Source organism: Tachypleus tridentatus, chromosome 4, assembly GCF_004210375.1.
Source record: "Tachypleus tridentatus isolate NWPU-2018 chromosome 4, ASM421037v1, whole genome shotgun sequence".
Classification (NCBI taxonomy): domain Eukaryota; kingdom Metazoa; phylum Arthropoda; class Merostomata; order Xiphosura; family Limulidae; genus Tachypleus; species Tachypleus tridentatus.
The window spans coordinates 2,986,286-3,054,320 of NC_134828.1; the positions used below are offsets into that span (position 1 = coordinate 2,986,286).

At 31.3% G+C, this 68,035-nt stretch overlaps 1 protein-coding gene across 6 annotated transcripts; it reads left to right on the forward strand.

The window, feature by feature from the left end:
• The first annotated feature begins 6,536 nt into the window (after positions 1 to 6,536).
• Positions 6,537 to 55,204, forward strand: LOC143248452 (dual specificity protein phosphatase CDC14A-like). 6 transcript variants are annotated; one of them, XR_013026990.1, is made up of 15 exons: positions 6,537 to 7,545; positions 12,569 to 12,665; positions 14,862 to 14,937; positions 16,657 to 16,749; positions 26,631 to 26,710; positions 27,894 to 27,960; positions 29,914 to 29,976; positions 32,194 to 32,281; positions 33,953 to 34,183; positions 37,836 to 37,974; positions 38,431 to 38,731; positions 39,269 to 39,390; positions 43,727 to 43,945; positions 47,074 to 47,326; positions 47,947 to 49,553. XR_013026990.1 is itself a non-coding variant. In XM_076496825.1 (14 exons), exons 1-14 carry the CDS (start codon positions 7,491 to 7,493, stop codon positions 47,996 to 47,998), a joined length of 1,683 nt encoding a protein of 560 aa, XP_076352940.1. In that variant the 5' UTR covers positions 6,538 to 7,490; the 3' UTR covers positions 47,999 to 55,204. The 6 variants fall into 6 exon arrangements, 3 of the variants coding, with proteins under 3 accessions (XP_076352940.1, XP_076352942.1, XP_076352941.1); XR_013026991.1 differs by lacking the exon at positions 12,569 to 12,665; XM_076496825.1 differs by lacking the exon at positions 47,074 to 47,326 and having other exon boundaries at positions 6,538 to 7,545; positions 47,947 to 55,204.
• Positions 55,205 to 68,035: the final 12,831 nt, after the last annotated feature.

Below are 68,035 nucleotides of genomic sequence, written 5' to 3' on the forward strand. Positions count from 1 at the left end.
GGTTCAACTATTGGTTACAGTGTAGTCATGAACTTACTACAGAAATTGTTAGCCAATTTTTTGAAAGACCATTCAGTATTGATCAAGTTAGCCCAGGAACAGCAGGCTGCATGAGAAAATCTTAAGGAGGCTGTATTGGTGGTATCCCATTGTAACAGAATCAAACACTATCTGTCCAAGTGCTGAAGTTATTTCAGTGTTCATCTGTATTTATGAACTTCTGACTATTCAATTTCCAACTGGAATGTTCATTGGCATGATGTATAAACTAAAAATAACTGAAACTAGCTAAACAGCTAAGGTTATTTCAGTCACATGATATCCAAGAACAAACACATAGCTGCCATAAAATGATTAAGTTCTAAAACTAATAATTAAAAATTGAACAGACAGTCACTACTCATCACATGATATTAGTAGCTGCATTTTTTAATATGCTCACATGCTTAAGAAACCATACAGCCTTTTAAGTTAGTAAAAAATAACACAATACTTCATAAACATAAGTGCCATGCATGCCATGCTTCCTTTAAGGTTTAAGAACAAACACACTCAGTGCCTTTCCATTTCCATAAACACACTCATTTCTGGATGAACTAGAAAGAATGCTCTTTAGTTTAACATAGTAAATGTGGTTTTAACATACTGATAAGTCAAGCTGGATGATCAGAGAAGTCCTGAGATTGTTTTGATCACTTAATATGGTTTGTAAGACTGTTGTGTCATGCCACATGGCCATATGATGCACTTACCACCTTTAAACAATTGATGGAACTTGAGACAGCTGAATGGTGAAGGATGACTCTTCTGTGACATGACATTTTGTTGTTTAGTGGTCAGTCTGCTTCTGACAAGATAGGAACACTTTACAGACAACAAAGAAAGTCTCGAAACTGAAAGCATAAAACTGTCCTTGTGTGTGTTTCCCAGATTTCATTAAGCATCTGCTTGGCCAGTACCTTCACACGTGTTGCCCATACCAAACAATAACCAATAAGGCAATCTGCTTGGCCAGTACCTTCACACGTGTTGCCCATACCAAACAATAACCAATAAGGCAATCTGTCTGGCCAGTACCTTCACACGTGATGCCCATACCAAACAACAACCAATAAGGCATCCCCTTTAACCAAACTACATCTCCTTTGTTACAATTTGATTATCATATGGGTCAAGTCTGGAAGAGAAGCAAGCTATCACACATAAATATTTCAGTTTAGTTCATTTCAAGTATCATACATTAGTCTTACATGAAAACGTGCAGTAAAACTGTTTTTTCTCAGACATAGTAAGAATTTCTGTGTCACTTTTATCCTTCCATGAAAATAAATCACCAATAGCACAATCTCACTATTCGTTGATAAAAGAGTTGCCCAAGAGTTGCAGTGGGTGGTGATGACTAGCTACCTTCCCTCTTACAATGCTAAATGAAGGCCAGCTAGTGCAAATAGCCCTCACGTAGCTTTGTGTGAAATTCAAATAATGAACAAACAGAAGCATTTTAAAACTAAAGCATTAGACTTTTCTTGGCTTCAAAAACACAGTTGGGTAAGGTTTATTGGCTTGTTTGTAGTACAATAATTACAACAATTATTGTGTTAAGTACTATATAAAAGGGAAGGAAAACATTCACAATATGACTGTGTATAAAACCTGATCCAGTAAACTTGTTATGTATTTGAATGTTAGTTACAATTTAGGTGTAAAAGTGTAGAAGAACTTCCTGTTTAACCACACTTACACAGTAACAAATAAATACATAATTTCCAGTGATATAAATGTGACCAATTTATCTAATATTTCCCACTTAGCGTTACAGTCTGAGTAGCCTTACAGACAATGGGTGTTACTACAGTTTATGAAGACAAGTTAATTCATCAAGGCATTCGGTTTTTAGAACCAATGAAGTAATATAAGTGTTAAAAAAGGTTTTAGAAGTATATAATGCCAGTAAAGAAATGAAGTTTTATTAATAACACTGACGGACACAAAATGATTATTTCAGTCAGCCATAGTCAATATTTAACCAGTATTATAAACAACATGAAACAATGGTTATCCACATCAACTTCTTTTCATGAACCAAATGGGTCATGGCTGGAACTTTAAATTCCATGTCAAACATAATTTCTAAGCTCCATACTTTAGAAATAAATGAGTGGCTAACAAAGGTAAATCCAGGCTTTGGAGAAAGGAAATAGAGTTCCTTTGTAAACGTTTCATACTGCTACTTCCAAACACAACCACGGCATACAAATACTTCCTAGAAAACTGTGAGCACCATATGCTATCAGATCTTAATATTCTAATCCGGTATTTAAAAGGCATCCCATACAATTCTTCCAACTGTGGACAAGACTTTAGCATCATGAACCTTATCACTATAGAAACTAGATTTAGACTGTTAATCAGCCATGTGACAAATCTCGTGTTCATTAGCTTCACAGCTTCTGATTCAAAACTGGAAACCAGATGACTATGTATCCAATGATTTAGATGTCAGTTGATACATAAACACGAGTATCCCACTCCAAGGAACTCGCTAGTGACCAAGCTTGGAAGTTTTGTTAATAAGTTCTCTGGGAATTCAAATGTTCAAGGTGAGAGAAAACTAACTTTTATAGTAACATTTTCAAATGTAGATTTCACTACAGTTACAATTTACATTTCTGAACAATGTATTGGTAAATATTAATCATAGTGATATTTTCAATATGTGTTCCTTCACTTCTTTATCTAGCACTACACCACTGACTATCTTAAAATTATACTGTACTGTCAGTTCACTTCATATCTCAAGGCATGGTGAATAGGGTGCTCAACTCACAATCTGAGGGTCATGGGTTCAAATCCCTATCACAACAAACATGCTCACTCTTTCAGTTGTGAGTACATTATAATGTAATGGTTAGACCCACAATTTGTTGGTAAAAGAGTAGGCAAATATTTGACAATAGATGGTGTTGCCTAGTTGTCTTCCTTTTTGTCTGTCACTGTTAAATTAGAGACAGCTAATGCAGATAGCCCTTGTGTAGCTTTGCTCGAAATTCAAAAAACAAACAAAACGAATCCAGGATGAAACTAGTTAACTAGTTGTTTATAATTACAAAATAACATCAGGATTTATCATTTTTGGACTGATAACTGCCAAAGCTTATGCTGCTTGTTTCTTGGAAAGGATACAGTGTATTGTGATGCACATGTTATAAAACAATGTTACATGGTACCGACACACTAGACCTCAGCTGTAGTAAGTCACAGAATACTACTTGTGTATATAGACATACTGTAATTCATTCACCTCATACGCTCCTTCAGTTCACTGTCTCTCAGGTTCAGTCTGGTTAACGTAGCATAACTTTCCCATGAAACAACAGTTTTACATATAAAAGTGACCAAGTCTTTCCCCAGTATATTCATTCTAAGGATAACAGTGTTAAAACTGAAGACATCTATTTTGTGAACTAGAGATTTGCCTCTTCATTTACATCTAGTGTATCACCATTCATCAGAATTAAGTTGATAACTGGAATGATAATCTAACTTGGATGCCCTGATGTGCCCCAAATCTTCCAATTTCATTGTCCCTTTTGTATCAACAAGTACCTCGAGTGCTCACAATTGTATCCTCACAGGTATTTGAAACATTGATTTGTTTCAATGTAAGGTGTCTACTGTGCTTCCAAAAGATGGCAGCTAGTCTGAGAAACTAATAGAACTCAGAGTAGTAACAGCAATAGTTACCACTTTCTGTTGATTTTACTGGATTTACTAAGCAGTAGATAGGAAATTACAGTACTGCCCATCATGCTGTTTGGCATACTATGAGAGGTGTTGCTTTTGCTGAGCTACTGATTGAAATTGATAACCTTGCCTACCATGCTTTCTGACAAAGTTCAAACAGTCAGCTGGATAGTAACCTAATATATCACACCCTAAGCATATGCTCTGTTACTCTCTTTCAGGATGACTTATTGATGGAGGCGTTGTCATCATAGACTTTGTCAAGAAAACCATGAGAGTGAATTCGAATATGGTTTACTCACAGCATCTGAACATGTGTGTGTCTGGTCAATCCTCACAGCACCTAACTGTGTGTGTGGCTGGTCAATTCTCGCAGCACCTGAACGTGTGTGTGGCTGGTCAGTCCTCACAGCACCTGAACATCTGCATGGCTGGTCAATTCTCACAGCACCTGAACATGTGTGTGGCTGGTCAATCTTCTGCGTATCTTGAGCTCTGTAAACTAAAGGTACCTTGGTAGGAAAGTTCATCTGAGATATTGCTATCACAGCTGTCACTATAGGCTTTCTCCTTTCCTGCAATGTTGAAAGTAATCATTTCATAACTTGTTATGGAGTAAACAGCCCCTGTAATATCTCTCACACACCCAGGTAACACCTCATTGTTTATCCTGAGAGACCTTCAAATATATATCCACTAATGTTTTCTAAATATACAGAAGCCATTATTGGGTGTGACTTACCATGCAGATGTCACAAATTGTCCAAGTAAGCAGTCAGACTCTCAGTGACATTTTTCTTACAAAGCTCGACCTTAGCTTAATGGATTGCATCCAGTTTTCAAGTGGTACCTCACTCAAGTACTTAGTAAAGTCTCAGTTCAGGTCATTCAAGCTCAGGATCAGGTATTGGTTGAACTATCTGCTACAAAGACCAGTCTGTCTTTCTCAAATCACAGATACTTAATAATATAATTTCATCTGAAGCCTCTTCCTTGTAGGTTCTTTGCCAATAACTGGTGAGATGCAAATACCATCACAAGTATGGTGAGTTAGGCAAACTCAGGGACCCCAACCCTTGATGAAGTAGTTGTTCTAGAGAGTGATGGAATGATAAGTTGCTCTCAACAGCTCATCTGCAAACTCTTTTATTTCAAAATTATTGTCATTCAGGCAGTATATTTCCTAGTAAGAAGAGGTTCACAATTGCTTCATGGTCCACAGTGTTCACCAGTTAATGTCACTGTCTTACCTGCTAGGAAAATGACTCTGATTGTCAGACATCATCTACAAATGGCACTTCCAATTTTTTTCAGCCAGTCTTGGATGGCCTCTGAGCCTTGTACAGGCCCTTCACATGATCTCAGAGAACAACCCTATATTTTGAAACATTTGTTTTAACTTCTTGACTGAATCATATACACTTTTATCACATATTCAGCTCCCCAGTGACTCAGCAGTATGTCTGCAGACTTACAATGCTAAAACCAGGTTTCGATACCTGTGGTGGGCAGAGCACAGATAGCCCATTGTGTAGCTTTGTGCTTAATTCAAAACAACAATCACATATTCATTTATACTCCACAATAAGTTTCTGGTAGACTGTGAAACATTGTAATTAATATAACTATACTTTATTAATTAATGCAAAAACGTTATTCATAAACTTATGGTGACCTTTAAAACTGTTACTCAGGGTCTATATAATTTTATTAGTGTGACAAAACATAGTTTTTAAATAGATTTTGTTCAAGTAAATTTATGTTTCTTCTAATGTATAGATATATATATATATTGTGTACTTTTTTTTTTTTTTTGGACTAGTACCATTTGACAAACGACCTTTTAAAAGATTTCTATAGTCTTGGATATCATGTTCGTTTGAATCAACTACTGTTTGCTTTTTTACAGCTAGGAATTATATCTTGTCTTTATAACATAGGAAACATATACGTCCAACACAGGGGAAAACATAGAAGCATCAGGGGGTAATATAGAGTGGACAACTATAAATAATGACATTCTGTGTCATTTCCTGTGGTATTCTAAATATGTCTTTGCATTTGATAGACGAACAACATAATAAAGGGTAATATGCAGGTCAAACCTGAAGCTACCTACAATATGTCGCTCCCCGGGTTGGTCTAAGAATGCCTCTGAAGTACGGTAGATATCAATAAAACGAAAACGGAGAATAAATATGGCCATACGAAGAATGACATGGGGTGTAACAGGCCCAAATAATGAGCTATATTTAACTCTCCAGGGGGCCTTAAGGATACGTACTAAATTTGGTTGAGATTAACCAAAAATTATAAGCGTAAAAAGTTAGCAGGGAGACATACAACTAAACTCTGGGGATGCCATGAGAAGCAAAAGTGAATGATGTTCCTCTTATGATATTTCACAGGGGGTACCATAAGGTTGCACGCTAAGTTGGATTGCGATCCGTCAATAGACATAATCGTTACAAGCAGACGTATTCAGGTCTGTGTCTAAATTTGTAAATTGTGGTTGTTTGTTTCTACATTTTGAAATAAATTATATAAACTGCATTCTATTTGCAATTTTTTACTTAAACATTAATCTTTTCTCATGAAATTTGGATAAGTAATTTAATTTATTAAATATTTAATATTACATTTTTTATTCTTGATGCATAAAAGAAAACCATGTTTTGTCTAAAATTTATTATCAGGTATTTCAAGAGAGCAGATGTCGCTTACTGGTAAGGCTTGAAAATAGTAAGTTGGTATTGGTGGTAACGTGCACGTGATATATAGCAATTAACCACAGACTCGTTTGAATTGACACGAATAGTTTCGAAAGGAAAATGGCTGAGTGGGAAGTTGATTGCAGCTGATGATGTATTTTGTATTTTTCTGTTGCTTTTTGTAATAATTTTGTAAACGATACAGAGCAAAATAACGACTTAATTCAAATTACTTAGTGATAATAATTTGGGTTATGAGAACTATGATATAATGCCATAATTGATATGTCAAAGTAATGTTTAGTTGAACATCTGTCGTTATAATTTGTCGGGTGTTTTATTTTTACTTTTAATTAATATTAAAACAAATACAAGCGTGGGTATCCCCAGTCGTCGTAAAAAATGAACTAGGAAAACTTTTTCATCTGGTCGTTTTCTATTTATGATATTCTTGGAAAGATAGATATGTGTTCATCTTTTCTGTAATTTGAGAATAGGTTGAATTTGAACATAGTTTACAAATAATCAACAGTGTAAGTAAGGATGTTATTTACAAAAGTCGAACCTTGACTATTAAATTAGACTTAAATTAATAAGGCTCAGTTTGTGTAAGCCGTGACTATGTTTTTTTTTTTTGTTTTTTTTTAGTTTTAATAAACGATTATTAATGTCCCGTAGACTTTAGTTTGTAAGTGTAATGGATTGCTGGTCTTTTCTAATGTAAAATTAGGACGGCATTTCTGTACTGTCACTTAACAATAGTATTATTGAGACGTTCATTGAGAATATGAAAAACAATTGATTTTCGTCACAATATCAAAAGCTGAAATGTTAAAGTTATCCGTTTTCTTCATCTTTCATTATGCCGTGACTGACCATCAAGTTAGTTTTTGCAACTATTTTGTTGTGCGTGATAGTTGGATCTGAGTTTTTAGTTCAACTGTTATCAATTTCAAGACGTAATACTGCATAAGAATTGGGCTTTCTTTTTTGCTTTCCATCAAGTTGCTTCTCAGATCCAAGTGTCCTGATATTATGGATGAAATGTCTCATAGCGTTCTTGCTGTACATACAGCAGAGTATATCAAAGGTAGGTTTAGTAGGCTTAAGTTTTTGTTTATTTTTTGTAATTCCTATGTCTAAAATTAAGTTGGAAATCTGTGGTGCATTAGTTTATATCTTTAAGTTTCCAGATTGTAATGTATTGCATTTCCATAAGCTGCAAATAATTTGAGTGAAACTTGAAAATAAATTAAGAAGAGTATTTGTTAAGTCAAAATTGTGATTTTTTGGGGGAAAATGATGCCAGTGATAACTGCTGAACATAGACGAGGTAATACAGCATTGGCTTGGTTCTCAAAAGGTTTCAAGAGGAAAGAATATTTGAGAACCACAACACTCTATTCTGCAGAGAACATATATAAAACACAGATCAAAATGTTATTTATGTAGGGAAAAAAATCCAAATTACCTACTTTATAGCTCTGAAAGAATTATTTGCTAGCCAACACAAGACCATACATTTTATGTGGAAGTACTGTACTTATAACAATTTAAGATATTTGGAAGAAGGAAACTTCTTTGTCAAATTGGATATTTCAATGTAGAAAACATTGTTATTTTTAATCTAAAGTGTGTGTGGTCTTTGGTTAGCTAACTCTATTCAGAGTAAAGAATAGGTAGAAGAGAGCTATCATGATTAAAAGCTGTTCCTTTTACCATGACCCTTTGTTGCTTATCACTGATTACAATGGGAGGTTAGAGATAAAAATGTTTTGTTAGAAATACAAAAGGGGAGTGAAGATATGTTTGTCAAACTTAACTGTTGTAATTAATTGATGTAATTAAGTAGTTTGTAGAAAGGAAAATATCATGAAAAATAAGAACATATAAATGTTTGTACTCTGGTATTTGAATAATATTCAGTTTCACCAATATTTATACCTGGTTTTCCCCTCATGTCCCATGCTGTATTTTAATACCAGAACATCAGTTGTAACAAATACACTTGAGATTTTTTAAGACTTGAATTATGTTTTTAAATTGTTTTGTTTATCATTTTGGATTTGAAGGCAGTTAGCTGTATCAGAATAGTGAGATTGTTTTTTAGGACAAGGTATATTTATTTAGATTTTAGAATAAATAGATAAATAAATATGAAAGTATTTCTTCAGTGTTTTCTCCACAACATTTGTAAAGTACTTGACTACATGTAGGTGGCGTGTGGGTTACCACAGATCCCACATGCGTGGTTGAGATTCGTGTAATACCTTCGTATGGTGGGTGATACAGTTGGTTATCTTTGTAATAATGTTTCAAGCAGGGTTTTTTGAGCTCTCTGCCAATATGCTAATGAGCATATCAAAGGAGGGCCTTGTAACTAAAGAAAGCTAAGAAACAAGCATGTACCTTGTACTGTAAGCCTAAAACTGCTATATTAAAAGAGATGCGAGAATGGCTTATAAATGATTGAAAAGCTGAAGTCCAACAAGCGTCAAATGTTGTTATATGTGTGAGGTTTCTCTTAAGAAAGGTATTAAAACAGTGAAAATGTTTTCGTGGGTTTGCAATGACTGCACGTATTCGTACTTAAACCTTTCAGCACATGCTTGATATAAAATACACAAGTTTGCACACATTATGTATTTGCACGGTAACTTTAGATACAGCACGTGTATCTTCACAAAATTTAGTGAACTTTCAGTAAAGATTACAAGTATTTTGTACACAAAAAATCAGATTTTGTAATGAGATATTTTTACTAAAGTTTTGTTTGTGAAAGTAGTCTGAGTGCAAAGTGATTCATGTTGTGATTACAAAACTATTCTTTGTCCCAAAAATCTCAAATATTTGAATAATCTCTAAAACCTTCTAAAAACATTTCAAATGTTTGTTTTTAGTGAAACTATATTTTATTTTCTATAATCTATGTGGGGTCTGTCACTTAACCAACTGTATAACCATCATAAAGAACTTAGGAAATTATTTGTATGTGTAATATTAATTACACTTTTTTTGTGCTAGAATCGCTACATATTATAACTAAAATACAAATGTTTTGTTCAAGTAGCTTGAATCTGATAATGCTATATATTTATTATTATTTATTATATTGATTTTCTAGCCATGCCGAGCAGACGTCGGATATCGTGACATAAATTTATAAAATAGTATTTCAATACAGTTTTGAATGCAAGTAAACAAATGGGATGACATGGCCTTTGAACCCTGACCTGTTGCAAAAGGGTTAAATAATTTATTAACTGGGTACATAAAATTGTATGGAAACAACTCCAACATTTAGATAATGAACTGTTAAGAGTGCAAGAAGTGTTTTAAGAGATATTGAGACAAACTTTGGAATAGTTCGGTTTTATAATCGTAGTTATGTGTTTTATACTGAGACAAACTTTGCTGTAGTTCCGTTTTATAATCGTAGTTATATGTTTTATACTGAGACAAACTTTGCTGTAGTTCTGTTTTATAATCATAGTTATATGTTTTATACCGAGACAAACCTTGCTGTAGTTCTGTTTTATAATCATAGTTATGTGTTTTATACTGAGACAAACTTTGCTATAGTTCTGTTTTATAATCATAGTTATATGTTTTATACTGAGACAAACTTTGCTGTAGTTCTGTTTTATAATCATAGTTATGTGTTTTATACTGAGACAAACTTTGGTGTAGTTCTGTTTTATAATCATAGTTATGTTTTATACTGAGACAAACTTTGCTGTAGTTCTGTTTTATAATCATAGTTATATGTTTTATACTGAGACAAACTTTGCTATAGTTCTGTTTTATAATCATAGTTCTGTTTTATACTGAGACAAACTTTGCTATAGTTCTGTTTTATAATCATAGTTATATGTTTTATACTGAGACAAACTTTGCTGTAGTTCTGTTTTATAATCATAGTTATATGTTTTATACTGAGACAAACTTTGCTGTAGTTCTGTTTTATAATCATAGTTATGTTTTATACTGAGACAAACTTTGCTATAGTTCTGTTTATAATCATAGTTATGTTTTATACTGAGACAAACTTTGCTATAGTTCTGTTTTATAATCATAGTTATATGTTTTATACTGAGACACACTTTGCTGTAGTTCTGTTTTATAATCATAGTTATATGTTTTATACTGAGACACACTTTGCTGTAGTTCTGTTTTATAATCATAGTTATATGTTTTATACTGAGACAAACCTTGCTATAGTTCTGTTTTATAATCAGTTATGTTATACTGAGACAAACCTTGCTATAGTTCTGTTTTATAATCAGTTATGTTTTATACTGAGACAAACCTTGCTATAGTTCTGTTTTATAATCATAGTTACATGTTTTATACTGAGACAAACGTTGTAGTTGTTTTATTATCATAGTTATATGTTTTATACTGAGACAAACTATGCTATAGTTCTGTTTTATTATCATAGTTATATGTTTTATACTGAGACAAACGTTGTTGTAGTTCTGTTTTATTATCATAGTTATATGTTTTATACTGAGACAAACTTTGCTATAGTTCTGTTTTATTATCATAGTTATATGTTTTATACTGAGACAAACTTTGCTATAGTTCTGTTTTATAATCATAGTTATATGTTTTATACTGAGACAAACTTTGCTGTAGTTCTGTTTTATTATCATAGTTATATGTTTTATACTGAGACAAACTTTGCTATAGTTCTGTTTTATAATCATAGTTATATGTTTTATACTGAGACAAACTTTGCTGTAGTTCTGTTTTATTATCATAGTTATATGTTTTATACTGAGACAAACTTTGCTATAGTTCTGTTTTATAATCATAGTTATATGTTTTATACTGAGACAAACTTTGCTGTAGTTCTGTTTTATAATCATAGTTATGTTTTATACTGAGACAAACTTTGCTGAAGTTCTGTTTTATAATCATAGTTATGTTTTATACTGAGACAAACTTTGCTATAGTTCTGTTTTATAATTATAGTTGTGTTTTATACTGAGACAAACCTTGCTATAGTTTTGTTTTATAATCAGTTATGTTTTATACTGAGACAAACCTTGCTATAGTTCTGTTTTATAATCAGTTATGTTTTATACTGAGACAAACTTTGCTGTAGTTCTGTTTTATAATCATAGTTATATGTTTTATACTGAGACAAACGTTGTAGTTCTGTTTTATTATCATAGTTATATGTTTTATACTGAGACAAACTTTGCTATAGTTCTGTTTTATTATCATAGTTATATGTTTTATACTGAGATAAACTTTGCTATAGTTCTTTTATAATCATAGTTATATGTTTTATACTGAGACAAACGTTGTTGTAGTTCTGTTTTATTATCATAGTTATATGTTTTATACTGAGACAAACTTTGCTATAGTTCTGTTTTATTATCATAGTTATATGTTTTATACTGAGACAAACTTTGCTATAGTTCTGTTTTATAATCATAGTTGTGTTTTATACTGAGACAAACCTTGCTATAGTTTTGTTTTATAATCAGTTATGTTTTATACTGAGACAAACCTTGCTATAGTTCTGTTTTATAATCAGTTATGTTTTATACTGAGACAAACTTTGCTGTAGTTCTGTTTTATAATCATAGTTATATGTTTTATACTGAGACAAACTTTGCTGAAGTTCTGTTTTATAATCATAGTTATGTTTTATACTGAGACAAACTTTGCTATAGTTCTGTTTTATAATTATAGTTGTGTTTTATACTGAGACAAACCTTGCTATAGTTTTGTTTTATAATCAGTTATGTTTTATACTGAGACAAACCTTGCTATAGTTCTGTTTTATAATCAGTTATGTTTTATACTGAGACAAACTTTGCTGTAGTTCTGTTTTATAATCATAGTTATATGTTTTATACTGAGACAAACTTTGCTATAGTTCTGTTTTATTATCATAGTTATATGTTTTATACTGAGACAAACCTTGCTATAGTTTTGTTTTATAATCTTAGTTGCTACAGGCTATTCTATAAAATAGTTATACACACATTCCAACAAAACATGTAACACTTGTGTAACTGTAAGCAACTGATTTTTCTCAGTTAAATCTGTTTGTTACATTTGGTACAAACAATAAGTGTACTGTTTTTATTTTTTAGATCGACTCTACTTTGCTACGTTAAAATCCACAGTAAAACCAAAGTCTACAACTTCAGTTCATTATTTTTCTATAGATGATGAACTTACCTATGAGAGGTAAGTTTGTGTATTTTACTGAGGGGATTCATTTGGCTAGTACCAAGGTGCATTTTTATACATATCACAGATAATTTGTATGAATAGAATACTAAAAAAACAGTTTTATTACTGGAAATGTGTTTTTCTGTCCTTGGGTTTACAAAACTTTTATTTAATGTAAGCAGCTGAGTAACTTGTATGGGTCTAACACTGCATACTTCTGACAAAATGAGATTTTTTGTTAAGTGGCAATGTGCTTAAGGTAAACAAACATGTATTAATTAAAAATTAAAATGAGAAATTATAATGACAGTATTCTGTTTACTTGCAGAATTGGAATAATCAGAAACACTTTTTAATTAATTATTTTCTGTGACACTAATCAATTCTTGTAGATAACTGAGTTAATTTCTAACTGTAAGTAGTATATTTTCTGACAGTATTATAAGTGTGTACTACAAATAACAAGTCACAGATGTCATTCTTTCTAACATTAAGTAGTAGGTGTAGCTTATTGAGTTTTTTCCGGTCAAAAATGTGTTTGGAAAAAACTAGAGAAAAACATAATGTAAAAGTTTTGGAAAATGTACTTTTATTCAAGCTAACTATTAGTATATTTGTGTTCCATAAGTAAAGTAAGCTATATTATTTACATATAGCTACTTTATTTTAACAGTATTGGTCATACTATTAGGTTTGTTTTATTCATTGTTTATAACACTGTTTATTTTCAGATAGTACATAAACAAAATCTCTTCTGAATGCTTCATTTGTAGTATTTAAATCTGTTGGTAACAATTAAAATGGCTTAGTGATTTGATCCTGGTGAAAGTCTAGAGCTGAAATTCAAGTTGAATAAGGATTTTTTTAATAAGTTGTTAACTTGTGTTGGAGTGAAACATTGCAATATTATGGAAAGTGCAATAACATGCTAGTTTGTTAGGGAGTTTAATGTGTTAAAATATAGTTACCAAGGTTGGATGTGTCGGTTACATTTCTCAGTTATGTGGGAGTCTAACATTAAAATTGCAGTTAAGGAGGTTTATATGTTTTCATTGTGACATATAAACAGGTTATAAGCAAGTGATAAAATGTTGCATACAGTGAGGCAGTGTTGAATCATGAAAACTGTGAGTAAGTAGAGATAACTGTCAAAGATGTTTTCATGGTGAGAATATGCTAACTTTTAATATATTTGTTATTGTTTTCACAACAAGTTCTTTGAATATTCAGAAAAATAGATACTGATTAAGTCGGAGACAATTTCATATTACTTTAACACTGGTGATTGTATGTGTCAAAACCCAATAGATGGCGCTACAATACATTATAGGTGCTTTTCACCTTGGGTAAGAGATTTTTGAAACTTCAGTTAAGTTATAAGCATTTTTTAAAGAAGAGTTATACTTTTCTGCATTGATTAATAAATAGTAATTTCAGACATTTGACCATGTTGAAGTATTGAGGACCATTTTTTTTTATTTTTTTTTTGCACTATTCAATATGAAATAAAGAAGCAAATTTGAAAATGTGCTAACATACAAAATTATAATCCAGGTCAACTTAGAGGAGATGACCAGATGTATACATAAGATGATGATTTTACAAAATAGGAAAAAAGATAAACATTCTTCATATGTGTTATTAAAATTAATTTTTAGAAACCATGTTCCCAAACCATTTAGATTTCATTTTCAGAAGACAAATTAACCATCATATGATGAGTATCCAGCTATTACTATTAATATATTAGCTTAATATATGTATTTGGGACTAACCTAAATTTCCTAAGTTGGCCAAACCTTATAGGTTATTATTGGGATTATGGCCAGAAATATTAAGAGTGTGGGCACCCATGTGATGAAACAATACATTCTATCTAGTCTTTATAAGTAGAAGTGTAAGAAGGTGTATTTCATTAGTTTTGTTCATTGACTGGTTAATTTGTGGTTTCATTCTAAGTATGTAGTTAATATTAAATTGAGCTATGGTTTAATAAAATGTGAAATAATATAAATGAACTTTATACACAGTGTTTTTTGTCACATGATTTTACTTCGGTCATTGACCATGTAACACCCCCCTCTGGTTTGTATTTAGTAATAGTTTGTTTATAAAATGTTTGCAGTTTCCAACGATTTGTTGTGTAATTGTTTTCAGCTGATTTACAGGTTTTCCTTTTTGTATTTTAAAATTGTTAATTTGGTCTTTCAGTTTCTATTCTGATTTTGGACCTCTTAATTTGGGTATGCTTTATCGTTACTGTTGCAAATTGAACAAAAAATTAAAGGTAAGTGTGCTTTATGAAATAATTAATGCTAATTTATTCATAATTAGTAATAATAGTTCTTGTTAACAAAGTGTTAGATCGTTAAAAATATAGCACAAATAGCCTTCGTGTAGCTTTGTGCAGAGTTCAAAACAAACCTCAAAATTATAGCTTATTAAAAAATTTTTATGTTTATGTTAGAGAAATGAAAACACTGGGTGTCAATAAATGAGAATTGTAAACTGTACGAGTCTCACTTTTCTTTATAATCCAAGTTAATTATTGTTGGAGCTCAAGTGATGGGTGTGTCAATTGCTGAGATGGTCAAATTAACTGGAATGTTATAGGTCACTGTATTTAAAGTTTGCAATGTTTTAACGTATTTTCAGACACATTTTACTACTGTATTAAAAATAAAGAACAAAACTGGCATTATGCCAAAAAAGTGTCAGTTTTGTGTTTTTTGTTATTATTCTACATTGTTTATTAAATAAAAAAACTGCCTTAATAAGGGAAAATGTGGATATATAGAACTGTATGGAAATACTGATGGTTGTTTGGACTAACTGAATTCCAGGAACATTCTACTGGGACAATGTATGAAATTTACTTTGGTAAACCACCTGTCTCTGTCAACAATCAAACTAAGTGGTTCTTTGCTCATCAGTATTGGATTGTTGCCCAGTGGAGAGGAGAAACGTTAATAACATTCTCTGTGCAGGGTGGTGGAATGTTCAACATATTTACATATACTGTAAACCTTCCAGAAGTCTGAAGGACTGGGGGGTGCACTGTAACTGAACCAAAGATTGTTGTATTGAAGATTCTTATGGATATACAGTCATATATTTCCATTTTGTGCATAATTACTGTAAGTCTGCTCCTGAGAGTAAGTTAGAAGATATATATAAGATCTGTTTAGTGAATGTTTTTCATTTGGCACATGGTTGAATGTGCAACTGTAGGCACACGTGATAATTCACACTTGAAACGCTGTAATCTGTTACATTCCACTTTTAACTAATGTGAAAAGTGTACGATTATTATCTAACAAAGGTGTTGAAGTAATAGGTTTATAATTTGTTGTGATTATTTGTGAATTAATCAGAGACCAGATGAAGCCAATAAGATATATTTTTATATAATTGTGTTATGTAGCTTTTATTTTTATGGATTATACAAGATTGGTAGCTTTGCTAATGTAATGCAAATGTTTATAATGTTAGAATAATTATTTTTGTTATTTAAATGTGATAATATATGACTTGCAGCTCTTGTGATTTGCACACAAAATTCATTATTTATGCATGTGATTCACTTCATGTATGTGGTTTTCCTCATGTTTAATGTGTAATATTTGAGAGAAAACTTCTAATATCAAATTTACCTAATATTTAAATTCAAAAGTTCAAAAATAAATGCTTTGCTGAAGGGTTTAGAAGTAACCATTATATACCCATGTGTTTAAAATTGATTCAGAGCTGTTGAGGTTTAAATGCATGATGTGTATGTTAAAACAATGTGTCATGATAATTTAAATGCTGTTATAAACAGTTATTGTATTATAAAGTGTTTTGTAAATTTTATATTTCTGTTTCTGTTCTACCATATGCTGTATAATGCGAACAACACGTAAATATATGCACTCAGTCAGTGTATAAATACTCAACTGCAAGTTTACTTTTATGTAACTGTTCTAGTGTGTGTGATCTGTTTTTAACTGTTGTATCGTTTATGTAGTCGTATTCCTTGACGAAAAAGAAGATTGTTCATTACACGTCGTGCGACAGTAAAATCCGTGTTAATTCTGCTTTTCTCATGGGATCATATGCAGTAAGTGTTCGTTGCTTATTCATAAAAATATTAAGTCCATTGTAACCTGTCTTATTCTTTCAAATTCCTGGAATAAATAATTTATTTTTAATAAGTTTAATAATACAAATAAAATTACAGAAAAATATGTACCTGTAGTTTAATTTTATGCTGGCTGATTTGTGGCCAAGTTCGTACTTAAGTTTACGTGTATGAAGTTTCTAATATAAACTAACAAAAGATATAAGTAAAGTTTGTGTAATTTTATTTCTAGTGTTAATAGAACACTAATGTAGAATATTTCTTAAGTTGGTTTTATTTGTCATGTTCTTACACTTTTTCTGAACCGAATACACCCAGTACGTATTACTTGTATTACTGACAAGCTAAAAATTGTAATGTATTTCAGTAATTTAACTTGTCTTATATACACTACTACTGAATATTAGTATTGGTTGATCAATGTAAGCCAAGGATACGAATGCAAGTTGTTTCTATTGGTCAATGTTTTTACTGTTTGTTGGTGTTTTACACTGTTTTTGAAGCTGTGTAAGTGCTTCAGTAGGTAAAGATAAATAAATGATAAAAATAGAACAAGTTCGGACTCATTGGATGTTTGAAATGGAACTTCTATATAATGTTTATAAATCCACTTTTATTTTATAGTTTCTAACACTTTCATTGTATTTAACAGCTTGTGTGAACAGATGAAATATGTATTGTGTTACTAGGACAATGCTTGCCAAACAATTATTGAAAAACTAAAGGCTGTTTTATTTTAAATATAATTGATACTTCAGTCAAATTAAAGGCTGTGTTAATTAAATTATAATTTATACATTAGTCAGACTAAAGGCTTTGTTATTTAACATAAAATTGATACATCAGTCAGATTAAAGGCTGTGTTAATTAAACTACAATTGATACATTAGTCAGACTAAAAGCTGTTATTTAAACTACAATTGATACATCAGTCAGACTAAAAGCTGTGTTATTTAAACTACAATTGATACATCAGTCAGACTAATGGCTGTGTTAATTAAACTATAATTGATACATCAGAAAGTAAATGTACTGTAAAAATTATGTATTATTTTTAACAAAATATTTTCCATAAACATGTGACTAATAATTTTACTGTTGATGCTCAGTGAACATATTATCATGTTTAGCTACAGCATGAAAATATAAGTATGAAATGACATAAGTGTAAAAGAACTGTTTATGAAGTTGAGGAATGATGTGTATACATGTGTATGTCTGGTGAAACCTCTGAAGCACACCAGAAGGAAGTGAAAATGTAACTGAAACATTGAACTTCTAGAATTCTTGTTGAGAGGTAAGAGGGAAGGAAGTGACTAATTGTTATAAGTACATCATCATGTATCCTACTTGTGAAAAATTATGACATTCAGGTTTAGCTCAGTCTTGAGTACTTGCTGTATTAGTTGCAGAGATAGGATGTAAAACTACCGTGTAAATCTGAGTTTCCAATGCTTAAAAGTTACACATTCATCATTAATATATCATTATTGGGTTGGATATATAAACATTTCTTCACTTGAAATTGATTACAAGTTAAAATAGATAATCAGTTATTTCTGTGCTTCACTTGGAATATTGTGTATAGTTTTTGTCTGTATCTAAGACAGAATATTGGCTTATTTGAAAGATTTCAGTAGGGCTATTGTGATATAAAAGTTATTCCACAAGGATTGGTTAAGATCTTGTAACTTTGTTCTTGGAAGAGAGAAGTGTTGATAATGAATCTTACAAGACTATCCAGAAGATAGTTGGATAAAGTTTGGATTTCTTGGCATTTTTACACTTTTCTTTTCAATTATATTTATTTATTGCTTAACAAACAAAAAATCTTACCAATGGGTACGAATTCTTGAATTAATGTTTCTACTAGAGAGGTCAACCAGACCTCTCCCACCTTTGCTGTCTGGAGTTTGTCAAAGCTGTCTGTTATGTGATCCATTTTAAGATGGAGACATGTAGACTGAAGGTGTCTTTCTGTGGGTTTCTGAAGCAGTTTTTGTAAGTGACCCAAGAATGACCGGTGAGAATGTAGACTTGCTTTTTCTATCTTCTTTCACTCGGTCAGCATTAACATTTGATCAACCACCTGCAGCCCTTTTTATTCTGTTGGTTACTTGGGGTTATGAAGTTTTGGGGGTCTCTCCTGTTGCACTTCTCATTGTATCAGTTTTTTAGCAGGTCACATCCCAGGAGTGATGAATTTAATTGCAGATTACTTGTCTCAACCCAGCTGTATTCTTCTGATGGAATGGATGCTACATCATAAAGTTTTGCAGTGGATTTGCTCTCAGTTCAGGTCTCTAACACTTGATGCCTCTGCAACTCATAAGAATTCTCAACTGCAGTTGTTTTGGTCTACACAATGTCATCCTTGTATATATTTTATAAGGCAGTAAGATTGTTGAATTTCCTCCCACTGTGACTCATTTTCTGTAGTCATCTTGTCTTCTATTCACCACCCCTCCATATTGTATGAAATTAAACGTAACACAAACCATAAGTTTTATAACTTTGAATTTTGTTTGGTTACAGAGCTGTCATGTAGAAAATCAGAACTCCCTTGCCTTATCCACATACTGTCTTTTAGGAGTTGTAAATAGTTACCTTACATTTAATTCTGTGTTATATATAACCAATAGAAAGTCAAGATTTTTATCTATCAAATGACATTATATTACATTGTTTTCTAAATAGGGAATTGTCAATTTTTCTTTTAGGACAAGCTTCATTTCTACAGAAAAAATAACTAGCTTGGAGTATTTGTAATAGCTCCTGTTAGAAAGCCAGAAACATTGTAATAGTTAAAGGAAATTATGTTTTTTGTACATTATTATTTTGTGCTCTTTGATACATTATTTAATCCTTATAATATACACAAGTTGCACAGGTTTACTATTGTGCACTATAACTTTTGATACAGCATGTTTATCTTCACAAAATTTGATACTTTTGGTAAAGATTACAATTATTTTGTACACAAAAAATCATATTTTTCAATGAAATATAGTTTTAAAAATTTGAACATATTGAGTCTTTCATTACTGAGTACAAAGTGAATTCATGTTATGATTAAAAACAACCTAATTCTCATCCTGAAAATCTGGTATTATTTGTGCAAGCTCTAAAACTTCCTAAATACATTTCAAATGTTTGTTTTCAGCAAGACCTTATATTTTGTTATTTTTTACTAGCCTGTGGTGCTCACTTGGGGTGCTAGCAGTTAGTAGGGCTGACAGTGCATGGTAGCTATGAGGAACTTGCAGTCTTGTATAGTAATATCTGTTGAATTCTTTTTCTTATCCAAAGACAAAAACATGCCAAATATTTCCTAAGGGTCTAATCTCTATCTGACCTCTTCACCTTTGTTTTGCTCTACTATGCACATCAAATTCAGCTACCCAGTTTTTCTGTATATTTGGATGGAGAAAAACAAAGTTCTTTGTGATGGAAAATGGTGGTAGAGTAAGAAAATCATGACCCCTGTTGCAAATCTACAAGAACAAAGGATAAAAATTTTGCTTATTGGAGGTTGAGCGTCATGTAACGAAAAAATTTTTCCAGTATCATATTTATAAGCAAGAGTTTTGTTAATGTATGATACCATAACTATGTGAGATCTAGTACCTGATCAGTCTTGTGACCATGATAAAAAATTAGGAAATAAATATAAGTTATGCTTTTTCCATGCTAGAGTGACTGCCTTTTATAATATGAAAATACAAATATGTAGTCCAAGTAGCATATATCTTATAATGCTATCTGTGTGTGTGTGTGTATTATTTATTTATTTATTATGATGCGTGGCTAGTATGACATAACTTGCATTGATGTGGTGTACATGCACTCGTGTTAAATATAAAACTGACTTGACTGTTTTAGTGGACTAGTATGTTGTGATATATAGTTGCATTTGAGTTATTATACATTATATATATATATTACTATTTAAAAATAAATTATTAAACTGTTTATTTTTAAATATAGAACAATAAATCAAGAAGTAAACAATTATCTCTTCTCACTATGACCTTTGAACTCAATTGCTGCTGGACACAGGTTGCTAAGTCTTCTGAAATTTTGCACATCAACAATATCAATTTTTTCTTTTACGTTTTATATACACTGTTGAATAACCAAAAAAATCATAAATAACTATTGATACCATAGATCTCCATTATAATTTATTACGCTTGGTAACTAACATGGATTTAAAGTTTTAAAAATTTGAAACTTCAAGCAGACTAAGGACACAACCTACCTACCTTGAAATCTTAATTCAAAAAAATAGCTGAGAAAACCACTCCAAAGACATTCTGAGCTGTCAGTTGATTTATTCATATCATATATTCAAGTAAGCTTATATCAGGGAGACATTCTGAGCTGTCAGTTGATTTATTCACATCATATATTCAAGTAAGTTTATATCAGGGAAACATTCTGAGCTGTCAGTTGATTTATTCACATCATATATTCAAGTAAGTTTATATCAGGGAGACATTCTGAGCTGTCAGTTGATTTATTCACATCATATATTCAAGTAAGTTTATATCAGGGAAACATTCTGAGCTGTCAGTTGATTTATTCACATCATATATTCAAGTAAGTTTATATCAAGGAAACATTCTGAGCTGTCAGTTGATTTATTCACATCATATATTCAAGTAAGTTTATATCAGGGAAACATTCTGAGCTGTCAGTTGATTTATTCACATCATATATTCAAGTAAGTTTATATCAGGGAAACATTCTGAGCTGTCAGTTGATTTATTCACATCATGTATTCAAGTAAGTTTAAATCAGGGAAATATTCTAAGCTGTCAGTTGATTTATTCACATCATATATTCAAGTAAGTTTATATCAGGGAAACATTCTGAGCTGTCAGTTGATTTATTCATATCATATATTCAAGTAAGTTTATATCAGGGAAACATTCTGAGCTGTCAGTTGATTTATTCACATCATATATTCAAGTAAGTTTATATCAGGGAAACATTCTGAGCTGTCAGTTGATTTATTCACATCATGTATTCAAGTAAGTTTATATCAGGGAAACATTCTGAGCTGTCAGTTGATTTATTCATATCATATATTCAAGTAAGTTTATATCAGGGAAACATTCTGAGCTGTCAGTTGATTTATTCATATCATATATTCAAGTAAGTTTATATCAGGGAAACATTCTGAGCTTTCAGTTGATTTATTCACATCATGTATTCAAGTAAGTTTATATCAGGGAAACATTCTAAGCTGTCAGCTGACTTATTCACATCATATATTCAAGTACGTTGATATCAGGGAAACATTCTGAGCTGTCAGTTGATTTATTCACATCATATATTCAAGTAAGTTTATATCAGGGAAACATTCTGAGCTGTCAGTTGATTTATTCACATCATGTATTCAAGTAAGTTTATATCAGGGAAACATTCTGAGCTGTCAGTTGATTTATTCACATCATGTATTCAAGTAAGTTTATATCAGGGAAACATTCTAAGCTGTCAGTTGACTTATTCACATCATATATTCAAGTAAGTTTATATCAGGGAAACATTCTGAGCTGTCAGTTGATTTATTCACATCATGTATTCAAGTAAGTTTATATCAGGGAAACATTCTGAGCTGTCAGTTGATTTATTCACATCATGTATTCAAGTAAGTTTATATCAGGGAAACATTCTAATCTGTCAGTTGATTTATTCACATCATATATTCAAGTAAGTTTATATCAGGGAAACATTCTAAGCTGTCAGTTGATTTATTCACATCATATATTCAAGTACGTTGATATTGGAAAAATTTTGAGCTATCAGTTGATTTATTCACATCATATATTCAAGTAAGTTTATATCAGGGAAACATTCTGAGCTGTCAGTTGATTTATTCACATCATATATTCAAGTAAGTTTATATCAGGGAAACATTCTGAGCTGTCAGTTGATTTATTCACATCATGTATTCAAGTAAGTTTATATCAGGGAAACATTCTGAGCTGTCAGTTGATTTATTCACATCATGTATTCAAGTAAGTTTATATCAGGGAAACATTCTGAGCTGTCAGTTGATTTATTCACATCATATATTCAAGTAAGTTTATATCAGGGAAACATTCTGAGCTGTCAGTTGATTTATTCACATCATGTATTCAAGTAAGTTTATATCAGGGAAACATTCTGAGCTGTCAGTTGATTTATTCACATCATGTATTCAAGTAAGTTTATATCAGGGAAACATTCTGAGCTGTCAGTTGATTTATTCACATCATGTATTCAAGTAAGTTATATCAGAGAAACATTCTAAGCTGTCAGTTGATTTATTCACATCATGTATTCAAGTAAGTTTATATCAGGGAAACATTCTAAGCTGTCAGTTGATTTATTCACATCATATATTCAAGTAAGTTTATATCAGGGAAACATTTCCAAAAATGGAAAGAGGTGAATGTGGCCACTGTGATTGATTCAGCAAAATAAAAAGATGTTTTATTTTATGTTCTAGTTTGTTAATATTGGTAATCTGAGATTCTAATTTGTTCGAAACTATATACTTAGTATTTTTGACATCACAATTATCTAACTGTAAACAGTGCTGCATTCAATGTACCTCATAACTCACTAAAATCTATATTTAGGTGTGTTCCTTTAATATTTACTTTTAAATTGAGAAATTAACTCATATAATATTAAAGTTTGAATTATAATCTACAATTTCATACCAAACTTATTGATATAAACTCATAAAATAGTTGTTCAATAAAATATTAAATTCAAGTCAACAAATGCGATGGTGAAGCCTTTGAACATGGCCTCTTGCAAAAGGGATAATTAAATAAAAATTTATTGCATTACTACCATTAGTATAAAAAGTAGGGTTAAATGTTTTTTACTTTTGACAGCAAAAATAGATTAAGTAAGTTATTTCTTGGTTTTTATGTTTATTCTTTATTGTTATAAAGGTAATTAAAATGTAAAAATACAAATCATTTTAGGTTAGTTAAGTTAATTAGGTAAAATAATACAAGTTTCATGAGGGACACATAAGCAGTTTGTGTGTAACACAGTTTGATAGTATAATGTGAACGTCACATTTCTCTTGAATTACAGCTTATAATGATGTAAATAATAGTTTGACATGATTCAAAGGGCAGTAAAACAATAAAATTTAATTATAAAGTAGATGCACACTGTATCAAGTTTAAAGCTATCTAGGATAAACCAGTGTAGCTACATATAATCTGAAATCATTTTAGAAAGGAAAAAGGGGTAATTTAGATTTAATTATTTTTTTTTGCTAGTCACGAAATTGGTCAAATTGACCAACCTTGTATTGAGTTAGGGTAGAGAAAATAACAAAATATATAAAACAAACATTTGAAATGTGTTTAAGAGGTTTTGGAGATTACACAAATGAAATTTGATATTTCTGAGATGAAAAGTATTTTTAAGCTTAATATGAAAATAACTTTTCACATGGACTAGTCAAAGCAACTTCTCTATATTTATACAGAATTCTTTTTCAGTTTATTAAAAGTACTTCATTAAAAATATGGTTTTGCTTTGTATGTGACAGACTTGTAACTTTTACTGAAAGTCTGCCAGATTTCGAGATGAAATACTATTTTAAAAGTTAGTGGTATCAAAACTATAAAGACTAAATGAGTACAAAGGGGTCAGATGGTTGGTTAAATCAACTGAGCCCATCTTAAGAGAGATGAAGTCTGTATAGCCTAAAACTATACAGGTTCTAAGTCGCATTTAATATGTGTAACAGAACTTGTAACACAACTTCAACAAGTAGTCTTAAAGCTATACCTATGGCTTTCCTAATTTAACACAAAATGTAACCTCCACTCAGTCAATGAAAGATTTACATCTTCAACACTAAATTACTATTGAAATGCAGAAACACAAAGCACGTTAACTGCTGTCCTAAATACTATAACAAGTGCCTTTCATAAAGCAGTTTCCACATACATCAACCTAGATACATGATTTTTGTAATCCATTCACATCATTTTACTTTAGACTGAGTGAAGAACAGGTAGGTTATTTGGTACTTGTTCTGTGAAAGTGGGTTTTGCTCAAGGTACTGCTGTTTCCTCCTCCTGTGATGTTTGGATTTAGTAATCCCAGCCTCAGCATAGGAATTACAGATCTCTCTCACCCTGACCATAGGAATTACAGATCTCTCTCACCCTGACCATGGGTAGTTTATAGGAATTACAGATCTCTCTCACCCTGACCATGGGTAGTTTATAGGAATTACAGATCTCTCTCACCCTGACCATAGGAATTACAGATCTCTCTCACCCTGACCATGGGTAGTTTGTTTCAGTGACCTTCGTCAAACATTTGTAGCCTTGCTTCTCTTTTCCGTCAATGTCAGGTTTCTGTCCTTGACATTTTTTCTCTGGTTGCAGTTTTAATCTCTCCTACACATAATTTTAACTTAAGTTCTCTGTTGTGCAGTACCAAAATAGTTTATTCATCTGAATCAAATTGTTGTGAATTTAAGATACAATTAATTGTGAAGTGAGACAATCAATTTGCTGAACCTTTCAGTTTGTGAAAGTTTCTCTCCTTTAAAAACTAAATCCCTGACATGAACTTTTCCCTTGAGTGTGCTGAGAATTGGTTTTTAACCTTTCATTGTGTGAACTTGTGTAAATAATTGAACAATGTTTAATGAAGTATATTCTGTAGTGAATACCATTTCACGTTTTGTATCAAAAGGAAAGGGAAGAGGTCATGGGTCATGATCGTTATTGGAGTAAACTGGTCTGGATGCTCTCGTTAGTTCTCCAGCAGTTGTCTTTCCATGATTGGGTAAATTTTCCAGTTCAAGTGCCAGAACTGATTGTTGGTCAAGATGTGTGTGAAAGTTGTGATGTGATATTTTTTTGAAAATAGAATTTAATGTTTGTGTTGGAAAAAACATCATAACCTTAGTAATAAAATAATTCAGGTGAATTAGACATTTGTTTAAATGATTAGTTTTAAAAAAAAACATCATAACCTTAGTAATAAAATAATTCAGGTGAATTAGACATTTGTTCAAATGATTAGTTTTAAAAAAAAACATCATAACCTTAGTAATAAAATAATTCAGGTGAATTAGACATTTGTTTAAATGATTAGTTTTAAAAAATACTGGTTATAGTAATTGTAGATAAATCATATAATATTGCTGTGAGTGAGAAGCTGTTCCATGACTAGCATTTTGTTTTTGTATAGCAAAACAAGTTTGTATTTAAATATTCTGTTTGATGTATATATGTGCATTCCACAGTTGCCAAAATTTAAACAGATTTTTTTTAAGGTTTGTTTTTTCACTGCTAGTAGAAGGTTGTAGCAACAATTGTGTGAACTCTTGTTAAAGACTCAATGGATTAATGTTATATCTTGTGTTGTTAAGACTTGATGTATGTATAAGAAATCTATACATTTTTGAAGTTACCACAAACTGACAGCCAGTAGTTACTAAGTGACAGAATGCTTTTATCTCATTAAAATATTTGACTCATAATAAGTGTTTTAGTAGGTAGTTCATAACATGTTTGAAAATTACACAAAAAATTTACAGCAAATTAACAAAGTAAATGGCCACTTCATGATTACCTTTGTTAACCTGAAGATGACCTAAAAAGGTCAAAACATTGTTCACCGCATTATTTTAATAAAAGTTTTAAACATCCATACCAGCCTTCTTGAGATAAATGGTTTCTGTTACAAATATATATAAATTAAAGCAGTTTTTTTTTCTTTGTATATACATTTATTTTATTTTCTTACTCTTGGTTAATGTGGTGTTTTGAGTATTTTTAATGAGTTTGTGGTATATAATATTTTTGTCTCCCAAGATAATTTATTTGAAGAGAACTCCAGAAGAAGCTTATGGACCACTTGTTGGGGCTCAAAGTCCACCTTTCATTCCCTTCCGGTGAGTCGTTAACCACGTGACCCCTGGTTAATTTTAATAATTTACTATTCAGATCTATGTGTAAACATCTTGTACAAGATTTTGTTTTATCATTATTCTATATTAATTCATCAACCTTTCCATGAAGTTTTTCACATGATAAAAGCACAAACATTTTTGTTTCTCCTTCTTTGTGGTTTTTTAACTTTTGTTTCTTTTAGTAGTAGTTTATTAGTAGTATTCAAGAAAACATACTACCTCAGTGCTAGTAAACTTTCAACAGTTCATAAGGTAAAAGATCCTAGAAAGAAACCGAAACCTATTTTGGAAAGTTTTTAAAGTCATTATTCTGAAATTAAAGTATTTTGATAACTTCAACTCACAAACAGGTACCTTATCAGTGAGAATGTTTGTTATTTAGCAGCTTTTAATCTGTTTGTTATTGTCACTTGTGATTCAATGATGCTATTGTATCTTCAACGGTACTGTACGTGAAAGCAACTTAAGTTATGTAACTATGTTTTATTTCACTCTATTTTAGGTCTACTGATATAACAAATTATACTTGATCAGGTTAGAGTTGTTTGTTATAATTACATTAAAGATGATACTATATAAATCAGCTTTTCATGCTAGCCACTGATGAAAAATTTATTATTTGCACAATCTGTGTATTCAGTGCTTATGGGAGTGCACTGTGCAAAAACTTTGTTTCAAGTTAAAATATCAGTACTGTTTTTTTAAGCACTTACAGAGTTCTCATTTGTTTGTAAGAAGAGATTTCTGTGCAGTATATGTTTATACATGTGTGTGTCTGTATGGTTATTTCAATGATTAAATAGCTTTATAATTCTTTCATATGGTTCTTCTACAACATTGTTAATTTAATATTAAATTCATTGTTTTATTACATGAACAAAATTTAGAAGTTTCATAAAAGTTGGTCTATCCTATCGTATGTACTTTCCAGCTTTAGTTCTTTGTATGGGAAGTTTAAAATGTGTTGACATAATTTTGTCTCTTCACTGTTCAATATCTTCTTTAACAAAGCCAAGCCAACTATTTAAATGTTAAATGTTATTGTAGGAAAGTAAAGGCTTGTATTAGATATGACCATACTTTATTTATATGCTTTTCTTGCATTATTGTTATGTCTTGTTTATGTTTCAATAATTTGATATCAGCTAAATTTTTATTCCTTCAGGGATGCATCCTTTGGCCCATCAACTTACAACTTGACTTTATTAGATTGTTTTCATGCTGTCAGTAAGGTAAGTCCAGCCTAATTGAATTACCTTTTACTCTTCATGTATAAACTCATGTAATTTCAATGAACAGATTCAAAGTTTGATATCCTCTACGTAGTACAGTCTGTAAAATAAAACTTGGCAGTAAACTGTTGACAGATTTGTTCAATATCGGTTAGTGAAAGTAATACAGGAGAACAACATGTTTTACAGATTTGTTCAATATCGGTTAGTGAAAGTAATACAGGAGAACAACATGTTTTACAGATTTGTTCAATATCGGTTAGTGAAAGTAATACAGGTGAACAACATGTTTTACACATTTGTTCAATATCGGTTAGTGAAAGTAATACAGGAGAACAACATGTTTTACAGATTTGTTCAATATCGGTTAGTGAAAGTAATACAGGTGAACAACATGTTTTACAGATTTGTTCAATATCGGTTAGTGAAAGTAATACAGGTGAACAACATGTTTTACAGATTTGTTCAATATCGGTTAGTGAAAGCAGTGCAGGAGAACAACATGTTTTACAGATTTGTTCAATATCGGTTAGTGAAAGCAATACAGGAGAACAACATGTTTTACAGATTTGTTCAATATCGGTTAGTGAAAGTAATACAGGTGAACAACATGTTTTACACATTTGTTCAATATCGGTTAGTGAAAGTAATACAGGAGAACAACATGTTTTACAGATTTGTTCAATATCGGTTAGTGAAAGTAATACAGGTGAACAACATGTTTTACAGATTTGTTCAATATCGGTTAGTGAAAGCAATACAGGAGAACAACATGTTTTACAGATTTGTTCAATATCGGTTAGTGAAAGCAATACAGGAGAACAACATGTTTTACAGATTTGTTCAATATCGGTTAGTGAAAGCAATACAGGAGAACAACATGTTTTACAGATTTGTTCAATATCGGTTAGTGAAAGCAATACAGGAGAACAACATGTTTTACAGATTTGTTCAATATCGGTTAGTGAAAGCAATACAGGAGAACAACATGTTTTACAGATTTGTTCAATATCGGTTAGTGAAAGCAATACAGGAGAACAACATGTTTTACAGATTTGTTCAATATCGGTTAGTGAAAGCAGTACAGGAGAACAACATGTTTTACAGATTTGTTCAATATTGGTTAGTGAAAGTAATACAGGAGAACAACATGTTTTACAGATTTGTCAATATCGGTTAGTGAAAGTAATACAGGAGAACAACATGTTTTACAGATTTGTCAATATCGGTTAGTGAAAGTAATACAGGAGAACAACATGTTTTACAGATTTGTCAATATCGGTTAGTGAAAGCAGTACAGGAGAACAACATGTTTTACAGATTTGTCAATATCGGTTAGTAAAAGTAATACAGGAGAACAACATGTTTTACAGATTTGTTCAATATTGGTTAGTGAAAGTAATACAGGAGAACAACATGTTTTACAGATTTGTTCGATACCGGTTAGTGAAATTTTAAAGTAATACAGGAGAACATGTTTTACAGATTTGTTTGACACCGGTTAGTGAAATTTTAAAGTAATACAGGAGAACATGTTTTACAGGAGGATCTCTTCAGATTACTACATTTAACTTTTTAATAACATGTTTTTAGTCCATTTTATAAACTAGTTAAGCCTGGTTTGTGATATAATATTCATAGTAGTGCTAAAAGTTGAGTTTTATGTCCAGTAATTTATCTGCATAAGCTGTTAAAATTGTTTTATAATTATATGGTTATTAAATCTGTTACATATACAATGTTTTAGGTATGTCTACAAGAAAATTTGTTATTCTTAGATGTAAAGTTTTGGTTATGCCTTCGTGAAAATCTGTTACATATTTTAATGTTTTTCACAGAAACATGCTGTTATTCAATATAAGGTTGCAACATGCTGTTATTCAATATAAGGTAGCAACATGCTGTTATTCAATATAAGGTTGCTAAAAACAATGATTTTGTTTTATCTTACAGGCTCTTGCAAATGGGTTTTTTAATTTTGAAGATTTTGATATTGATGAATATGAATATTATGAGGTAAGTTTGTGTATAATATATCGGTTGTAATACTGTTTGTCACACGAGGTAGGTTTGTGTATAATATATCAGTTGTAATACTGTTTGTCACGTGAGGTAAGATTGTGTATAATATATCAGTTGTAATACTGTTTGTCACGTGAGGTAAGTGTGTTGATAATGTATCAGTTGTAATACTGTTTGTCACGTGAGGTAAGTTTGTGTATAATATATCAGTTGTAATACTGTTGGCCACGTGAGGTAAGTGTGTGTATAATATATCAGTTGTAATACTGTTGCTCACGTGAGGTAAGCTTGTGTATAATATATCAAATGTAATATGTTCATTTTCATCATCTTTTCTGTTGTTGTTGTTATTATTTGCTTTCTGTGCTTGATAGATGTCACCCTGAAGCCACAGATAGGCTTGCTTTCTAATCAACAAAACAAGTAAAGATACTGTACAAATCTGTAAAACTAAATGTACCAACACATTCATTTAAAAGGATAACTATTAGACATGACTACTATTAACCATGACTAGGTAACATAACTCTCATTATATTTGTTCCAAGAATTAAACTAGCAAATTAATTTATTTAAAACTTAACTAGAACATTCCTAAAATTATGTAGTTTTCTCTACTATTTTTGATAAAACATTTGTTATTTAATGTAGTTATTTGCACTCATATTTTGAACAGTTTAATTGCAAGGTAATATTTATATAAAGTACTTGTAATTGGTTTTTTTTATCTAGTTGTCACATTCAATTGTATAATCTTTAGAACCTGAAAAATGAATATGAAAAGTTTAAGAGATTTATATTTTGTTTTATATTTTCTATATCAATATCTATTACACTATGTAACACAAACTTTGTTCCTGGATTGTATGTGTTATTTATTAATTGCTTATGTTGTAAAAGTACAGAAAATGGTCATTATTCCCTTCAGACTTTGTTTTTGTGGCATGGATAATGAAATTTAGAAATTAACCTATTTTCTATGTAAAAACAGGCAAATTTGCACATGTTCATTTATATGAGGTCTGAATAAAACAACATATGAATCAATATGTACATGTATTTATACTAAAGTTATACAAAAATGAACAAAAATGTTTAGAAGTGAGTAGTTTTTTGAGGTTTGCAATTGTAATGTAAATCACTTTCACGTATCAGCCCCCCAAAATTGTCTCCCATCATGTTATATGTTCCTTGATAGCTGCATTCAAAGTCTAGTTCAACATAATTTTCAGGCTTGTGACTGCCCAAGAAGCCCAGAACCACTGCAGCAAAGCTGCCCCAAGCTTTTTTTTTACTTCTTACTGAGCTTCTTGGGGAATTCTGGGCACTCTAGGATCTTTATTTATGGTCCAACGAAGACGCCAGCTTTGACCTTTGCCTCAGTAAGCTTAGGGAAGAAGTCTCGAAGGTACCTTAAAGCTGCAGACTCCTTATCAAGAGCTGTGACAGATTGTTTTGTAAGACCCAGTTTTATGTGTAATGGTGGGAACAACACCTGGAGGTCCACTAGTGGATCACACTTGGCATTGTGCCTCCCCATGGAAAACCTGGTCTGTTGTGGCCAGTGCTTCCTGTTGTAGTGTGCTGCAGTGTCCTCACTGTCCCAATGGCAAAGATAACAGCGAAACTTGGTAAAGCCTCTTTGGATAGGTCTGTGTGTTCACTGTGGCAGCTAGAACTAAACTGAAGTGGTGAGCTCCTGTATGTATAATTACTAAGGAAGGTTCTTGAGAATTCTTGCAAGTTTGAGAAAATTCTATTAGCTACTCAGCACTGAATCTACCTGGAAAATGGGTAAATTTGATAATTTCATAACCCAGATTACAAAAGCAAAGTTTGAAGAGAAAAAATATGTCTTTTCAATTTACTTTAAGCCTAAGTAAAAAACACTTTCTGTCCAGGAACAAGAAAAAGTAAAACTTTTGTTACGTAGTGTTATCAACAATTTGATATCAAACTTATTGACATACATAAATAAAATAGTACTGTAATAAAATTTTGAATACAGGTCTATAAACATGAAACATGCCATTTGATTCCTAATCATAGGAAGAACTGTCTTGATGGGGTTTGTACTACAGATTAGTTTTGAACATTGTTTATTGTCCAGATGATTATATCATATGTTTTATGAAGAAACTAATGAAAATAACTTGGTAATGTCCAGAGGAATAGTCAAATGTAATGAGCAGAAATCTTAACATTTTACAGAGGGTTGAAAACGGAGATTTGAACTGGATATTACCAAACAAATTCATTGCATTTTGTGGCCCACATGCAAAGAGCAAAATTGAGAATGGTAAGTGTGTAAAAACATTAAAATCAGTTGTTATAATGCTAGTGATTCTGTGTAGTTGTAAATTACAACTAGTTAATATCAATATCTTTCATTTTGTGTGTTGTTGTTTTTTGCATTTACACAATTTTTAATTTTAGAATTAAATGGGATGGATTCAGATTTGTCAGATCATGGCTTCTCAATTAGTGATTTGGCACATTTGTGAAGGCCCACATAAAGCAGTTGATGGCTTGTTCATTTAGATCATTTACAGTTATCCCAACCTGCAGCAACTGACAACTGTAGGTCTCATGACCCATCAGTTTAAGGTCACTATTTTAGACTATTTATTGTTTATGATTTAATAACTTGTAATTCACTCTTAGAAATGTGTACCCATTGTCAATGTTGCAGTTTGTCACACATTATAATTACTGTTTGGAGGTTTCCTGTGGAATATGTGATATTTCTCAGTTTCTTTATAGTGAGAGTTGTAAAAGTCAAACACATAAAATTATTTTATATAATACAGTATGTGGAACCCACAGATAGTGAATTATTACTTTTGTTCAAAGATAAGAACTGTAAAAGTTAATGTTGATTGTTTTTCAAAGGACCAGTTTTTGTTAAGTATTTAAACCTATAGAAAAACTTCTAGGGGTTGGTTAGGATGAGTCGAATCTGATGTTCTCGGATGTTTTTGGTTGAACTGTATATGTTCTTACCATTCCAGTTAAATGTTACATATGTGTAAGCTGGTCTTTCATTGGTTACAACCAGTACTGTGGTCAAATTAAAACTAATAAAACATTTAATTATTCAACTGTAAAAATGGCAGGTTTTTATCTTCAATTATGGTTTTGCTTTCAAAGCAATTGACAATAGCTTTACAACTGTATGGAAGTTTGAATTACTAAAATTTATGGCAGACAGAAAGGCTGTTGGTAAACTCATCAGAACAATATATGTGAAAAGGAAGATATTTTGTGAAATTTGTCAACAAATAATTGGTTGTAATTTAATAGTTAGGCCTCATACTACAGCCTTGTAGATGTTTCTTATTAAGGATACAACATTTTCAAAATTCAACTATAAGAGGTATAGTTTGACCCAAGCAGGTGGATTTGTGTAAATTAAACATTTAATGAACATCAGTCCTCTATGAAAGATGGGGACATTTAATCTGTAAAGTTGGACCTAAATGTATCCCCTAAGAGTGATACAGTATCTTAAAACCCCTTTATAGCTGAGGCCTTTCAGCCCCTAAACACCCTGAGGATAGACTTTAACATCTGATTTAGTTTGTTTTCCCTTTGTATGTCATGCTTGTTTTTGAAAATGTTCAGTTTCTGAGAGGTGTAGGGAATGCTTGAAATACAAAACTCCTAAACATACTTTTCTTTTACTACTTTTTAATATTTAATGTATATTATTTGCTTGCCATCTGTGGTCCAGTAGTAAGCTTATAGTGCTAAAATTTAGAATTCTATTTTTGCTGTTGGCACAACTTGTATACCCTCTTAGTAACAAACAGACAGTTTCTTTATACAAATGTGTTGAATTGAAAAGTTTCAATTAATTGGTTAGGAAAGTAATATATGTAATCTTTGTGTGATTCTTTACTTAATTAACACTAACATTTAAAAGTAGAGCATATGTCTCATAGTTACACATTGTTTATGTTTCATTTAGGATATCCACTTCATTCTCCAGAGTCATACTTTCCATATTTCCATAAGCACAATGTAACAACCATTGTCAGACTCAACAAAAAGATTTATGATGCACACAGGTTTTCAGAAAATGGGTTTGATCATAAAGACCTATTTTTTGTGGATGGGAGCACTCCGAGTGATGGTATCATGCGAGCATTTTTAGAAATTGCAGAAAACGCAAAAGGTGCTTTGGCAGTTCATTGTAAAGGTAAGTGAATGAACACGTTTATTTTGATTTATTTATCTTTCTCAACATTTATAGTTTTGGGAAATATTCAAGTCGTGTGTTGCTACTTTTAGGGTTACTTTTCAAAGTTCTCATGGTTTTGTGGCTAGTTTGACTTTATCAAAAACAATAACTAAGTCACAAAATGTGTTTTAACTCAAATTACCTCTGTTTATAACTTTCTTAACATGCCAGCTACACACAAACTTATTAAACTGTGTACCAGTCAAATCATGCATGTTGCACATGACCATGTAAGATGACTTGGGACGTGGGTCAAAGGTGATTGTCTCTTAAAACTAACAGCAGTTATTCTAAGTGACAAGTGGAAACCTTAATGTTGCTAGGAAGCAGTAAAGAAGGAATACTTTAAAGAGATGCCACTTGGTAAATAGGATGAAAACAAAAGAAATACTGAAAAGGCTGGGAAAAAATGTTTTAAAAATGGATTTGGGGTGGCTTGCACTGATTCTGAAGTTGTTACAGTGAAGTCCAAACACGTCACAGGAAGTGAGAGAAAACGTGTCTCCTTTTATAATACAAGAACCTACCTTATCTGACATAGAATTTAAGCAAGTACAACTTGACAGTTCTGTTAAAAATTGCTAGTTACTGCTACTAGCTCCTATTACTTACTATTACAGCATCATCATGGTTCATTATTTGGTTCTCACAGTCAGAGGAGTCGTACAGGAAAATATTATTTGTACAAAACAAAAGGCTTAGGACGTATATAACATCAATAATCAGTCTTGTAGTTAATCAGAAGATGTTTGGGGACATCACCAAAGAGCAGTCTTTAACTTGGATGAAAAACAGACATCAGCACAGATGTGTAATAATAAGGCTCTTTAAAGCAACCTTTCAATGTATTGTGATATTGTTTTCAGGTGATTTGGACATCATTGCAAAAGTTTTATTCAAATTCTTGAAAGAAAAACTTAAGGTGAATGGTTCTGGTAACAGATGGTTACAATACAATGTGTTGAAAAATCAAGTGGTAACTTATTTCTGGTGGTAACAGATGGTTACAATACAATGTGTTGAAAAATCAAGTGGTAACTTATTTCTGGTGGTAACAGATGGTTACAATACAATGTGTTGAAAAATCAAGTGGTAACTTATTTCTGGTGGTAACAGATGGTTACAATACAATGTGTTGAAAAATCAAGTGGTAACTTATTTCTGGTGGTAACAGATGGTTACAATACAATGTGTTGAAAAATCAAGTGGTAACTTATTTCTGGTAACTTATTTCTGGGTGAATCCCTCAAGTGTGTTTGTAATTTTGTTTAACTCTGTATATCTAAAATAATGAATGTACATTCCCCAAAATACTGAGTATTTGGTATCACAGACGTACTTGTGGCTGTCTCACAACATGCAGTGTCAGAATAAGTATTGTGAACTCGATGTTACAGAGAACTTCAGAAAGAGCTATAATACTGGATTACTGAACCAAATGTATTAAAGTCCTGCAAAGAAAAGGTAAGAGGTGGGCTTCATTTCAAGTGACTTTGGGCTAAATACACAGTGAACATCTGTCAGCGCTATCTCTAAAATTAGGGATGGCTGGTACATATTTAACCCTTGTGTAGCATTGTTTGAAAATCAACGTACATAAAGTAGGGCATGCTATGAGACCAGGGAGATTATTATATAATTATGAATGTTGCATGTTAATTAACATCAAGAACTGGAAACACTGGTTGTAAGAATATTTACTGCTACTGAACTTTTACTGTATGCCTTGTAAGTACTAGGTTGTATCGATTGTAAGTACTAGGTATTATCAATAGGTTGTATCAATTTCTAAGTACCAGGTAGTATCAATGGGTGGTATCGATTTCTTTCTAACTTGTAGAATTCATTTGTGATTTTCAAATGTAAGTAATGTGGTCAGAACAGGAAAATTAATTGTCAAATAGTTCCTAAGGAGTTAATCACTATAATTAAATACTTGTTTTTAGTTCCTGAGGAGTTAGTCATTAGAATTAAATGCTTATTTTTTAGTTCCTGAGGAGTTAGTCATTAGAATTAAATACTTATTTTTAGTTCCTGAGGAGTTAATCATTAGAATTAAATACCACCTGTTTCTTTAGCTAAATGGTAATTTGTTTTCCTCCTATAGTTGAGGAAGTAAAAATGTTTATTAGTTACCGAACACATGAGAAAACCTATACAGATACCTTCCACACCATTCTGAGAAATCTACTGTTATACGGGATATAGTTGCTTATTTAATAATTAACTTGGTTGTCTTTGGTTCTTAAAGGAATAACTGTGCATACCTAAATGTGCCAAGTTTTATGAAATGGTCTAATTTTTGTAAGGACCTTTTTCATTATTCATATTTCTTTTGTTAAGAATACCTAACTTAACAGCCATATTTTCAGTATTAACCCACTATTGCACACATTATGAAAATAGGGTGGAAAGTATTTCATTCAGTTTCATACTTAAATAGGTCTATTATGCAAAACATAAATGTTTTTGAAAAGATATAAATGGGTACATTACATACAAATAACACTAAGTGAGAAACCAACATAATTCATTTCATAATGTTTGTAGACTTTTACCTGAACAATGATGAATTAACTAGAATTGAAACACCTGTAAGCAGTAACAAAGATGGGTTTGTTATCTTTAAAACACAATGTGTAATAGAGGTTTAATAATGGACAGGAACATTTGTTTATTACACTGGAAAGTACAGATAAAACTGTTGTGGGAAAACTGAGTGTAAGAGTTATTTATGACCATGGTTTGGTAATTCAGCTGTCAAATTATTTAAAGACATGAGAAATCCTCACATTTAGTTTCCCAGTCTGAGGACTGAAAGCTAAATTTGGGTGTTCAATTCCCAGTATTGGAAAGAGCAGATAACACATTTTTTGGTTTTGCTATAAAACAAACTTTCAACTTTGACATTTTTGCGTTTCTAAAACTTGAATCATACTGGTTTATTTCAGATGGCTTCAGTTAAGTTTGACTGTTTTTCTTGTTTGTACCAAACTAAAACTTGAATCATACTGGTTTATTTCAGATGGCTTCAGTTAAGTTTGACTGTTTTTCTTGTTTGTACCAAACTAAAACTTGAATCATACTGGTTTATTTCAGATGGTTTCAGTTAAGTTTGACTGTTTTTCTTGTTTGTACCAAACTAAAACTTGAATCATACTGGTTTATTTCAGATGGTTTCAGTTAAGTTTGACTGTTTTTCTTGTTTGTACCAAACTAAAACTTGAATCATCCTGGTTTATTTCAGATGGTTTCAGTTAAGTTTGACAGTTTTCTGGTTTATTTCAGATGGTTTCAGTTAAGTTTGTCTGTTTTTCTTGTTTGTACCAAACTAAAGCTTGTTTTTATGATTCACTTCCCTGTTTTGTGAGAATCCACCGAGATCTGTTGTTCGTGCTTAAGTGTTTCTAGCATAAAGGATGACGTTTGATTGGCAAATGAACAAAACAAAGTCCACTATAAGAGACATTGGTGGTCATTTGGTAAAAGAACAGTTTGTTGTCTAAAGTGTAAATAGTGTTGTAAATATATGCAGCATTTATATTTCCTGTCTAGTTTAAAGATTTGTGAAAATATTAATGTGAAATATAAATTTACTGTTTTACCGAAGCTGGTCTTGGTAGGACAGGAACTCTTATAGGGTGTTATATCATGAAACACTATCGTTTCACTGCTGCGGAAGTCATTGCATGGATAAGAATTTGTCGACCGGGTTCCATCATTGGACACCAGCAGCACTGGCTTGAAGAGTAGGTTTCTTTATATACTTTATATAAAAATGTTGTCTTTATATAAAAATGTTGTCTTTGTATAAAAATGTTGTCTTTATATACTTTATATAAAAATGTTGTCTTTGTATAAAAATGTTGTCTTTGTATACTTTATATAAAAATGTTGTCTTTAAGTACTTTATATAAATATTACCTTGCAATTAAACTGTTGAAACTATGAGTGCAAATAACTACATTAAATAACAAATGTTTTATCAAAAATAGTAGAGAAAACTACATACTTTTAGGAATGTTCTAGTTAAGTTTTAAATAAATTAATTTGCTAGTTTAATTCTTAGAACAAATATAATGAGAGTTATGTTACCTAGTCATGGTTAATAGTAGTCATGTCTAATAGTTATCCTTTTAAATGAATGTGTTGGTATGTTTAGTTTTACAGATGTGTACAGTATCTTATTTGTTTTGTTGATTTAGAAAGCAAGCCTATCTGTGGCTTCAGGGTGACATCTATCGAGCACAGAAAGCAAATAATAACAACAACAACAGAAAAGATGATGAAAATGAACGTAGTGAAACAAATAATAATGACACAGAGAATTCTGTTGATAGAAAAGCTGCAGAGGCCAAAATCTCAAAAACCCCAGGAAAATCTCCCAGCAAAAGCAACATAAATGTGACTCAAATTTTCAGTAAGCTAGGAGAGATTCATCTGGAAGAAACCAAGACTTTCAAAACTTCCAAGTCTGAGAAAGCTGAAGAGACTTGCAGAAACAAAGTAAATACTAATATTTCTTTAGGAAGTGTTACAGGTGACTTGTGTTACAGATACCTTAATGTGTTGATAATGTATAAATAAAACATTAAATATTTAGTTTATTGTTTGTGTTTTATTAGAAAAATATCTTCTATATTTTAGACAGGTACTGCTTGGTATATCAGATACTAATTTTATATACACTTAGTTACTTAATGTTTTGTTTTGGTACAAGGTCAGTGTGTACTTTGTTTTGGTAGAAATATCTGTCATAAAAATGTGAAGGATAGTATTAAACCCAATTTTTTTAGTTTCTGTGTATTTACTAATAACATTGCCTGACCAGAGTTTATTGTTAGTAATTTTGTTTCTTTGTGCTTTCCAAATGTACATGTTAAAATGTGCAACTTTTTAACAGTAACACCAACTTTTGTGTAAGGTATGTATATTCATGACGCTAGATATTTCTTTATACAGAACTTTTTCAAATGTCAATATAATTTTGAAACAAAATGTTACTTCAGACTGTCAATAAATCATTCAAATATCTCTGTCAAGGGGTACGGAAGACATCAGGAAGGTGATGGTAATAATAATGAGGGCATCACTCAAGGAGATAAGCTGAACCTTATAAAAGTTCAACGTCAGCATCCTCGGTCTGTTACAACTGGAGCTGTCCGGTAAGTGTCACTAATCTGTTACAACTGGAGCTGTCCGGTAAGTGTCACAAATCTGTTACAGCTGGACCTGTCCGGTAAGTGTCACAAATCTGTTACAACTGGACCTGTCCGGTAAGTGTCACAAATCTGTTACAACTGGACCTGTCCGGTAAGTGTCACAAATCTGTTACAACTGGAGCTGTCCGGTGAGTGTCACAAATCTGTTACAACTGGAGCTGTCGGTAAGTGTCACAAATCTGTTACAACTGGACCTGTCCGTGAGTGTCACAAATCTGTTACAACTGGACCTGTCCGGTAAGTGTCACAAATCTGTTACAACTAGAGCTGTTCGGTAAGTGTCACAAATCTGTTACAACTGGACCTGTCCGTAAGTGTCACAAATCTGTTACAACTAGAGCTGTTCGTAAGTGTCACAAATCTGTTACAACTGGACCTGTCGGTAAGTGTCACAAATCTGTTACAACTGGACCTGTCGGTAAGTGTCACAAATCTGTTACAACTGGAGCTGTCCGGTGAGTGTCACAAATCTGTTACAACTGGAGCTGTCCGTGAGTGTCACAAATCTGTTACAACTGGAGCTGTCCGTGAGTGTCACAAATCTGTTACAACTGGACCTGTCCGTAAGTGTCACAAATCTGTTACAACTGGACCTGTCCGGTAAGTGTCACAAATCTGTTACAACTGGACCTGTCCGGTAAGTGTCACAAATCTGTTACAACTGGACCTGTCCGGTGAGTGTCACAAATCTGTTATAACTGGAGCTGTCCGGTGAGTGTCACAAATCTGTTACAACTGGACCTGTCCGTGAGTGTCACAAATCTGTTACAACTGGACCTGTCCGGTGAGTGTCACAAATCTGTTACAACTGGACCTGTCCGGTGAGTGTCACAAATCTGTTACAACTGGAGCTGTCCGGTGAGTGTCACAAATCTGTTACAACTGGAGCTGTCGGTGAGTGTCACAAATCTGTTACAACTGGAGCTGTCCGGTGAGTGTCACAAATCTGTTACAACTGGACCTGTCCGGTGAGTGTCACAAATCTGTTACAACTGGAGCTGTCCGGTAAGTGTCACAAATCTGTTACAACTAGAGCTGTTCGGTAAGTGTCACAAATCTGTTACAACTGGACCTGTTCGGTGAGTGTCACAAATCTGTTACAACTGGAGCTGTCCGGTGAGTGTCACAAATCTGTTACAACTGGAGCTGTCCGGTGAGTGTCACAAATCTGTTACAACTGGAGCTGTCCGGTGAGTGTCACAAATCTGTTACAACTGGAGCTGTCCGGTGAGTGTCACAAATCTGTTACAACTGGAGCTGTCCTGTAAGTGTCACAAAAAAGTTGTTCAGATAGACTCTTTTGAAAAATAATAAATATACATTTTTAATATTAGACTTTCCATTTTTTTCAATGTTCTTCATCAGATTAATATTATCCATTTATTTCTTTGATTACGTTAGTTTAAGACAAATTATCAAGTTCTTGCTATAAGTCTGAACAAACACAATAGAGCTGACAAAGATTTATTTGTGAACAAGGATTTCAACTTTCAGCATAGCAACATTGCTCAAGTTGTGTACATGTTAGTAGGATATATTGTTCACAATATTTTAGATTGAGACAGACATGTATCTAATAATTATTGTTTGTTTTGATTGAATAAGGAGGTGTTTGAATAGTGTACTCAACAATACATTCAAGTTTTCAATCATGTGATTAATATATCATATACCTTATTAACTTACTACATTTTCCAAATCTTTCCTTCATAGAAGCTTATTCCTATAACTTCCAACAGGACATAATATAAAAAACCATTGCCATAAGCAAAACATAGCATCATCAAAAACTTATTTAAAACAAAAAGTCCTAAATCTGTAATTAACTGGGAAGTTGTATTTCAAAACTCTTATCTGAGGTTCTTTTGTTACCTTTGTCTGAACTCAACCTTACTATTCTCAAAAGTATAACAGATTTACATGCAGTTCTAATGGAAATTGTATTTAGTTAACACGTCCAATCTTGACGATTGTTGGATTTAAGCTGTGTTCATTTCGAAGACTGAGACCAGTTAAAGGTCTCAAGACCAATTCATGTTGTGCAGTAAACATGAAACACATGTCAAGCTAAGTGAAAATGCAGAAAGCTGATTTCCATATAGTTTACCTCCACTTGCAGAATAGCTTTTCTCAGTTAGTACAGCTCTGTATCAATACAAGTTTTCCAATACTTGCCCACAAACCTTGTACCTCAAACTTCTGAATATCCACATGTAAATTATCATACACCAGCTTTCCACCAATAAGAACACAACACAACTTCTATTGTCACAGGCTCCCTCTTCATATTTTCACTCCTTAATAATTTTTTGGTTGGCCATACAGATGTTTGTTTTTTTCACAGATTTGTTTACATTTTAATTTATGCTGCAGACTTAATTTTTTGTTGTTTTATTTACAGAAGTCTTTTTGCTAGTATATTGTGGTGAGGAGTGGTGCGTGACCAGGTATACTTTTGTTTTTCAAACTCCACACTGTTCATTCTGTGATCATGCTGAATATATGTTGTACTGTAATTCTTCATATTGTGGACCTTGTGCACCATTCTGGAACTCTAGATGCTGTCTGATGTTGGTGCATGTGTCTTCATTTAGTTGTCATCTATGTTGTAACAGGATTAGGCTACTACACCATTGAGATAGTGTGTTCTGTAGGGCTGCTAGTAGCTCTATCTAGTAGTCTTTTACTTCATAAGTATGTTCATCCAATACTGTACACTCATGGAAATATGAGTAAAACAGACAGGGATTTCTGTTGATCTCTGATGCTTTTTAAAATTGTTTCGTATTCACCCATTGCACTGCATCCAGTGATGTGGTCCTCTGGACTCTCCAACACATTTTCCTTCCTTTTTCTACTAGAGAATGAGAGTTTTTACTAGTTATTAGCTGTTTGGATGGTAGACCATGGAGGCATGTCTCCCTGAGTAGAATGGTACCATCTGTTCTGGCTGGTTTCCTCATGCTGTGGACTGGATGATAAATTCCCAATTCTGCCAGGTTTTGGACTGGAGATGCATTCCAGGTTTGTGGTCCGTCTTTCTACTGTCTGTTGGATATTGGTTTCCAGTGAGTCTGACATTGGTTGTAGCTGGAAACTGCACACACATTCCTACTTGTATTTGGCTAAACATCCTACTGCTACTGCAGCCTGGAAGAACCATACCAAATGATGTCAGGTTTTTGATGTCATCTCACTTGAAGCTTGTCTTCCCTCCCAGTTCCATTTCAGTGTGAAGAGGTATATAATCCTCTGCCTCCTTGGAACTGTTGTACAATTTCAGATTCAGCCATATTTTGCATGAGATCAAACTATCACTATGGTTGGTTTGGTCCTAGCCACTTGACACCCAAGGGTCCTGTTAATAAGTAGTATATATTATAGAGTTCGTTGATGGTTTTATGCCTTTAATCTTTGTAATACAGTGATAAAGGAGTGAGGAGTATACCTGTATCACATTTGATCCAGTCTTTTACAATGCATGGGCTTTGGGTGTTTCCTAAAGAAAGGCTTTTATTTTTTTTCTCTGACCCTCCACCAGTTCCCTGGAGGTAAGATGGTAAGATATCGTATCGGAAGTTAATATTTTCCTAAACTGAAAATGTATTTCCAATAAATACTTGTACCCAGCTTGTACACTTCTGATGATATGTGGTGTAGATCTTTTAACCTATCTCAAGTGATTGAGTGCAAACAAAGAGGGCGCTGGTTACTGTAAGAATTGTGTTGGTCTCCATGTTGCTCGAGAACTGCTGCATATCTTTAAATTAGAAGTGGATACGCAGAGGCGGGAAAGAGAAGGCTTAGCAGCAAGCACTGGAAAAGTTTGTACAGATAGAGGGCAGTACTAATTGAAGAAAGCTGTTTTATGAGAGGAAGTAATTATCTTTCAGAAATTCATTTTCAGTGTAGGAACATGTAAAAATCAATATAGGTTGAGGAGTCAAAAAAAAAACCTCACCTGAAGGCAAAATAGAAATAATGACTTGAACAATTTAAAACTGTTTATTTGTGAAATAAACTAAATAGGTATTATAAGTTGCTAAAATATCAGTGTTAATGCATTTCAGTATTTCATTTACTCCAAAACAGAATTACAGTTGTATTTTTTTTTCTATTAAGGTTTAAAAACTGATTTGTGAGTGTGTCTTAAGAGTGACTTGAACATTTTTTGGTTAGGAAAGAGCTAATGACGGTCTTCTGTCTGTTATATTTTTATAATAATCTTTAATAATATGATGTACTAAAGTGTAACTTCGTGTGTTATGGTGTGTTTTAGCGTGGAAGAACTGAGAGCCCACAGGCGCACAAACTCTCAGCCCTTCAAGTCCCTTCCATCAGGAACAGCTCCTGCTCAGCCCAATTATATGTCACCTTTAAAATCTCTAAGAGTCGCTCCCGGTATCCGTAGCAGCCATGCTAGAACAACTAATTATAACACTAAAAGTAGCACTGCTTCTCGTCGTCACAACTCTCCCAGTGTGTCACATGGTAAAAAGTAAGTTTTGTTTTAGTTAAATATGAACTGTGAGTTTGTTTTTGAGCACCTGTGCGTGTATGGATGTTGTGATTCCAAAACTTTAGCTATATGGTTAAAGGAGAAATGTAATAACATTTCTTCGTTGTCAACTTCTGATAATCTGCTATAATTACTGCACATTTGGTTTTGTTCCCATCGTAGTTGCATGTGGTTAATTAGCTCAAAAAGGTTTATTTTGCAATTTCAACCATGCATACATATATTGGGCCTCCCAGTGAAACCTTTAAACTTGTAAAAACTATTTGTTGTTATTTTGTACAACCATTGTGTTAAATAAAAACCTTTTTAAATTAGAAGATAAACTTATAACCTAAAATACTGTTGAAACATTTTCAATACTGAAGTCGTGATATTACTGTAATTATCCAATATAAATCTGTAAAAATATGACAGTTTTACAGAATCTTCACAGAATAAGTCAGACATCATCATAGGTATCATATTAAAATCTGTCATCACATACAAAGTAATGGATTTATTTGTGGAACTTTTACAGATATAGAAATGGACATTTATTGTTAGTAAAATATGAATTTTCACCTGTTTCATGTTAGCTGTTTTTCGTGCTGTGTTTTTAAAAAGTTCTACACACAGACAAACCTCAACATTCACTTTTTAAATGAAGAGAGAACAGATATTAATAACATTGATGCCAAATTATATTTTGCAAGCTGCATATTCTACACTGAATTGTAGTAACTAATTACACTATGATTAACATTTAAAAATGTGGCAACTTAAAGAAGAAAATCATATATTTGCCACATGTTATTGTTGAGTGATTCATAGCATGACTGAAATGCCTAACAACTACTCTTTGTGGTGGGTAGTATCTGTGATTCAAGAGCTTTCATTGGTTACAATCACTCTTTGTGGTGGTTGGTATCAATGATTCAAGAGCTTTCATTGGTTCTGAGCAAAATGAATGCAACTGAACTAGCATTTTCAAATTCCATGAAATTTAAGTTGATAGATTAGTTTAAACATTTCCTGTCACTAGGGGCAGGTACTTTTGCTTATCTGTGTGTGTATCTTCATTTAGGAAACCACTTTTTGTAAGAAAAGTGGTCTTTAAAATATTTTTTTACGGTAGCCATCTGCATACACAATTTTGAAACTATTGAAAATTATTACATTCACACTGTCCAGTGAATACTAATTCACTTTAAGTCATTAAAGGGACTTTGAATTTAAAGGTAGATAAACATGTACAACTAGATAAAAACACTGAAATTATTTTTGCACTAGTTACAAGACGTTTAAGAGATTTCTAGAAGAGTTTAATCCATACGACAGTAAGATGGCACCCACGTGACTCAGGTTATTGATGTGGACAAAACAATAGTCTCCATGAACTTTCACCTTGATTAACCCTACTACCATGGTTATCCTTTACTGCACATAACACAAGTGTTTTACATTTAAAATGTTATTAAACTAATTTTTGTTTGGCATACCAGTTAGTATAGCATAAAATCTAAGCTAATAATCTATATTTTAATAATGTATAAGTTTTAAGTTCTTAATTATATAAAGTAGTATTTTGTGGAAGTTTCTCCAGACATCTTCTATCTTCCACAAGGTGTGAAATTAACATAAATTATTCAGTGGCTCAGACAAACCATAATTATTATAACCTTCAATTTTGATTGGTTACAGAACTGTTAAATGAAACAAATCAGATCCTTTCTGCCACACTGTCCTGTTACATCCTCTTTCACAATTTGTTAATGTTTAATTATCTGTAACCAACAAAAAGTCAAGGTTTTATTCTATCAAATGGCATATTGTTTAATGTTGTGTTCTGAACAGATAAGCATCATTTTCACTGAGAGTATGAAGTTTGTTCCCACAAGAACTTTAATATCTAACTTGAATTAATTTGTAATGGTTTTTGTCACATAGTTAGAAAGCCAGAGATGTTTAGAAAGTTATGGAAATTGTGTATATTTTGCATGTGAAGAGTCTGTTTATTGGTGCATTATTTACCTAAAATTATTTAGTATGTTACTATCAGTAATTTAAAAAAGTAAGGTTAAGTGTCTGATAATTGACAGCAGAAAAATAGAAGATTGGGTAAGTACTTTATTATTATAAAAGTAATTAAAATGTAAAAATAGGGATCTTTTTAGGTTACTTAATATTAATTAAAATAAAAATAATAAGTTTTCAGTAGCATAACATGGTTTGTCATTCAGTAGCGTAACAAGCTCCACATGCCTCAAGTGAGAAATGAAACAAAGTTTAGGTGCAAGTAAATGTATATTAAAGTTGAAATTTAAAAATGGGTAATCTAGATTTATTTCTTTTTTGGTGGTTACAAGGTCGGTAATTGATTGGTCCTGTAGAGAGTTATGGTAGAGAAAGTAACAAATAAAAAAAAGGTTCTACTGAAAAAAGTTTGAAATGTATTGAGGAAAAATATACAAAGGAAATATTAGATTTTTGAGGTGAAGAAACGTCGTGTAACATTAACACATTACTGTGTTGTGTAAAACAATAGAACTTGATGTGATGTTACAGTAACACATTACTATGTAGAGATTTTAAATCAAGTTCAACCAACATATTTAATAACAATAATTTCTTCATACAGTTCTTCATAAATGTAATTATTATTTATAAAATATATTAGTTAATTATTGTGGATATCACCTGACAACAAAGAATGTTTGGTCTGTATTACCTTAGGAACAAACTGACCAATTAAACTAGTCTGACAATCATAGGTTTAAATTTAGCAGTACAGTTGTACACAGTAAAGAGAAAATAAGTTTAGAAAATTGTTTTTTGGAAAGTATTAAGCTCTGTGCATTTGTTATTTAAATTTGTTAAGCATGTGGTGGTGTTCTGAATTGTTAGATGTTTTGTATTTAATGTTATATTCTAAACATGCAGTTAAAATTAGTGAGGAAATTGTTATTTTTACTAATATAAATGTATACATATCCATGTTGGTTCTGATATTTTAGAATGTTTTGAATTTGTAGCTATGTTTTCTATATGTTTTTAATGATAGTTATATGCTAAATATGTGTTGTTTTCATATTTTTCTCCCTCTTCTATGGTCTTAATTTTATGTATAGACGCTTGTGGCGTCACCTAGTGGTACCAATTCAAAGGATTGGGAATCAGAACTGTTCTGTCAATCAGCTTTATATCTCTTCATCTGTGGACTGTAGCAGCTGCTTGACTTTCCCTAAATATAATTCTTACCTTCAGTCCTCTGTTACCCCATTCTGTGACTAACCTTGAACCTGTAGCCTTAGATGAGTCAAAACTTATTGGTGTCATGACTGGAAGACAGCGCATGCCTCGTTACCATAGTGCCCCAATGCTGTAAGTCTAGATGTCTACAAGAGTATTGTATGCAGTGAACATGCACTGCCTTGACTTGCATGTACCGTACCTTTGCATGATTCTCTTTGATGAAGTTTTTGTGATTTAGTTAAGTGACTGCAGTTGGTTTAATGCATCTGGCTCAACGTTGATTAATGTATAATAGTGATTGTAAAATAACCTGGTCTGGTTCCTACCAACCGTAGTGAATATTAATATGAATAAAGCTCATTTTGACATTTATCACATGAAAAACTATTAACAGCAGCCAGCTGTTGTGAATGAATAACATGCATATTAAGTGTTTGAATTGTCTTTTAATGTGAAAAAAAGTGTGAGATGAAGACAATAATAGGTAAGATGTTACTTGAAGAATATTTTTAGCAACCACTGATTTTATAGTGTAATTGAGATGCAATTGCCTGAAAGGGAAGTACTTGCAGATGGTATTTGCTTTTAGTTTGGCCTGTTTTGTTAGCTTGCACTAGTTTATGGCAGGAAGCATGCAAATGTTCCTCGTCAATTGATGAATGTGTTTCTTTTATCACCAAAGTAAACGAACAATTTTAAACTAAATTCTGATGTGATTAATTATTTTTTTTTGCAATTCTTGCACGTAGCAATGTGAAGAACACGCCAACAAGAACCTTGAAGACAGCTATGCCAAGATGACGATTAGAGCAACCCATGAGTCAACAGCCGTCCCCTCAGTCGAACCTTGGTACACATACCTCCTCCCGTTCGTGCCGGTGCCACCCATCTTCCCACCTCTTCCCTCAGTCAGATGTTGGCACAACTTGTTCTTTCCACTCATCCAAACACCAGTCAGTTTCAACCAGGTTATCCTCAAAATCAGTTCCAGCAGGTGCAAGTAGTAGTGATTCAGGGAATGGTTACCACAGCAGGAAAGTTAAGTGCAGGTCTCAATCATTTCTTAAATCTAAAACTAGCAGTCCCGAAATAGGAGGCAAAGCTAAACATTCCTGCTCCGGGAAGCCCAAGAAAAGAACATTGCAATCAGGTGTATCTCCTGGTATCAAAGTAGCGAAACTGAAGTGTAGGAAAGGATGCCGAGTTGAAAGCAAACATTGAATCTGTGCCTTCAGAGTATGAAGGGGAAGGAATTACACAATAATAAGAGTAAAACTTTTAAGAAACTGTATAGTCTAATTCTTACAATGTTTATGCTAACCTTTTGTTTTCATTAGACATTTTTATAGCCATTTTATGATTTTATAAACATGTGAAGATTTTTACATATACAGATTCGTAAGATGTTTTAGTGTGGAGGATTGTTTTATGTTTTATTATCAAGAGGACTTCAGGAAACCATGAGCACAGATAAACTAATGCCTTTTGTTTTGGGCTTCTAACAAAATCTTAAACTTAAGAGATGTGGCTTCAGTGCTTTAAAGAGGTGCATCTTAGCTGAGTTTACACAATTTAAGCTGTGTTAACAGTAATGGTTTTCATTTATTTTAATATGTTTATTCTGTAGTACTAGGTGCAGTTTCAACTAGACAATGACTAAAACTAGTGAGTTCATGTCACCAGAAATATTAATTATTTGAATGTTCCAAAAAAGTGTGATCTTGAGATGTGAGTTTTACTTCTTTGCTGCTTCATCAACTGTTAATAAAATTAAAATCAACTATTCTGGTAAGAGTGAATCATGTAGTTGTGATTGTGTAAGATTCTTGCCTACTGTGTAAGTTGAGTGTTATTACATGCAACATTGTGAAACTGACGTAAACAAAAATGGATAAATTCAACCACTAGTAACATCAAAAAAAGTTAATTTTCAAAAATAAAGCTGAATGTTTTATTCAATTGAACTAAAAATATTAGTTTATTATTATAACAGTTTGTGAGAAATGTGTATTAGCTTTGCTGATTACTTGCAAGATATTTATGTACGGTGTGTGTGTGTGGTTTTGTTCTGTTACATTAGTTTTTTGCTTCATTCTTCATTACAATTATCACCATATTAGAGGAAATTAACTTTTGGTTGCTTGAACAAATATATGCACTGGTCTGGTTTGTTCATAGACTTCAGGTGGAAATTTGGTTTTGAGAGTATAATTTTGATCATTAAGTTGTGGAATTGAGAAAGTCTTTCAGGTGGCTGTTTTATTTTGGTTTGTGTGATCTAAAACTGAAAATAATTCTAATGTTTACGTTAGCAGGGTACAAGAAATTAAGTAAAATGATACTATAAAAGAAAAAATTAAATATTATAAACATGGTACCACCAAAAACATCTTTAATATGGACATTTTCTGGTTTCTTTAAATTCTGTTATCAGCATTAGTATTTAAAAAAATTAGTTTCTAACGTTCAATGTACAAAAAAGAAACATTAGTACTGAGTGAGTTTTTGTATTCAGTGAGAAATATAGACAAATATTTAAATAGTAACAGTATAATAGAATTTATAACAAAACTTGTGGCATGCACCTTTATATTAAATAACATCGTTAAGAGAAACAACTATAGAATGTCTGAGATGCAAACCATTTTAGTGTGTTAACCGTACGTATGACCTGTAGTATAAAAAGGGTTAACCTCTTGGACATCATCTATCTACTCTTGATCAGTACCTTGTACCTGCACTCAGTAACTATAAACAGATTTACTGTTAGGTTTTCCTTTGATATTCACTGACCACTAACATTCCACTTGAGAAAACAACAATTATTCAACACTAATAAAAATACTCTGCAGTCTTGATTTTAATGAAAAAATATTTCAATATCTTCTTACATTGGCCCTGTAGGGCTATCACTTCATCTTTAATGGTCGTAGTTATGACCAAATGGATGCAGTTATTTTTCTATGTTAGTACAAATGTCAACGGTTGGATGATTATCACAGACCAGTGACTCATAATAGATACTTTGGTGACAATTATCACGACACTAATTACACTGAGGTTTTAGAATACCTAAAGTCACATCTATAAACTTTACACGTGAGGTGAAAGAAAGCAGTAACTTAGTTTTTCAAACGTTCAAATAAACAGTCTCTGCCACGTCTATTACCCGTTAGAAAACATTACTGTGTTTTTTACTTACATCAAATGTAAGCTTGTTCTAAATCTAATATTTCTCCGACTACTGTCTTCACTTGAAAATTCATAAGATATTACAAAGTAATGGTTATCCCCTTAATTTGTTATACTCTATCACACACAAATTTTAACAAATAAAATATGTTACATAACTAGTTCTTACCATTCTTCTTCATTATCAAGAAAAGTATTAAACACATGCATCAAATTCAAGAAATAATAAACAGTATTGCCAAGCTAAGTGTGGTATTTACATCAACAAACCAAAGACACTATTCATTCCTGTATGCTCATGCGAAGTATATAAATACACTTATGGAAGCTGTAAAATTACATGTCACCTTAAAATAGGTGTGAGTGAGCACATAGGAATTTCAGTACAGATAGTGAGAATAACACCAACCCCACACTTCTAGAAAAGTTTAAAATTCTAGACTCTGGAACCACATATTAAACTCTGTTAAAGAATCCCTATCCATTTTCAGTGATCATCCAACATTAAATAATAACACCAACTATTTCCTGTTGTCATTAATATAAGTAATTCTCAGCATTTTTTATTTAACATTTATTATTGGGACACAGTATTTATAGTTCTGTTTAAGCCTTTCTATATAATAGCTTCTCTTAATGTTTTATATTAAATGTGTACATTTATTGTACATTCTGTTATATTGTTACCATTTAAATCTATTATTTTCTAAACTTCCAGTTGAATATGAAAACTCACCAGTGCTCACATTGTTTTTGTAATTCAAATACTATTAACCAACAAATTTTGTTTTTGACTTATTCACAGTAGTGACAGTATTTAAGGAAACATTCGTAGTTACCGTTAAATGGCAGACATCATCAGTTGATACTAGTACCTACAACACTCCTGCTGTTGTTAAAATGTGTTTTGGTAGTATTGTGTTTTTAATTTATATTATAAAACCTTGTTTTCTACCTGATAAGTTTAAATAGTATCTGATCAAGTGAGCATGTGTTAGTTTTAGGGATGGTGTTAGGTACTGTAGTCATGAATCAAAGAAGCAAGAAAACTTGATTATTTGTGGTTATGAGATGAGAATGACTGTTGGTTTGTTGGTAATAGAAGTGAAAACAGAAACATTTGGGTTGTGTGGTTTGATTGTTGTGTGTACGTGCATACAGCTGATAAACCAGAACTTTTATGTACAGTCGGCATAACGGGGCGTAACATTACTTCATAATGATGTATAAGGGAAAAGTAAGTGAATGTACCCTTAATTTATATTGTATAATGTGTTTTTTCTCCAGAAAATAATGATTGATCATGCTATCACAAATGTAATTTCTATATACATTTTCAATTTGTGTAATGAGTAAAGTAACTGACATCATGTCTGTTATTATAATGAGTAAAGTAACTAGAGAATGTCAGAGAGTCTTATTACAACTTGTTTAAAATCTAGGTTTTGTGTCTACATAAGAAGCAAACAGTTCTATCTTAGTTTGAGTGATAAAGTTCATTACAGAAACTGTGTTCCTGATAAAGCTGAAACATTAGGTAAATAAAACAGTTTCTGAGTGTCTAGATTCTTGAAGCACATGGTGATATCATGCATTTCCTAGTTTTTGGTTCAGTTTTAAATATGGAAAAAAATTCATACTTTGAAGATTTTTACACCCAAAATTTTTCACACTATGCCAATAGTTTTAGAATAAATTAGTGATTTGTATTGGTACAGGTTTTGTGAAGGTGATACCTTGTGTTATATTTTAACAAGTGTAAACTTTCTATATTAAGAGCCCATTATGCAGTATTTTATTAAGCAGGTAATATAGGAATCAGTGTTAACACTGACTTTTAAAGAATATTAATATATCTGTTCACATTATGGTTTTAACACGTGTTGTGATGGATAATGCTTTATTTGAAACCTACTTACAATGTTATGACTCCATAATTTACCTGGAATGACAAGTTGAAGTGCCTAGAAAGATTTACTCTAAAATTAGCAATACAACCAAAATTGGGGCGTAAATATGTTTGTGAGATTCTTGTATGTTTTACAACCGGTGTCTATAATCATTTTCCCAAGATATCAAAAATTGTAAACTTGCAACATGGGAATTAATATTTTAAAATAAACACTACAAGTGTTAACATGTATATTAACATATTTCAGGTTTGTTTGTGTTTTAGTGATGTGTAGGAGGTAATCCCAGTATGATTTTTTAGTTGTTTTTATACCTGTTTTTAAATTAATCTCATGTGCTGGTCATATTATAGTATTAAATGTCAAATAGTAAATGTAATTCAGGCTTCTGTGTTTCAGGTCAGTGTTACAAGTTGCGACTTACTTTATTAATATGTGTTTTTTTTATTTAGAACATGCTTGTTAAGTTAGGTTTGTATATATCTTGTAGGTTTCCTGCAACAAATGTTGCATTTCAGCAATTGTTTTCTGACCTAACCTACAGCATTGAAATGTATTCAGATAAAAATATAGGTTAGGTGAACTTTCAAGAGGCAGATGAAGTGATGGACTGTTACAGTGTAAATAGTAATTTTAATTGTTTTATAGAATGTGTAGCTTGTACAGAGACTCGCCTTATGGTTGTATACCATGAATAGTTTCTATTTTATTCATCAACTGGAGATAAGTGTCAGTTCTTATCTCATTTTGTGTTATGTTTTTAAGAACAAATAAACCAGTGGTTCAGTATTTTAGCATTCACAATCTTAAAATAAGCATTCTTTTTTGTTACATGTGACATTTATAAGGAGGAAAATCTTCTGTAGTATTGGACATTTATGTTCATTCATTTTATTAACTTGGCATTCTGATTTCTCCACTGTATTCAATTGTCGGTGTGTTATCATAATTTACTGTAAATATGCACAAACATTTCTGACATATTTTTTTTGCTTGTACTAAACATTTAAATCTAATATAGGTTCAGTTTAGTAAAATAAGGATTAGTTGAGTGTTTATATTTACAATAGCCAGATAGTGTTCAGTACATTGTCATAAAACAATATTGTGTGAAATTGTTTGTTTTATTTGGTATTGTTATCTATTACAATAACTGTTTTACACCTTTCTGACTGCTTAAAATTAGTGTACAGATTATTTGGTGTTTAGTGTGTTATTTTGTGGACTGAATCCGTAGAGAGTGACTGACGTAAGAATCCATAAACAGGTATAAGTAACAATACTATTTTCTTCAGTGTTGTTTAGTTTTATTTTTTAGAACTTGAATTTGATGGTTTTTAATGGTGTAACGTACTTTCCTTCTGATTGAATTACGTTCTTGAATCGTAGTGTAGGAATACCTACATTCTAGAGTTGTTTTTACCTGTTTCTAGATTAGAGGTTTTACAGAATGGATAACTTGATGTAATAGGTGAGAATTACTGGTTGAATTCCCGATACATAACTGTGTTCAGTGTTTAAACCACGCTTCAGACACGATGTTGTCTGCTATAGAAAGTAAGATATGTGTGTGTATATGTAAAGTTAAATACATTTATGATGTTTGACACCCGCAAAAGCCAAATTAAGAACCGTGTTAATTCGGAAATTTGTTTGAAAATAGATTGAGAAGTGTAAAACCTCTGAGCGTATTGATGTACTGAGTTTGAAACTGAATTATGTTTCTCATTACTATTACCTTGATACAAAATAAGCGTCTAGTGTTATTAAATTCTATGTGGAATACAGGTAAAATGAAATTTCAGTTTCAAACATTTGCAGCTGATTTTATGGCAAACAAGTGATTGTTTACCCACCCATGCAGTCCAACTCGCATGATTTAATGAAACTGATATATAATAAATGGATTCCTGGTACATGTACGACTGTTATGAGTTACTGTAATATTGGTATTGGGCTTTACACGAATCAGTATAATCAGGTTTTGGAGCGTGGTAGTAAAGGTTGACGTAACGAAGGTGTGTTTGACCACGTGCTTGGGTTTTGAGGAACCTTTGGTTCAACCACTATTTACAGTATCATTCATATATTCTGTCGCAGCTTTCTCTCGTGGGATTTGTCAAACATTACAAGAGCTAAAATCAGCACAGTCTACGTCTTTGAACTAGTAAGGTCTTGATGTAAACAGAATTACATTGGTGTTTTTTAGAATTTGTAGTTTAAGTTTTATAATCAGCATACATTCACGTCGTGTGTGTCGAGAGATGAAAATAAATTTTGTTTTCAACTCTGCAGAAAACTAGAAATTTCACAAGTTTTGAGTTTTTATGTATAGTGGAAAACTTAATCACTTCTAGCCGATTTTATCTTGTCAACTAAGTATGTTTGTTACAAAGATCACCAGTTATAAGAAAAAGTTCAGGTTTTATTTCTTCATTGTAGTGTTTTTTTATGTATTAGTGTTTTATAAGTTTAAATTAAATAGTTTTAAAGTTTCTAACGCTCTGCTTGAACTATGGATTGTAGAAAAGGCCCGTTACACTCTCCATTTATTAAAAAATCATTATGGAAAATATTCTGTTCCGCTCTCTATTGTATTTTTATTTTAAGAGCCTTTCATTTATATTCCGAAATAAGCATAAACGAACTTTTATTTGGGAAGCACTGTAGTGAAATATGGTCAACAGATGGCGCTACAAGATAAATGTACTGGTCATCGTCTAGACAACTACTAAACAAACATATCTAATTAATATAACGTGGGTATTGACTGTTAATGCTGTAGATTGTAGCCCACACTGAGAGTAGCTAATTTGTATCTTGTTTGTTGTATAACACGGCAGTGATAACATTCTGTAACCAAATTAGAAATATCTGATAGTAAATTGATGTATTTTTACTACTATTGTGGTGTGTTTCTTGTATTATTTATTATTGGGCACCCATACACGTCAACTGTAGTCATCGTCGGCTGGTAAAAATAGTATTTTCAACTAAGTTTTACATAATTCATACTTTACAGCTAAACAAAAGTGTCACATATGGTTAAAGTTACGATGCGTGATAAACATTCATGATGTATGTTTGTTACAGCTGTGTAATTTACGTATACCAAGATAAGTTCACTTGTATCGGCGGTGTGAGATTTAATGAAATAATTCACGTTAAAACTCGTAAATGAAGACAATTTATAAAAGCATCAAATTCCAGATCCTGCACAACTATTAAAATTATATTGAAAACCCTAATTTCTTTATGGCTATAGCATACAAGAGGTAATTTAAGAGTGTGTCACATTAGGCCTTGTCGTACTACATATTATATGTTGTAAAAATTTAACAGAAATCGTACCGAAACCTAAGTGACGCTATTTTGGGATGATCTTTCAATAAGTTGTGTGTTCTTGCAATACCTGAGAGAACTTTGGAAAACGGTTGTGGTTATGTGGATTGGTGACCTACAAAGTTGTGTCTGTGATTAAAGTTTTATAATTATGTGCCTGTTTCAGATCTGATGGAAAACTTAAGTTAAACTGACAAAGTGTATATATATATTTTATGTCTGGTTTTATATGTCAGTTCCTCCTTTCACTGCTCCTTCACCATTTTTGTGCACAGATTAGTCCTGTTGTAGAGCTATACGCTTCAGAGTGGTTTGGTGGGTTCGAAACCATGTGATACCACAAAATATTCCTCCAGTATTCAATTGTGGATGTGGTTGAAGGGTAGCAGTCACTCTTAGCGTAGGTGGTAAGGTGTTAACTGGCTATCGTCCCTCTGGTCAAAAGTTTAAAGTTAAGGACAAATCATCTTAGTGTTTTACCATAGATACAAAATTTAAACGATTAACACGTATTCTTCAGTCACTTTCTAAATATAAGGACAGTGGTAAGTTCATGGACTTCACAACACTACCCTAAACTCTATGGTTAAATTTACCATGGTAGACAGAGTACACAGAATTGCCCATCGTGTAGCTTTAGGCTAAAAACAAATTCCGCATTGTTAGCTCTTTATTGAAATGACTCATTGTTTTAATGCAGAGAATACTTATACACAGGCCTGACGAGATGGGGGGTGGAATACTGTTCTGAGGCCAAGGGAAATATGGAATAAAGAATAATGTATTCTCATTTTTATAAAATACTTAAGGAAAAGTCTCAATACATTTGGCTTCCGCCCTCCAGCAGAATTTTCGTACGCCCATGAATTTATGGAAACTCTCTACGCTCATGCTTATATAAATGTAGTGTTGGTTTGCTTTGCTTTGAATTTCGCGAAAAGCTACACGAGGGTTATCTGTGCTAGTCGTCCCTAATTTAGCAGTATAAGACTAGAGGGAAGGACAGCTAGTCATCACCACCCACCGCTGTTTCTTAGGCTACTCTTTTACCAACGAATAGTGGGGTTGACCGCCACATTATAACGCCCCCACGGCTGAAAGGGCGAACATGTTTTGGCGTGAAGGGGATTATGAGTCGAGCGCCAAATCACGTGGCCATTCCGGGCCCAAAGGTAGTGTTTCTACTGCTTGAATAAAATTAGTATTGTATGACGTGTTGATGGCCGTACCTAAGCCTATCATGTAAGGAGAGATACGGTAAGTATTGGACCTGGTAACTTAGCACCCACTGAGATACAAAATTATAAGATAACTAGTTTTTAAGCGAGGGTCGTTGTCCTACACCAGAAGCAGTATAAATTATTTCTAATCAGTCATGGCAAATTAGTATTGTTAGGTATTTTGCATCGCTTGAAAACCTTAAGACTAAAAGCAATGTGCTAGTGGGCTTACGAAAATGCGGGTTACTTTGCTTTTTCGTGAATTGAGTAATTGGATTTTGTATTTGTGGAAATGATTTTTAGTCTATATGCCAGGTCGTTCGTAAAAGTATGCACAGGAGTTGAGATATGTTAGCTGATGGTTAACTATATATAAATTATGGGTTTTAGTTTCGTTCGATGAATTTAGATCTGCGATTTCGTGAAGACCCGAATACATATACACCATAATGAAAACAATATTTCGTGAAAGACATTTTTGAGAAGTATTATATGTGCCACTGAAGCTACTTCAACAACACGAAACAAATATTCGGATAAATATTTATAAGTTTATTTCAGTTGGGCACAAAGGAAAGAACAATCGGTGATTTTAGTAGCTTTGTTTGTTTGTTTTAGAATTTCGAACTAAAAGTTTGATAATAAAATACTTTGTAACAATACTGGTAGATTAATCAGTTACAAGGAAACTTATAACTAGAAGTTTGATAATAAAATACTTTGTAACAATACTGGTAGATTAATCAGTTACAAAGAAACATATAACTAGAAGTTTGATAATAAAATACTTTGTAACAATACTGGTAGATTAATCAGTTACAAGGAAACTTATAACTAGAAGTTTGATAATAAAATACTTTGAAACAATACTGGTAATTAATCAGTTACAAGGAAACTTATAACTAGAAGTTTCATAATAAAATACTTTGTAACAATACTGGTAGATTAATCAGTTTCAAGGAAACTTATAAGTAGAAGTTGGATAATAAAATACTTTGTAACAATACTGGTAGATTAATCAGTTACAAGGAAACTTATAACTAGAAGTTTGATAATAAAATACTTTGTAACAATACTGGTAGATTAATAAGTTACAAGGAAACTTATAACTAGAAGTTTGATAATAAAATACTTTGTAACAATACTGGTAGATTAATCAGTTACAAGGAAACTTATAACTAGAAGTTTGATAATAAAATACTTTGTAACAATACTGGTAGATTAATCAGTTACAAGGCAACTTATAACTAGAAGTTTGATAATAAAATACTTTGTAACAATACTGGTAGATTAATCAGTTACAAGGAAACTTATAACTAGAAGTTTGATAATAAAATACTTTGTAACAATACTGGTAGATTAATCAGTTTCAAGGAAACTTATAAGTAGAAGTTTGATAATAAAATACTTTGTAACAATACTGGTAGATTAATCAGTTTCAAGGAAACTTATAAGTAGAAGTTTGATAATAAAATACTTTGTAACAATACTGGTAGATTAATCAGTTACAAGGAAACTTATAACTAGAAGTTTGATAATAAAATACTTTGTAACAATACTGGTAGATTAATCAGTTACAAGGAAACTTATAACTAGAAGTTTGATAATAAAATACTTTGTAACAATACTGGTAGATTAATCAGTTTCAAGGAAACTTATAAGTAGAAGTTTGATAATAAAATACTTTGTAACAATACTGGTAGATTAATCAGTTACAAGGAAACTTATAACTAGAAGTTTGATAATAAAATACTTTGTAACAATACTGGTAGATTAATCAGTTACAAGGAAACTTATAACTAGAAGTTTGATAATAAAATACTTTGTAACAATACTGGTAGATTAATCAGTTACAAGGAAACTTATAACTACAAGTTTGATAATAAAATACTTTGTAACAATACTGGTAGATTAATCAGTTACAAGGAAACTTATAACTAGAAGTTTGATAATAAAATACTTTGTAACAATACTGGTAGATTAATCAGTTACAAGGAAACTTATAACTAGAAGTTTGATAATAAAATACTTTGTAACAATACTGGTAGATTAATCAGTTACAAGGAAACTTATAACTAGAAGTTTGATAATAAAATACTTTGTAACAATACTGGTAGATTAATCAGTTACAAGGAAACTTATAACTAGAAGTTTGATAATAAAATACTTTGTAACAATACTGGTAGATTAATCAGTTTCAAGGAAACTTATAAGTAGAAGTTTGATAATAAAATACTTTGTAACAATACTGGTAGATTAATCAGTTTCAAGGAAACTTATAACTAGAAGTTTGATAATAAAATACTTTGTAACAATACTGGTAGATTAATCAGTTACAAGGAAACTTATAACTAGAAGTTTGATAATAAAATACTTTGTAACAATACTGGTAGATTAATCAGTTACAAGGAAACTTATAACTAGAAGTTTGATAATAAAATACTTTGTAACAATACTGGTAGATTAATCAGTTTCAAGGAAACTTATAACTAGAAGTTTGATAATAAAATACTTTGTAACAATACTGGTAGATTAATCAGTTACAAGGAAACTTATAACTAGAAGTTTGATAATAAAATACTTTGTAACAATACTGGTAGATTAATCAGTTACAAGGAAACTTATAACTAGAAGTTTGATAATAAAATACTTTGTAACAATACTGGTAGATTAATCAGTTACAAGGAAACTTATAACTAGAAGTTTGATAATAAAATACTTTGTAACAATACTGGTAGATTAATCAGTTACAAGGAAACTTATAACTAGAAGTTTGATAATAAAATACTTTGTAACAATACTGGTAGATTAATCAGTTACAAGGAAACTTATAACTACAAGTTTGATAATAAAATACTTTGTAACAATACTGGTAGATTAATCAGTTACAAGGAAACTTATAACTAGAAGTTTGATAATAAAATACTTTGTAACAATACTGGTAGATTAATCAGTTACAAGGAAACTTATAACTAGAAGTTTGATAATAAAATACTTTGTAACAATACTGGTAGATTAATCAGTTACAAGGAAACTTATAACTAGAAGTTTGATAATAAAATACTTTGTAACAATACTGGTAGATTAATCAGTTACAAGGAAACTTATAACTAGAAGTTTGATAATAAAATACTTTGTAACAATACTGGTAGATTAATCAGTTACAAGGAAACTTATAACTAGAAGTTTGATAATAAAATACTTTGTAACAATACTGGTAGATTAATCAGTTACAAGGAAACTTATAACTAGAAGTTTGATAATAAAATACTTTGTAACAATACTGGTAGATTAATCAGTTACAAGGAAACTTATAACTAGAAGTTTGATAATAAAATACTTTGTAACAATACTGGTAGATTAATCAGTTACAAGGAAACTTATAACTAGAAGTTTGATAATAAAATACTTTGTAACAATACTGGTAGATTAATCAGTTACAAGGAAACTTATAACTAGAAGTTTGATAATAAAATACTTTGTAACAATACTGGTAGATTAATCAGTTACAAGGAAACTTATAACTAGAAGTTTGATAATAAAATACTTTGTAACAATACTGGTAGATTAATCAGTTACAAGGAAACTTATAACTAGAAGTTTGATAATAAAATACTTTGTAACAATACTGGTAGATTAATCAGTTACAAGGAAACTTATAACTAGAAGTTTGATAATAAAATACTTTGTAACAATACTGGTAGATTAATCAGTTACAAGGAAACTTATAACTAGAAGTTTGATAATAAAATACTTTGTAACAATACTGGTAGATTAATCAGTTACAAGGAAACTTATAACTAGAAGTTTGATAATAAAATACTTTGTAACAATACTGGTAGATTAATCAGTTACAAGGAAACTTATAACTAGAAGTTTGATAATAAAATACTTTGTAACAATACTGGTAGATTAATCAGTTACAAGGAAACTTATAACTAGAAGTTTGATAATAAAATACTTTGTAACAATACTGGTAGATTAATCAGTTACAAGGAAACTTATAACTAGAAGTTTGATAATAAAATACTTTGTAACAATACTGGTAGATTAATCAGTTACAAGGAAACTTATAACTAGAAGTTTGATAATAAAATACTTTGTAACAATACTGGTAGATTAATCAGTTACAAGGAAACTTATAACTAGAAGTTTGATAATAAAATACTTTGTAACAATACTGGTAGATTAATCAGTTACAAGGAAACTTATAACTAGAAGTTTGATAATAAAATACTTTGTAACAATACTGGTAGATTAATCAGTTACAAGGAAACTTATAACTAGAAGTTTGATAATAAAATACTTTGTAACAATACTGGTAGATTAATCAGTTACAAGGAAACTTATAACTAGAAGTTTGATAATAAAATACTTTGTAACAATACTGGTAGATTAATCAGTTACAAGGAAACTTATAACTAGAAGTTTGATAATAAAATACTTTGTAACAATACTGGTAGATTAATCAGTTACAAGGAAACTTATAACTAGAAGTTTGATAATAAAATACTTTGTAACAATACTGGTAGATTAATCAGTTACAAGGAAACTTATAACTAGAAGTTTGATAATAAAATACTTTGTAACAATACTGGTAGATTAATCAGTTACAAGGAAACTTATAACTAGAAGTTTGATAATAAAATACTTTGTAACAATACTGGTAGATTAATCAGTTACAAGGAAACTTATAACTAGAAGTTTGATAATAAAATACTTTGTAACAATACTGGTAGATTAATCAGTTACAAGGAAACTTATAACTAGAAGTTTGATAATAAAATACTTTGTAACAATACTGGTAGATTAATCAGTTACAAGGAAACTTATAACTAGAAGTTTGATAATAAAATACTTTGTAACAATACTGGTAGATTAATCAGTTACAAGGAAACTTATAACTAGAAGTTTGATAATAAAATACTTTGTAACAATACTGGTAGATTAATCAGTTACAAGGAAACTTATAACTAGAAGTTTGATAATAAAATACTTTGTAACAATACTGGTAGATTAATCAGTTACAAGGAAACTTATAACTAGAAGTTTGATAATAAAATACTTTGTAACAATACTGGTAGATTAATCAGTTACAAGGAAACTTATAACTAGAAGTTTGATAATAAAATACTTTGTAACAATACTGGTAGATTAATCAGTTACAAGGAAACTTATAACTAGAAGTTTGATAATAAAATACTTTGTAACAATACTGGTAGATTAATCAGTTACAAGGAAACTTATAACTAGAAGTTTGATAATAAAATACTTTGTAACAATACTGGTAGATTAATCAGTTACAAGGAAACTTATAACTAGAAGTTTGATAATAAAATACTTTGTAACAATACTGGTAGATTAATCAGTTACAAGGAAACTTATAACTAGAAGTTTGATAATAAAATACTTTGTAACAATACTGGTAGATTAATCAGTTACAAGGAAACTTATAACTAGAAGTTTGATAATAAAATACTTTGTAACAATACTGGTAGATTAATCAGTTACAAGGAAACTTATAACTAGAAGTTTGATAATAAAATACTTTGTAACAATACTGGTAGATTAATCAGTTACAAGGAAACTTATAACTAGAAGTTTGATAATAAAATACTTTGTAACAATACTGGTAGATTAATCAGTTACAAGGAAACTTATAACTAGAAGTTTGATAATAAAATACTTTGTAACAATACTGGTAGATTAATCAGTTACAAGGAAACTTATAACTAGAAGTTTGATAATAAAATACTTTGTAACAATACTGGTAGATTAATCAGTTACAAGGAAACTTATAACTAGAAGTTTGATAATAAAATACTTTGTAACAATACTGGTAGATTAATCAGTTACAAGGAAACTTATAACTAGAAGTTTGATAATAAAATACTTTGTAACAATACTGGTAGATTAATCAGTTACAAGGAAACTTATAACTAGAAGTTTGATAATAAAATACTTTGTAACAATACTGGTAGATTAATCAGTTACAAGGAAACTTATAACTAGAAGTTTGATAATAAAATACTTTGTAACAATACTGGTAGATTAATCAGTTACAAGGAAACTTATAACTAGAAGTTTGATAATAAAATACTTTGTAACAATACTGGTAGATTAATCAGTTACAAGGAAACTTATAACTAGAAGTTTGATAATAAAATACTTTGTAACAATACTGGTAGATTAATCAGTTACAAGGAAACTTATAACTAGAAGTTTGATAATAAAATACTTTGTAACAATACTGGTAGATTAATCAGTTACAAGGAAACTTATAACTAGAAGTTTGATAATAAAATACTTTGTAACAATACTGGTAGATTAATCAGTTACAAGGAAACTTATAACTAGAAGTTTGATAATAAAATACTTTGTAACAATACTGGTAGATTAATCAGTTACAAGGAAACTTATAACTAGAAGTTTGATAATAAAATACTTTGTAACAATACTGGTAGATTAATCAGTTACAAGGAAACTTATAACTAGAAGTTTGATAATAAAATACTTTGTAACAATACTGGTAGATTAATCAGTTAACAAGGAAACTTATAACTAGAAGTTTGATAATAAAATACTTTGTAACAATACTGGTAGATTAATCAGTTACAAGGAAACTTATAACTAGAAGTTTGATAATAAAATACTTTGTAACAATACTGGTAGATTAATCAGTTACAAGGAAACTTATAACTAGAAGTTTGATAATAAAATACTTTGTAACAATACTGGTAGATTAATCAGTTACAAGGAAACTTATAACTAGAAGTTTGATAATAAAATACTTTGTAACAATACTGGTAGATTAATCAGTTACAAGGAAACTTATAACTAGAAGTTTGATAATAAAATACTTTGTAACAATACTGGTAGATTAATCAGTTACAAGGAAACTTATAACTAGAAGTTTGATAATAAAATACTTTGTAACAATACTGGTAGATTAATCAGTTACAAGGAAACTTATAACTAGAAGTTTGATAATAAAATACTTTGTAACAATACTGGTAGATTAATCAGTTACAAGGAAACTTATAACTAGAAGTTTGATAATAAAATACTTTGTAACAATACTGGTAGATTAATCAGTTACAAGGAAACTTATAACTAGAAGTTTGATAATAAAATACTTTGTAACAATACTGGTAGATTAATCAGTTACAAGGAAACTTATAACTAGAAGTTTGATAATAAAATACTTTGTAACAATACTGGTAGATTAATCAGTTTAACAAGGAAACTTATAACTAGAAGTTTGATAATAAAATACTTTGTAACAATACTGGTAGATTAATCAGTTACAAGGAAACTTATAACTAGAAGTTTGATAATAAAATACTTTGTAACAATACTGGTAGATTAATCAGTTACAAGGAAACTTATAACTAGAAGTTTGATAATAAAATACTTTGTAACAATACTGGTAGATTAATCAGTTACAAGGAAACTTATAACTAGAAGTTTGATAATAAAATACTTTGTAACAATACTGGTAGATTAATCAGTTACAAGGAAACTTATAACTAGAAGTTTGATAATAAAATACTTTGTAACAATACTGGTAGATTAATCAGTTACAAGGAAACTTATAACTAGAAGTTTGATAATAAAATACTTTGTAACAATACTGGTAGATTAATCAGTTACAAGGAAACTTATAACTAGAAGTTTGATAATAAAATACTTTGTAACAATACTGGTAGATTAATCAGTTACAAGGAAACTTATAACTAGAAGTTTGATAATAAAATACTTTGTAACAATACTGGTAGATTAATCAGTTACAAGGAAACTTATAACTAGAAGTTTGATAATAAAATACTTTGTAACAATACTGGTAGATTAATCAGTTACAAGGAAACTTATAACTAGAAGTTTGATAATAAAATACTTTGTAACAATACTGGTAGATTAATCAGTTACAAGGAAACTTATAACTAGAAGTTTGATAATAAAATACTTTGTAACAATACTGGTAGATTAATCAGTTACAAGGAAACTTATAACTAGAAGTTTGATAATAAAATACTTTGTAACAATACTGGTAGATTAATCAGTTACAAGGAAACTTATAACTAGAAGTTTGATAATAAAATACTTTGTAACAATACTGGTAGATTAATCAGTTACAAGGAAACTTATAACTAGAAGTTTGATAATAAAATACTTTGTAACAATACTGGTAGATTAATCAGTTACAAGGAAACTTATAACTAGAAGTTTGATAATAAAATACTTTGTAACAATACTGGTAGATTAATCAGTTACAAGGAAACTTATAAGTAGAAGTTTGATAATAAAATACTTTGTAACAATACTGGTAGATTAATCAGTTACAAGGAAACTTATAACTAGAAGTTTGATAATAAAATACTTTGTAACAATACTGGTAGATTAATCAGTTACAAGGAAACTTATAACTAGAAGTTTGATAATAAAATACTTTGTAACAATACTGGTAGATTAATCAGTTACAAGGAAACTTATAACTAGAAGTTTGATAATAAAATACTTTGTAACAATATTGGTAGATTAATCAGTTACAAGGAAACTTATAACTAGAAGTTTGATAATAAAATACTTTGTAACAATACTGGTAGATTAATCAGTTACAAGGAAACTTATAACTAGAAGTTTGATAATAAAATACTTTGTAACAATACTGGTAGATTAATCAGTTACAAGGAAACTTATAACTACAAGTTTGATAATAAAATACTTTGTAACAATACTGGTAGATTAATCAGTTACAAGGAAACTTATAACTAGAAGTTTGATAATAAAATACTTTGTAACAATACTGGTAGATTAATCAGTTACAAGGAAACTTATAACTAGAAGTTTGATAATAAAATACTTTGTAACAATATTGGTAGATTAATCAGTTTCAAGAACACTTATAACTAGAAGTTTGATAATAAAATACTTTGTAACAATACTGGTAGATTAATCAGTTACAAGGAAACTTATAACTAGAAGTTTGATAATAAAATACTTTGTAACAATACTGGTAGATTAATCAGTTACAAGGAAACTTATAACTTATGTACAGGAGTGAAACTTGTTATGAACTATTTATAATCAAATTGTTTTATTTCTCGGAAGAAGACAGACCAACGTTCAACAGTTTTTATGGTGTTGCCTAAAATATTATAGATAAAGGTAGTAGCAATAATGCTAAATTGATAGACTGGGGATTCTATAGAAACATTAAAAAACTGATTCTATAGAAACATTAAAAAAACTGATTCTATAGAAACATTAAAAAACTGATTCTATAGAAACATTAATAAACTGATTCTATAGAAACATTAAAAAAACTGATTCTATAGAAACATTAAAAACTGATTCTATAGAAACATTACAAAACTGATTCTATAGTAACATTAAAAACTATTCAAAGAAAGCTTAAAGAAACTTTCAATTTTAATCGAAGCAAACAATTTTAAGTATCGACTAACTGTACGGTACGTCATGACCTAGTAGTTAGAATCCTCGACTTACGATTTGTGATTTCTAATTTTCTAACTGAACACGATTGTCATTTTAATCATGTGGGCCTTATAATGTCACCATCAATCCTACTTCTTGTTGGTTAAAGAGTAGCCCAAAATTTGGCGGTGTACGGTTTTGACGAGCTGTCTTCTCCCTGGTCTATCACTTCTAATCTAGGGACGGCTAACCTGTATTATCACTGGAGTAGCTTTGTGAGAACAAATGTATTAAATACCTAATACATATCTGTATGTATATATATATTAAGTACCTGATACATATCTATATATATATATATTAAATACCTAATACATATATGTATATATATACAGGGTGATTATACATAGTTTGACGGTTCTGCGCGTCATCTTATCTCACGAACGGTATAGCAGGTGAGGGTATAATTGTATAATGTTTTAAGGTCATTAGTTGGGTAAATATACCACAGTTATCGTGTGTTACCACTAAAGGTGCCTCTGTGACTTCTTTCTCGTATTTTCTGTTGTTATAAATGGGCACGTGGACTGAAGTGCAGTTCATACAACCAACCTGTAACTGAAATGGTTATAAATAGACATGTTGACCGAGGTGTAACTCATTCAAACGATGTGTAAAAGAAATATGGACTACTGAAATATTAAACCAGAGATTCAAGAACCAATGGGGCTTTGTTCTAGTGTACCTTAATGCAATAGATCAGGACACAGGTTTCACTCGTGATAATTCACGTACAATAAGACAACCCTCACATACCGAAACTATCAAATGTCGTGACGTTGCCAAACAAGCCAGTAATAGTGCACCCTCTGTCGACCAATTCGTTAATTTCAATTGTTAACTGTGAGAATGTACGTTTACGAAACACACAATGTACATGCACAAAAGGAGCTGGATATATAACCGAACATGCAGAGTTTTACATTTCTATTCTGGTTGAGATTAGAAGCCAATATCCATTAACCTGCCACTATTTTATGTGTCGATAAAGTCGATATCCATTAACCTACCACTATCTTTTAGTTTGTGGATATCCACTGACCTGATAATGTCTTATGGATAATCGATAACCATTGACTAGCTAGTATATTATGTGTTGGTGAAGTAGAAAACCATTGACTAGCCAGTGTGTTATGTGTTAGTCAAGTCGAAAGCCATTGACTAGCCAGTGTGTCATGTGTTAATGAAGTGGAAAACCATTGACTAGCCAGTATGTTATGTGTTGGTGAAGTGGATAACAATTGACCTGCCAGTCCGTTATGTGTTGGTACTCTACACTTCACTACTTCTGAAAGTGTTTACGTTATTTGTTTGGACTCTAACCCAGATGTATCATTTCCTCCATGTTGTTGTGGTTCCTCAGCTGACTCTGTTATTGGATCACTCTCATTGAAGAGCCAACAACACAAAATAATTCGCACATACGTAGACAATGATGCAGGGTACCATACAATGTGACTCTCGTGCTATAACAACGAAATATAATGGACACCACGGTGTCATTTCATGTCACTTTTCCTGTGAATGGTCACCTCATTCATAAGTCCATTTCCAGGTGGGAAGGTGCCTGTAGTCGTAAGTGTTTCGTGAAGCCTCGTACAGTTGAAGACCTCAGGATGCAGTTGTCCAAGAGATGTCCAGCATACAAGACGAGACGTATATTGTTGATGTAATGT

What these genes read in the sequence shown, in the direction of transcription:
- LOC143248452 (XM_076496825.1), top strand. Translation starts at nt 7,491, where the DNA reads ATGGATGAAATGTCTCATAGCGTTCTTGCTGTACATACAGCAGAGTAT. An exon ending in TTCTCATGGGATCATATGCA is followed by an intron (nt 16,750 to 26,630) that starts GTAAGTGTTCGT and finishes TTGTCTCCCAAG; the next exon opens with ATAATTTATTTGAAGAGAAC. An exon ending in GTTACAACTGGAGCTGTCCG is followed by an intron (nt 39,391 to 43,726) that starts GTAAGTGTCACT and finishes GGTGTGTTTTAG; the next exon opens with CGTGGAAGAACTGAGAGCCC.